The following is a 72,089-nucleotide window of genomic DNA, read 5'->3' on the forward strand; positions in this document are numbered from 1 at the left end:
GTATAGATATGCATGTATATAGTCTTTTTTATAGTCTTTTTTCATTTTAGCAAATAAAATTTATTGGTGCATATTTTAACTCTCAAAGTGTGATGTATATGAGCTACTAGAGGCTATTGGATACCTTCAATTTCTACAAACGAACTTCTAAAATGTCTTTATAATCAATTTTCCACTTAGGACATGAGCTGAGGAAAACTCCAGGAGTGTCTGGCCTTGAGTAGAGACCCATGGAGGAAGTAACCACCTGTCTTCAAATCTAGACAGCTCCTTCTCTGGAAGCTCCTGTTTCCAGACAGAGTCAAGCCCAGCAGTGGGAGAGAGCCTTGACAGCTAGCAGTTCAGCTCTGGAGACTGGCTTGAGATAAGTGCAGTTATATGGCCTAGGGCAAATGATGTGAACTTTCTGTGCTCCACTTTCACGATCTGTAAAGGGAGAATAATAAATCACATCGCCGTGATAAGAAAATTGGGAGGATTAAATGAGGTATGGGACTTGACACAATGTTCCATCAAATAGATGCTCTAAAACACTTAGCTATTTTTACTGTTAATAGCAGGAAAATAGGACCTGCTGTCTTCATTTTGTCATTAAATCAATTTAATTATTTACATTTAATTTTATTCTTAAAATAATCTCTTATTATATGAGCAAAATATAGTCACTATATGTTATCAGTACATACAGCAAGAGGTAGGAAAGGTTCAGTCTCATTCAGAAATGTCATTGGTCTTTATGATATGAACTACTTCATACATACACACACACACACACACACACACACACACACATGTGCTCAGGCTGGGGAAAGAAGAAAGAAAGGACAGACACATCGACATGCACATGATGAAGCTGGGATCAGGGTGGTCCTCTGTGCTTCTTCAACATCTCTTCCACCACAACCTGAAACCTCAGCCTTTTATTAGGTACAGCACAGAGGGTGGGGTCAGGCCAGCTATTCTCTAGGTGACAATCTCAGGCTGTAGCCATTGCAGAGGAGGAAGCTGCATCCTGCTCCGTCCTTTGTAAACCGCTCATGGTCTGACTCTCGAGAGCGACTTTATCATCCGCCTTGAGTCCTGCGTATACGGCCAACGGCTTTGCCAATTTCTCATGGGCCAGTTGGTTTCAGAGGTCATGTCTATGTCAATAAAAGTCCACTCACTCAGGGCTTCCTCCACTCTCTACAATAGATATTACTGTGTAGGACTTATCTTCCAAGGATGCTATGTTAAGAACCCCTGTGAGTGAGTGTGTGTGTGTGTGTGTGTGTGTGTGTGTGTGTGTGTGGTATATATGGTATAGATGCCTGGGACTGTATGTGGAAGCCAGGGATTGGTTTGGGATGTTTTCTTCTATCACTTTTCCTCAGCTGTTGAGACACAAGCTATCATTGAACTCAAGGCTCACCATTATAGCTTGACTGGACTGGCCACCAGGCCCCTGGGGTCCATTTGTCTCCATACTGAAATGTTGAGATTATAGACACATGTTGCTGTGTTTGGATTTTATGTGGGTTTGGGGGAATCTCACCTCAGGTCTTCTTGCTTGCTCAGACAGTCCTTTACCCTCTGAGCCAAATGCCCACCCCTTGAAGGACCTTATAAATGGCAGGATATCAGGATGGAGTGTGGATCCAGTCCCATTCCTAATCTTTCTCTGCTACTCTAACTCCTGCTTTTAATTCTTCTCCTGACCAGTGCTGGCATTTCTGGAGTACACATGGTTTACTAAACTGTGCTGAGACAAAATATAGCAGAAGACCATTTTCCTGGGAAGAATTTGATCACACAGAGAGGGAGAACCATACCTCTCAGTTGCTCACACTCCCCATCCATCCATCCATCCATCCATCCATCCATCCATCCATCCATATATTTTGCTTTGAGCTTTGAAACAGGATGAAGTAAAAAGGATTCTAGAAGATTTCATAAAGTAACATCCACAACTCAGGGAAAGTTAACTTGGTGCCCTAAATGAATTCATCATTCTCTTTTACTTAGAAGAGGCAATTGATAATTTTTTAATGTGCTATAGCCTGAAGTATATTTGAAAAAAAAATCTTGTCTTTGCTTTTATGCTTTTATGGGATTAAGCAGTTTTCATCTCGTTGCCATGTGCCGTCTTGTTGGTGTCAGTACAAAGTGTGTTAGAGTAGAGGATGAAAGAAACTCTCTAAACCCAGAGAGCTCTCCAGCAATGGCTCTGAAGCAATCTGAGATGTGTAATTAAAGCCTCGACGAGACACACGCATTAAATAAAAATTTGTGGAGAAGACTTCCTTTCCCCTTTCTCTCTTTTGGAAGAATAATTCACTTAACTGAAATTGACAGAGGGAAGAAAATGTACCCGGGCCTGAAAAACTTTGTTTGGAAACAATTAAATTCTGCCTTTTCCTCAAATATAAATTGTGCAATTAATGGGGAACTTGGCTAGAGCAAGCACTGCTGACAAAATGTAGCAAGAGATTTTTAGTCATTATGCTGTTTGCGTTTAATGGCATTTAACACGAGCACTGACATACATGGACACTCTTCTCTTCAGGCATCATGACAAAACAGCCGGGGAAACATCCAGGTTGTAGAAAACAAACAACACATGCATACACAAAGTCAAATACCTAACGCTGAAAAAACAGGAGTTAAAAAAAAAATAACCTCACTGACTTAAGATAGGATGCAGTTGTTTAAAGTAGGATCCGTAACACTTTGACGTTTAAAACTTCTTCACATGTAAAACTTGGTCTAATAAAAGAAAAATTCTTTCTTAAAAAAAAATGTATAAATGCAAAAAGGAAAAGGGGGCATGGGATAGGGGTTTTCTAAGGGGGGGGGAATGGGGAAACGGGATGGTATCTGAAGTGTAAATGAAAGATCTAATAATAAAAAAAAAGAAAAGAAAAAAAGAAAAAAAAAGAAAAAAAGAAAAATTCTTATTTATAAAACCGTCGATCGCTCCTTTCCCCCCCACCCCCCCTTCTTTCAAGTGTATCTATGTGACTGACCGTGTCTTGTGCAATTTTTATCTGGTGGAGAACATTAGAAGCATGGCTCTAATAAAAAGAGTGATTTTTAATTGAATGGATTCTTCTAAGGTCCTCAAGAAACGCTTGAAAACAGCGTCCTCTCTTCGGTTGATTGCTTCCATTACAACCCTTCTCTCAGCGGTTTGTCTGGCCAGGCGGGTAGTAAGAGGCCATTCTCAAGTAGGGTCCTTGTGAAGTACTGCACAGCGCATGCCTCCCAAGAGTGGGTGTGTGGTAATGGGACCTGAGGCCCCTAAAGCCTTTAATGCTAACAGTCCAGTGTCTGTGATCAGGCTGTTTCCCATTGGCAAAGGCTTCAGACAGATCAAAGCGCAGTCTCCACATCATCCCTGCGATTGGAACTTAAGCTCCCATCTTCTCTTGGACTCCCTTGAAAAACCTCAATTTCCCAGCGGAGCTGCTTCCCCTGGCTCTGGTACGTGCTCTGGTTCTCAACGCCTCAGCACTAGGGAGGTTGCTTAACAGTCCAACTTGCTCCTCCAAGAAATCAGACACCACTCTTTCCTGGCTAGAAATAGAGGCAGATACGGGCAGGCAAATGCTACCCATCAGCTCCTCCTTCTGTGGAAAGGGACTTCAAGAGTCCCCGCATTGAGTGCTTTCTGTCCACCTAACACAGAGACTTCAAGGAGTGTGTGTGTGCGTGCTTGTGTGTGTGCGCGCTTTTGTGTGTGTGTGTGTGTAATTTCATTCCAAACCGTGTCCTTATAGCTTGTAACAATACAAATAACAAAGTAAGTCACATACAAGGCTTTTTAAGTGAAGGAAAAATAGTATCCAACCCTTCCTGGGCCCAACCCATTCTCTCTATTTCTTTGTTTCCAAAGCTTATGCTTACAAATCTTTCAAACCTTCACCTTCTTCATTCTAAATAATGTCTAGAGTTTCTAGATTTTAAAGTTTAGATGTTTCTTGACCGCTTAGTAATCTTTCAAATCTATATGCATAGCTTTTTTACTTAAATCCCGTTTGTTTATTTATTTATGTATTTATTTATTTATTTATTTATTTATTTATTTATTTATGTTGTGCTTCTAACCAAGCCACATATTTTGTCGGTGACTCTTCTAAAATATTTTTTCCCTTGGTGCTGTATTCTTCCCCTGGTGCCTGGTATATTTTTATAGTTTGTAACTATTTTGTGATGAGGTCCTGAAGGATAGCAACCATGCGAGTGTTCACGAACACGTAGCAGTGATTCAGGCTGAGAAAATCCTATGCAAGGTAAATGAGTTGCTCCCTCACACCAAGTCTCTCCCTTTCTCCCTTCGCCTAAACTGGCTGTGCCTTACTGTGGCAAGGAAGAAGCAATGGGACCTCATAGATCGGGCAACCCGAGAGAACGAGTACAATTCTCTGTCAGATTTTTGCCTATGATTCTGGGTGACTTTCAAGGAGCCCATGGAAAGCTTGGCTCTGTGAAAATGAGGTCCTTTGGAAACTTTGGAAAGCTAGCATGGTGAAATGTGAAAATGAGGTAACTTTGGAAAGTGAGCATGGTGGTTCCTAGTTTTTGTTTGTTTGTTTATTTGTTTGGTTTTTAGCTCTCTGTCTAGGGGACTGGAGAACTGTCTTAGTGGTTAAAGGCACTGGTTGATCCTACAGAGGACCAGGATTCAATTCACAGATCCTACATGACAACTCAAAATCATTCAAACCTCCAGTTCTAGGAGATCCAATATTCTCTTCTGACCTCTGAGGGCATCAGGCATGCATATGGTATACAAACATGCATGCAAGCAAAGCACTCATATGCATAAAATAGAATAAATCTACAGAGGTAAAAATAACTCTACCTACCATTGATTTCTTAAGGGGTATACTGTGCTACAAGCAGTGGTTTCCTGAGCAGAAAAGTTGGAGAAGCCAGGAAGGACCTCATTTTCACAGAGCCTCCAGTCTTGTAACAAAAACAGAGCATCATCTGGTGAACATACACATCATCACCATGTATCTGTGGATGGAAACCCTGGTGTTAAATTGGAGAACAAGTTGTGGTAAAGACTAAAGAGGGAGTGTCACAGTAATGATCAGGGAAGAAGGGTCTGAAACAGACACATTCAGTTATAAAGTCAGAGACGGGTTGTGCCCAGGGAGAAGAGGCCAGCATCTCTAGGATGGAGGTGAAATGAAGGTGGTTGTCTCTACATCAGTCTGGGATCCCGAAGAGATTTGTTCGTTTTGGATGTGATATTTAGGCTCCTGTGTTTTAACAGTCTGTCAACAGTAGGTGGTGCTGTTTTGAGGGTCCAAAGGATCATTAGAAGTCCCAGCCTCCCTCTTCACTAGTGGGAGTGAGACATTAGGGGTAGGCTTTTGGGATTATAGGGATTATAGTTGAACCTGGTTCCTATGCTATGAACCTCTCTGTTTCCTAGTGAGCCAAGCCATCAGCTCCTGTTCCCATGAGCATTGCTGTGTCTGCTGTGGGAGTGGTGAGACTGGGGACTTAACCAAACCCTTCTTCCCTTCAGTTGCATCTGTCAGGTATTTTTGTTCCAACAGAAAGCAAAATGAGAGTCCTTTGTAGTTGGAACTGAAGACGTAGTAGAGGGCAGTGCGTTATGTGACAATGAAGGTTGGGTGGATTCAGGGCTAAGGATGTGTTGCCATGACCATCAATGGTTTTAAACATTGGAAACTTTAGGGAGAGGTCTGTAAAGATACAGTTTTAGCTCTCCAAATTAATTAGAACTGGTCACACGAAGTTTATGTTTTTACTTATAAAAGTGTGTGTGTGTTTTAAGCCAGAAATAGACCCCCAACTGTCTTGAGATGTAGATTCCAAGAAGGGCTAGACTCAACAGCTGGGGGTTGTTTTCATCTTGACTGAATTGAGCTGTGTGCAAAATCTTGGCAGGGACTTCTGAATGGTTAAAATGAGTACGTCTGACTTAGTTTGGGTTTTATTGATGTAAATAGACACCATGATCAAGGCAACCCTTATAAGGATAACATTTAATTGGGGATGACTTACAGGTACAGAGGTTAAGCCCATTATCATCAGGTAGGCATGGTACAGGAGGAACTGAGAGTTCTACATCTTTGTCTGAAGGCTACCAGGAAAAGAGTGACTCTTGTATGACACACTTCTTCCAACAAGGCCACATCTACTCCAACAAGGCCACATCTCCTAATAGTGCAACCCCCTGGACCAAGCATCTTCAAACCACCACAATATACTAGACCCATGAATACCAAGGGTACAACTGAAGGTAGGGATGAGTTTTGTGTTAGCTGACAACTCTGATGAACTTTTTGCAGGCTCTTGGAGAACTATTAGGAGAGTGTTTTTGGATTTGGTGGCAATATGGCTGGTATTGACTTTCAGGTTGCCCTTAGTGCCAGAGTAAACCCTCAAAAGTGAGTTAGTGTTGGCTGACACTCCCTCTTTCAGGCATAGAAAGCAAATTGGGCAAATGTTTTAGCCTGTGTGGCATTGGGCATATCATTTCAAATTTTACAAAATGGACAAGCACTAAACTTTGAAGTGACTGTGCCTGTGATGTGAACCTGGAACAGAGTCCGAGAGCTAAAACACAGAGTTTCTTAACTGTGGTACTTAAGCCAAACCTGACTGATAAAACCTTCTGAGCTATCAATGTGGACTTGTTCTTGGATCCATTAGGTAGAGAAACCGTCCCATTAAGACTGGAAGTATTCTACAGATCTGGCTGAGATGATCGTCGTGATGCCAGATCACATGGATGTATTTGGTAGCATGGTAGGCCATTCTCAATTTCTCTCTTAGTTCATGTGCAAAGACCATTTACTTCTGTTTATTCATTTCAGTGAATCAGACTCTAATATTTCCAGCCATCTCTCAGGTTCCACAGGAACTTTTGCTTCAGAAGATTTGGGTGACTAAGAACAAAAGCCACAGACAAGGCTGGATTTTCTGGAGAGTGGCGACACTCTTGCCAAACATGGAGGGTGTGTGTGCCACCAAGCCGAACACAGGTGGTAAGATGAGTAGGCACTGTCTGATATTCCTGTGATGAGCCAAGGACTCTGTCAAAGCCCATGAGAACTGACAAAGGCAATTACTATCAAGGTGAAGCAGAGGGGTCGATGATGGGAGGAAATGGATGTAAGAAGTCAGAGCGGTTTTCTGGCTGAAAGTCACCCTTTTTTCCTAGCACAGAGGGACCACTGCCGAATTCTTATAATTTAGATAATTTTGCCCAAGAGCTTCAAAATGTACTGCTGGATAAGAGGGAAAAAAAATGGGTCAAGTAGTGGGGAGTTATTTTGAATTCACTCTACAACATTTTCTGGCTGTTTGAGTAATAGCTTGAGAAAGCAAAAAGTTTATGCCTGTTTATTTATTAATATTTTTGTGCATTCAGAATCAGGAGGGGTGTGTGTGTGCATATGTGTGCGTGTGTGTGTGTGTGTGTGTGTGAGAGAGAGAGAGAGAGAGAGAGAGACAGAGAGACAGAGAGACAGAGAGACAGAGACAGAGAGAGAAAAACAGACAGAGAGACTGACAGACACAGACAGACAAACAGACTCAGAGAATGCATCCGTGTGGGTGCATGTGGGCGGGGACATGTATGGAAACAGAGGACAAACCTTATGTGTCAGTCCTTGCCTTACACCTTTGAGAAAAGCCCTCACTGTTCTTGACCACTGGGTGCACCAGGCTGGCCAGTCAGGAGATTTCTAGTACTCTTCCTGTCTCCACCGCCCATCTTACCACAGGAGCACGTGCATTACAGATGTGTGCCTTTGCACCTGGCTCTATGTGGGCTCTGAGGATCTGAACTCATGCTTGTTTGGAAAAATGCTTTACCCTGAGCCATTTCCCCAATATCAGATAGGAGATATTTGAGGTCATCTAAAACTATATTTCCCATTCATTATTCTTTAGAATAGCATACCTCCTTTGAGATGGGTGTGTTGTTAAATTCTAATGCAAGCCACTTTAAAACAGAGATGGTTGTGTCGGATAGGGAAGGCCAGGAAGGAGGTTGGTCAACTTTCCTTTTGCTTTTCACCTTCTAATTGTATTTTTCATAAGACACCTATGTTTTAAGACTCAATTTGATAACTACTGATCAGATCTACCCTTTCCTGGTTGATTGATTGTTTGATTGATTGATTTGTTTTGTCTTTAGGGAACAGGATCTTGCTATGCAGCTTAAGCTAGCCTTGATCTTGTTATGTAGCCCAGGCTACACCCTCTTGAGGCTGGGCTTACAGGGCCCACTACACCAGGACAACTTCTCATTTTATTAGCAGGAGATGAACAGCTAGGACCTGGACCCTGCAGTTAGTGACCTTCCTGGACCAGCTTGCTGTTTTGTGACTTTTCCTCTAATCCACCCTTGGTGAAGGAATGCTTATCCTGCCTCTTTGCTTTCTGGCCTGTTACCATTCCCACCTCCCATGCCATCATGGCTCTATTTAGTAGACTGCCCCACCACTGAGATTCTCTGTAGCAGTTTAAAGATGCCACATCTGACCTCACAGAGGACAGCACAGAGCAAACATCAGCTGTAGGTTCTTTGCCAGGCCCACAGTGGTTGCTACTCACAATGTGCCCCATGAACGAGGGCTCCCGTCCACCATCAATATGTGGAAAACATGTCTTATCATCTTTTATTGTCTTCCCTGGGCATGGGACAGGAGAGAGCAGGTATCTTGCTTAGCCTTTGATAAATGATGGATCCTCTCACCCTATTTTGTCATATTTTAGAGCACATGTGGCTAAGTAGATAGTCTTAAAGCACAAGGACATATGTCACCTGAATTAAAGAAGGGCTAGCTGTATATAAATGAGTTTTAGAGAATTTCTTTTCTATATATTATAGATGAGGAAGCTGATACCCAGGGTGGTAATGAGCTGGGTCTACAGTGAATAAACTCTTTGAGGAGTGAGCTCAGTCTTCTTACTCAAGGTCCATTGCTCCTCCCACTCTTTTGGGGGATTGATTGGTTTTGAAGGAATATGAGTGTCCTATAGTGAAAACACCTTGTACACATGTGCATGTGTGCGTGCATGTGTGAGTGTGTTTGTGTATGGGACAGAGAAAGACAGAGATGTAGAAAGACAAAGACAGTAACAGTGACAGAGACAGTGAGAGACAGAAATAGACAGAGGCACTGAGAGACAGAGATAGAGACAGACAGAGATGGTGACAGACAGAGGCAAAGGGAGAGAGAGGAGAGGCCATAGTTTCTAATAATGTGAAAGAACAGACATTAGAGGACCGTAAAGGCTCCATTAAAAGTTGAGATCTTGACCTCATTTGCAGGCTAGATTTTGTTTGTCACTTTTGATACAGGCTTCAAACTTACTAGATAGCCAAGGATGTCACTGAATCCCTCACCCTCCTACTGGGATTACAGGCCTGCTTCACCATACACCCAGTTTACAGGAGAGATTTGAAATTTTAAAGGAAGGCATTGCTTATTAGCTGCTGTCTTAGTCAGGGTTACTATTGCTTCAATGGAACACCGTGACCAAATTGTCTTTCTTTGTGACTAGGAGAGAAGGGACTAGAGAGATGGCTTTATGGTTAAGAGAGTAAAGACAACTATACTTGTTATAGAAGTCCATTTTAACCAGAGATCTTAGCTATACTCATATCAATGGCTCCATTATTTATTTTTTCCTTGGGGATAAGAAACAGCTTGACTCATATTATGGTTAGGTTATAAAATATGCCTCTTTCACCCCCAGGGTCATGTTTCCAAGCTTGGTTCCCAACTGGTGACTTTGATTTGGGAGTTTGTAAAGCCTTCAGGAAGAGGAGTCTATCTGGAAGATGTAGACCTCTAGGAGGCAGGGCTGGAGTTTACAGCTCTATCTTGCTTCTGGTCCTGTGTCTGTTCCCTGGTCCACAGAGGCAGCGGAAAGCATTCACATTCCTCCTGTTATTCCTGACCTTCTCCATCCCCTCTGTGATGGACTGAATCCTCAAACACTGAGACCATATGAATCCCACCTTCCTTACATTGCTGTTATCTGGTATTTGGTTATAACCGTGAAGTAACCAATATTGCTCAGTAGCTCAGAACTGTCCTGACTAGGGATGGATGACATCTGAGCTAAGTCACGAATTACTGATGAATGACCACTGATTTCTTCAGCTGTAGACGGCCACTGGGCACAGGTAAGATGTAAGAAATGCAACGGATCTCTCCAAGTCCGCCTCCCTTACACAGGTGCTGGGGACTGTATATGAAAAGGAGGAAGAAGACAAACCTTTACTGTTAATGGTTTCATCCTTAAACATTGAACTACCGAATTATCATCTTCAAAGGCGGTGTGTTAGGAATTAAGAGACTGATCTCTGCAGCTGAGCTTCCTGTGTGTGACTTCCAGCCCCCTTTCCCCTGGGCTGTGTGACCTACACTGAGTCATCAATGCTCACGGAACCCCCATTCCTCATCTGTTTAGTGGGTTAATAGGAAAGCAGTGTTGAATTCCTCTGAAGATGAAATGGATGTTTTTATGTGCAGCTGCTGCAAAGGCCTGGTATACAGCAAGTATTTAATAAATGGCAGCTGCTACCAGCCTGATGTGAATGAGAACACCATGTAGCTCCAGCAAAACACCAGATGTCAAGCCACATAAGCGGATCCCAGCAACTGCCTTCCTTAAACGCTTGGGAAATCTAGAATGTTTCTAATCATTGACATCTCTTCTGGGTCAGCTTTGCTTATCAGTGAAGGCCAGGGTTAGTGGAAAGTCTACTATTTGCATTTTGGGGTATTACTAACATGATGTATCCTGTCCAGGTTGTATTTGGGGTTGGAGGGAAAGTAGGGCGAGAATGCAAAGATAAACACAGTGTGCCCTCAGCTCTTAAAGGGCTCGGGGGTGACAGGTGTGCTAGAGCCGGGATACAAAGAACTGGAAACTGTTCCTTGCCTTCAAAGCAGTCACCCCCTCAAAAGAGAGGGTCAGTAAACAATGGCAAAGTGCCAAGAGATGCGTCCAGTGTTACGTGAGCACAGAAGAGGAAGTGACTAAGGCAACTTGTGGAGATGTCGGAAGGCCTCACACAGGAAATGATACAGAAACTGGGTCAAGAAGGGTGAGTCACTGTTTATCAGGTTGAAGATGGGCTCGGTTTCTAAGGGAACGGCACGTACAAAGGTCTGGAGGCACAGCACACAGCCAGCGCTGTCTGGCTGCGGGACTATTCTGAAGGTACACACACTGTTGCCCAAACTCCTTATCCCGGCTGGCAGAGCTTGACGTTGAGAGGCCCTATCCACTGTTCCAAACTTGTCTCTTGTCTCACAGCCCAGCTGCAATGGCTCCATTTTGTTCCTGGATCAGACAAGCATGATTCTACCAAGGAGCGGTTGTACTTACTGCTTATTTCTGGAACATTCTGAGCATTCTTCAACCATTTTAATTCTTCTTTTCTCTCTTTAAGTTTTATCTCCTCAATAAGGACATCCGTGGTCATTTCTCCTGAAACAGGCTCCCTGCTACTCCTAGTGTGGCACATGTCACAAGAAATGCCTCCAAACCTGTAGCTATTCCTATGTTTATTCTGTTATTTATACTGTTCCTATGTTTATTGCCTGCCTGGCTCTCTGGCAGCTTGTTTAAGACATGATCAAAAGCCATCTTGCTTCTTTTATATCCCTAGTAATCACATTAGTTCCTGACATTGCACTCAATAGAAACTAGTGAATAAAAAGTGAATTATATCAATGAGCGGATTAAAAGTTCGGAAAGAAATTGGCTTTAACGTCTTTTATTGTTCTTCCCGGGACCAGTTTCCATCTTTCTCCATATAATACTGCATCACGGGAGGCTTACCTATGTGAACCTTATCGATACCTCCATTTTGTTGCAGTTAGCCAATAAAAGCAGGCAAGAGAGAAGGGTGCATTGTCTGTAGTCGCCTCCAGAGGGCGGCTTCCATCTTTGAAGGTCTCTGCAAAGACTAGGTCCATACATCCCCCTGAAATCCTTCTTTTCAACACCTTAGGGGGACAGGTCTGATATTCTTTCTATCTTTTCATATTTCTATGCCATGTGCTCACTCTATATTCTGCTTTTGTCTGTGTAGCCTGGTGCCTATCTATTTACTGTCAGGACCAAGAAAAATAGAAAAGGAAGGGCCAGGACCAGTTTATCAAGAGCTCTTCATGTACAAGAGCTTAGACTGACTGGAAGATATTCACTATTCAAAGATGTGTTTAGAGCCAGATCTTGCCGTAGGCACTGTGGACTGAAGGTTTGCTTTGTCCTAAGCTCATGTGATAAGCATAAAGACAGTGTTTCTAGGAGGTACCTCTGATGGGCTGTTGGGTCATGAAACTGGAGTCACATGAAGCACGTCAAGATGCAGGAATAAGCATGAACTTTCTGAGCAGAACTGGCACAACAGGAAGCAAGCCCATGGATGGACAAGTGGGAACATTAGAAATGAGGGCATTTCCATAGAATCAAGGGAACCGCCAGCAGAGTGAATGGACTGGCCACAGAATGCAAGCAAACCTTCACCTGCTGCATGTCAGAGACAATCCCTATGGCAAATACAGAAATGGCTGCAAAGATGTCATGACAAAGGAGCAAAGCTGTCAATTAATAAGTGTGTTAATTGGGCTGGGGAGATGGCTCAGCGGTTAAGAGCAGTGACTCTTCTTCCTGAGGTCCTGAGTTCAATTCCCAGCAACCACATGGTGGCTCACAACTGTCTGTAATGAGATCTGATGCCCTCTTCTGGTGTGTTTGAAGACAGCTACAGTGTACTCATATACATAAAACAAAATCTTAAAAAAATAAGTGTGTTAATTAAAAGGACAGGTGGTTCTCAAAAGAAGAAATATAAAGGACCAATAAATACTTTAAAAAGTGTTCAATATGATCTTAGTGGGATTTCTATTGCTGTGATAAAACATCATGACTGAAAGCAGTTTATAGAAGAAAGTTATTTTGGTCTTTCAACTTTCAGGTCACAGTCTGTTAGTGAGGAAACTCAAAGCAGGAACCTGGAGGCAAGAACTGAAGCAGAGGCCACGGAGAAACGCTGCCTACTGGCTAGCTCCTCGTGATTGTGTTCAACTTGCTTTCTCGTACCACCTTGCCTAGGGGTGCTACCACCCACAGTGGGCAGGGCCCTCTCACATCCATCGCCAATCAAAAATATACCTTACAGACTTGTCTGTGGAGGTATTTTTTCAATTAAGCTTCCCTCTTCCCAGATGACCCTAGCTTGGGTCAAGTCAACAAAGCACTAGCCAGCACAAACATCATTAGCCATCAGAAAATGACAAATTAAACCTTTTCTGAGATTCTACTTCACCCCAGTCAGAATTGCTATTATCAAGAAAACAGAATAATGCTGTCACAGATGAGAATAGAGGAGAATATTTATCCACAACTGCTAGTAACGTAAATTAGCATAGCCACTATGGAAATTAACATTGAGCTTTCTCAAAAACTTAAAATAGAGCTACCATATGACTTAGCTTTGGGGGAAATAGCCAGATAACCCTATAGACCACCACAGTGATGCTTGTATATCCATGTTTATTGATGTCTTATTCACAATAGCAAGAAACTAAAACCAGCCTAGATGACCCTCAACAGATCAAGGGTCAATAAAAATGTAACACAGACACATTAGATTTACATTGTACTTTAAGGAAAAACGAAATTATAAAACTTACAGGAAAATGATAGACATAAAAGTTAGTCTATTTTAAGCTCGTGGGGTAGTCCTGGCTTAGAAAGACACTTGCTACATGTTCTCTCTCATATGCAGATCCTTAGCTTTGACAATTTATGTATATGTGATGATTTGTATATGCTCAGCCCAGGGAGTGGCATGATTACAAGGTATGGCCCTGTTGGAGTAAGTGTGTCACTGTGGGTGTGGGCTTTGAGACCCTCATCCTAGTTGCCTGGAAGCCAGTATTCTGCTAGCAGCCTTCAGATGAAGATGTAGAACTCTCAGCTCCTCCTGCACCATGCCTGCCTGGATGCTGTCATGTTCCTGTCATGATGATAATGGACTGAACCTCTGAACCTGTAAGCCAGCCCCAATTAAATGTTGTCCTTTATAAGACTTGCCTTGGTCATGGTGTCTGTTCAGAGCAGTAAAATCCTAACTAAGACAGCATATATGCAGGAATATCAGTCACCGAACTAGAGAAGGGACCAGGAGAAGGGGAAAATGGTGTTCAGGGAGGGCTCGGGGGTAAGAGGACACATGTGCCCTCAGATAAGAAGCTACTGAAGGTAGAGGATTGCAAGAAAGAACAGGGAGATGCAAGGAAGATGGGGTGGCAAACCAACCTATATAAGCTGAGTGTGAAAAGGCCCCAAGAAACCCTAATAAATTGTATGCCAATTGAAGAATTAAAATTGAACAAAATTGGATCCCTCATGAATGGAATGCATGTCCTTATAAAAGAGTGTCCCAGAAAGTTAGCCCACAGTGAGAGCACAGCTATCTGTGGACTGAGAGGCACTCCCAGAATCTCTCAGCATCTTGATCTTCAACTTCGAACTGGTCAAAACCTTGAGGAGTCTGTGTTTGCTGTCAAAATCACTCCGTCAGTGCTACCGCATCCTGTTGGCCTCAACTAAGACCTTCAGCATAACCCCAAAGGGAGGCAGCACACAGCTGGAGTCACCATGACCTATGTTCTTTCACGTTTGATGTATAGCCCATAGTGTTTGAGCAAGTTATGTTGACTTCTGTCTGTCTGTGGATTATATACATGAGTGTCTATATTAATAACTTTTACAGCATAAAATTGAAAGTGGATACTTAAAAGGACAAAGCAAAGGTGAGGTAAGGTATGCTTAAAATATGTTCAATTTCAATTTTTCTCCCACTGAAAAAACATTAGCACTCAGCTTTCTTGGTGTTTAGGAATCTTTCTAAAGTGGATAGTTAATATTTCTGTACATACTTAGGGCAAAATTGGCTGTTAAAAAAGATATACGTGAATTTATATTTCAAATCTTACTTTTGAATAGGGGTGGGCTGACCTCCTGTTAGATCTGGTTCTCTTACGATTGGTTTTAAATTTTACTCTAACAAAGGACTTCTACAAGAGGCCCGAGGTGGGCATCCATATGGCTTGCTTTGCTTTCTTTCTTTGGATCCATGAGGGCTAGGCCTGACCACTTCCATGTAGACTAAGAGTATATGTCACACTACGTATTATACAAGCTTCAGTGTACACACACACACATACACACACACATATGCTTACCTAGGTTTGATTGCTTTCTATTGTTCCTATAGTGATATTGGAATGCACTCACTATTGGTGTAGATGGTAGGCATAACTTACAGAGGAGCAGCAAGGAGCCTGAAATCTTTTTAGCTGTGAGAGTTATACTAGTTTCCACTCACAGGCATATTATCTTCATAATTTCTTTGCATGCTAATTTTCTTTTTTTTTTTCATATCTCCACCCTGCCCCCCCCCCAAAAAAAAACCTCCGTAAAGACATGATAATGACCACATGTTGAACTTGTATTTGGCTGTATTATTAAACTCACATGAAGGACTAAGAATTCTAGGGAACACTATAGGCTGAGTAGGAAGGAACGGGGTGTTTGGATTCGTGACTTAAATGCATTTCAGAACCATTTAACAAGGTCACTATCACAGTATCATCTTACTCTCCTTTTCATCAGTCATTTGGTTTGGGATCCAAGTTTCGAGATGCTGGGGTTGATGTCAAATACTGGTAAGAGTTGTAGGAGGGAAATAACAGGAGATGACTCAAAACACACTTAAAGGAGAAGCTCGTGACCGCAGGAGATGGGAAAACAGGCTCCCCTGTGTTTATGAATCGATGAAAATATCTTTGTTGCTGCTTGTATAGAGAGGCTGATTATAATTCCCAAGATCCTCAAGGTACCATCGTGTCCATGGTATCTCTGGGTGTCTTGATTCTGACCAGTTCTTTGACAGAGGTCAGTCCTCTAGAGGGTTAAACCTGCTGGAAAGCCTGGGATGGAAGTGGAATACTCTGGCTCAGGTGACTGAAAGCAGTTGGCTAGAGCATACGTGTGGAGGAGAGTCAGGAGCTTGGACCAATATTAGAAGAGTGAACACAAGGGCAGGAGGATGAGCCAGGAGTAATCGGAAAGAAGGAGGAAAATGGCTGAGTTCTATGTGGAACAGGGCCATCTGTGCCCAAGCTCTTTAAACCACACAGCTTTCCGCCATGCTGGGAGTGGACTTCCAGAGAACACTGGTGGAGGAGCCCACCATTCCATCTTTTGATTTAAAAAACAAAACAACAAGAAAACCTCACATTTTCAAAGATAAGAGTCTAGGGTAGAAGGGAAACCACACAGAACTATGTTTTCAATGGATTCACGGAAATGCCATGGGAAATATGAAATTTTTAAAACAAGAAAATGTCACACTTGAAATATATTTCCTGTTGGGGCTGACTGAACAGGTCAGACAGTTCACACTGCGGGATGCTGGGCTTTTGTAATAACTCAGGCAATCTGGGAAGCTATTGTGACTCTTTAATAAGTGCCCAGAGTGGAATGTCTCTACCCAGCCAGGGCCTTGTAGATCTGCACACACCAAGGTGCACATAGCCTTGGAAATGGGAACAAAGAGACACTGCTGTGCTTTGCAAGTACGCCTTGTAGGTCACTCACCAACAAGCAATCCTGTAATTGCTCTGGCCATATATGGGTGTCTGGGGAAAGAAGAAGTGCGTGAAGAAAACACCGAGATGCTCAGTGTTGTCAGGAAGCCCACACTGGTCTACATTCTCAGACACCACAAAAGCCTGGACTCCCATTGCATTCTTTTTTGGTTTCCTTTGTGGCCATTTTAATAAGGGGTGTGTGCGTGTGTGTGTGTGTGTGTGTGTGTGTGCTTGTGTGTGTGCAGGCACCACAGCATGTGTAAGGGAGTCAAAAGATAAAGCAGTGGGTCCATCCTTGTTTTTCACAGTTGGAGTAGGGTCTTTGTCTGCCCGTGTGTATTGCTAGGGTATCTTGTCTGCAAGCTTTTGGAAGGCAAAAGGATTCTCCTTCCTCTGACTCCCATCTTGCTGTGGGAATCTTGGGATTCTAGACCGTGGCCAGCTTTACTTGAGTTCTAGTGGTTTGGATTTGAGTGCCTTACCCATTTGATCTACCTTGGCAGCCCCACTGGGATACTTTTAATGCACCTTCCCAACTCAGCAATCTAAGGTACCACACGTTTCCTAGGTACTTCATCCCATCCTGTCTGCTTCCTCTCCATCCCCAATGAGACTCTTCCCCTTATAGATGTTACTCAGCTCTCTTTGTGTAAAGTACTTGCTTTTTATTGAAATCTGGGCTTTATTTCTCAGAATACCATCTCAACGTGGCCACCACCCTTTACCCTTAGCTTTGTTCGGAGCACACATTCTATCCCTGTCCAGTCCCCACTGTGACGAATTGATTTCCTGCCATTCTTTCAGCATCACATACGGATGGCTGGAGGACAGAGAGATGTTTACTCTGGAGAAGATGAAGCTCAGTTTTGCCAGCAATTGGAGTCAAAATCCCGGAAGGGTCCTCATGGGAAATAATTGTCTTTAAGCGCAAAGTGGAGAATTAGAACTGATTAGTCAAAGCCGCAATGGAGCAAATTTCAGTGCAATGTTTGGACGCGTTTTATTACCTCCAGACTTATGCAGAGATGTTGTAGGAAGCTCTTCTTACTGAGACAGTCAGACTTAGATTGGGTGTTGAACGTGGCTGGAGGTGGGAAGAGTTTGCTATACGTTGCTGTAGACTACACCAAAGTATTTGTTTTGGTCTCTTAGACCAATGGGTGCTTCTGAATCCTGAGATTTTGTTATCGTAGAGTCATTTCCAAGCTTACTCTGATTAGACATGATTGTGACACACGTCACTGCTGTGCTTATTCCCTATGTTTATTTTACTTTATGTATATAGAGTTATAATCATGGTTGTTCTGAGAAAATTTTGAGCAAAATAAAATATACAAATGGCTCAGCCTTTTTCTCTCTTCCTCTTTCTTTGAGTCTTACAAAAATTGTTCTGTGAATTTGGGCTTGCAATTCGGAGAGAATTTCCAACAATTTCTGAAGTGCTCCTAAGGACACGTCTGACCTTTTTGTACTACCTGTTTATGTAAGATGGCACTTTTAACACTGATGGCTATATAAATATAAAATAAATCAAAATATTGGTCAACTCTGAAAAACTGAAAGTGCTCTATGTTCTGAATATTAACTAGTCAGAAGATTTAATTCTTTATTAAAAGAAACAAACACATCTATCTCATCAGTATGCAAATAGACTTTTGTCTTTAGTAAATGATAAATTATATGTATACAAAGTTGTTCTAAAATAAGTTCCAATATGATTTATTAGTAGTGTTTCATTTGTATACTTATTTTATATGCCTGTATATCTGGTGTTCCATCAAAATTTCTCTGGTCAAAAGGAGTCACAAGTGGAGAATCCCTGCCTTAGGGGCTGGAGAGATATCTTAGCAGTTAAGAGCACTTGCAGCAGAGAACCCAGGTTTGATTCCCAGCACCCATATCAGGCAACTCACAATCTTCAATTCAGGGATCATCTCAATAATTTCCTACTGGACACAGCATAAAGTCCATGGGACAGTCATAGCATAATTATGTTGGGGGAAACTGACATGTGGCAAATACATCAGTATAGAGTATTAGCTGAGAAATGATATAAATGACTTTAAGATACAAGTTTAGAAACAGAGGGGAGGGTTTTACGAAATGCTTGACTAACACTTGTTGAATGACATTCTATAGGAAGACACATTCTGTATCGAGAACTTCATCCATAGTGCCCAAAATAGTCTTGGGTCTCCTGTTACAGGAATCTCCTATGTACAGAGGGTAAACCTCTTCATATAATGAAAAACTGAAAATGCACATTAATGTAGGGCAGTGGGCTGTGAGAAGCAGCTGGGTGTTTGGTTGAGCATGAGTTTCGAACCCCGGAACCTTTATCGGACAGCAGGAGTTCAGCTCTGCTCCCAGGCCCTGGTTCTTTTCACTTAGCTTCAGTCCTCCAACAACCCCTCCCACAGAGAGGTTTATGACCGTCACAAGGAACGGTCCCTCAGGCTCTCCTGCATGCAGATGAGGTATCTCCAAGCTCTCAGGTCAAGCTAATAGACATTATCTGCTGTCAGACCCTAACCCACCCCAAAACTGTATATAAGGGCTCTATTTAGGGGAAGTAAAGTGCACTCAAGAATCATCCTGGTGTCCAAGAGTTTTTGTCACAAGAGCTCTCCTCTCCCAGAACCTGCCTGGGACACCGAGCTGCCTCCTTGCCAGCTAGCCGGCTCCTTATCGGCCCAGGACGGGCCTGGACCGGCTCAGCGTGTCGAGACAGGTGTAGCACCTGGGAGAGACCCGTCAGCGACAGCGATGGTGACCAGGCAGAGGCAGCATCGAACGCAGGCAATCTCCTCTCGTGCACACACTCTGTGTCCTTTGGCCTCGACCTCCCGCATCAGGCCAGGCTGGAGACCTACAAACAGTGGAGATGTAGGCTGGAGGCAGTGCAGGGACAGTAGCGAGCCCTCCCTGCTCTCACCCTGACCCCAGTCAGGAGATCGTCGTGGGACACCCTCCAGAACAAAGAACCCACACATTAATATCAATAAAAATCACATACAGTGTAATTAAAATTCTTAACATGTAATAAGGGGAGACGCATGGTACTATGAGAAGGGGATCAGAGAAGAGTGATGGAAGAATAGATGGGTTGCAAAATGTTTTGAAAGTGATCCTGAAGTGATCTGGGTTGGACCAGATAATATAGGCCCTTAATCTGAGCTACTTGGAAGGCTGAGGCATGAGGATTATAAGATTAGGACCATCACTGTCACTGTAGACTGAGTACAAAGCCAGCATGGACAATTTAGAGAGACCCTGTCTCCAAAAAGTCAAGCTGGGCATGAGGGCACAATTCTCTAATCACAGAACTCAGAGAGACAGAGACAGGCAGAGCTCTGTAAATTCAGGGCAAGCCTGGTGGCATATTTAGGGACTTCCAGGCCAGCCCAGTCTACATAGTGAAAGTCTGGCTCAACAACAACAACAACAAAAATAACAACAACAGGGTCAAAAGAAGACTGAGGATGTAGCTTAGTGGCAGAATAGTGCTTGTGGTAAGCCCTAAACACAATCGCCAAAACTAGAAAGAGAGGGAGGGGAAAGGAAGGAAGTGGGGAGGGGAGAAGGTGAGAAGGTGAGAAGGGAGAGACAGAGAGAGAGGGAGGGAGAAAGAAGGAGGAGGAGAAAGAGAGGAGAGACAAAACTGAGGAATGGAACGCAGATAGGAGAGACAGTCTATGCTTGCTAAAATAGCATACCTTATGTATTAGTCAGGGTTTTACTGCTGTGAACAGACACCATAACCAATGCAACTCTTATAAAAGTCAACATTTAGTTGGGGCTGGCTTACAGGTTCAGGGGTTCATTCCATTATCATAAAAGCAGGAGCATGGCAGTGTCCAGACAGGCATGGTGTAGGAGAAGCTGAGAGTTCTACCTCTTCATCTGAAGGCTGCTAATGAAGGACTCACTTCCAGGCAGCTAGGGTGAGGGTCTTAAGCCCACGCCCACAGTGACACACCTACTCCAACAGGGCCATACCTCCTAATAATGCTACTCCCTGGGCCAAGCATATACAAACCATCAAACCTTATGAATCAAGATTTTCCAGTTGTTTGTTGTGGCCAAAGTAGAAGGTACAGGGATGGCAGGGGGTGAAGCAGAAGAAGAAAGCAGAGATGATGAGATCATGAAATATGCTATTCTGGGGCTAGTAGACAACACAAAGACAGTTGCAGATGAATGAAGAACTTTAGGAAGGGAGACACATGACAGCTGTGTGGAAAATAGACACTGGATGGATGGGGGTGGGGTGGGAAATGGGACAACTTTGAGCTAAGTAAAAACACTTGAACCAAGACTAGAAAAATCGCAGAAAGGATTGTCTGAAGGACAATTTTGAATTTGGAGCCTGAATGGAATCTGAACTAAGAAATCAATGTGCCTTCCCTAAATGCTGTTATGATGAGAGGACAATTTTGGTCTTACATCTCATAGGCCTGTCTCTTGGAATCAGGGTTTATATATGGATTCCCCACAAATATGGCTCTTTGGCATTATTTAAATTTGAATTTTCCACAGTCTCTTTGTGAATAGGATGTGTCACTATGGAAGGGGCTATACTTATGAGAGGATGCTGGCTTTGAACTCACTCTGTATTGAAGACCATGAACTTCGAATCTTTATGCCAGTCTCCCAAATCCCAATGCACTGGAGGTGACTGCTCTGGACCAGGGAGAGTCCATTCCTGGATCTCTGGGAGACAATAGAGACCAGAAGATAGAATTAGCTTGTTAGAAGAAATGTCCCTGTCCAGCCACAGTTATGTTATTATTTGAGAGCTGGAAAGCCCAGGTAGCAAAGACTTTTATACCTTCAGGAACAATCCCAGGAAGAAAGAAAAGTCAGTGGTCTTTTTTGGACTTCAACATGGAGTTGTGATTTGGAGGGAATGGAGCCATAAAGTAACCTGGGAAATTTCAGGCCCATAGATGACCTCTTGCTGTCATAGGGTACACTTACATGACTGGAGATGCTGCATCTGGCATGGCCTTGGCAGAGGTAGAATGACACAGTTCCTAACCCTGGAACAGGGCCAGCAGGCACGGAGTGTTGATGGCTGCTGTGGACATAAGCCTTACTTGTATGATAATAATGTACATATTTTCACGTTCTTCCTTCAAGAAATACCCTCCCTGTTAATGTTAATGACTCCATGATAATCAGAGACAGAGCACTTCTGAAAGACAAAGGTGTGGCTATTGTCTCAGCAAAATGTTAAGCACTAAAAGCTTCAGGATGGCCCTTAAGGCTGTGGGAAAGAGCTCTGAAAAGATAAGTTAAAAATATATATAATTTCTCAACTATACAAAATGTAAGTATGCAATATGAATCATATGAGGGGCTTCACTAATCTAAAAGAACAAAAGCAGCTGGCTGTGAGCCAACGTGTCAGAAAGACACTAAGGAAGGAGATAAAGAAATTTAGGAAGTGGTGATTGCAAATCATCCCACCCAGCTACGATTTTGTTTAGTTTACAAATGCAGTCAGATTCCTGAGTTCAAGGTCAGCCTGGGACAGAGAGAATTTAGTCATGGTCAAAATGGTAATTCCAGGGTGGGATTCCACTCACCTACCTTATTATCTGTGCTTCTGCTTGCTGTCTCTTCCTAAGAGTCACAGGGCTAAGGTTATGGAATGCTGATTCATGGTATGGTCAAGAGAAAACCTGGAATAAATAGTTGAATTAATATGTAAATTAAAAACTGGGCTTTTAGTCTGAAAGAGATGAGCTAGCAAAAACTGATAGCACTTCCTTCTTTAGAATTTTTTTTCCTACAGAGAGCTGAGCTGTCCAGAGATCTCTGGAGAGTGAACACAGCTCTTTTTAGAATTTTTTAAAAATAGGATTTCTGACCTTGCTTGGAAATCCCAAGAATTACTTAGAGAGCAAATAAGGCTATTTTAGAATGTTTCCAACAGCTATCCAGAGAAGGCTGTCTGAAGAGCGAACATAACTCTTTTAGAATGTTTTCTGGCTTTCTGATTTTGATCAGAAAATGCAAGAATTACCTTTAGGATTTTTCTAACAGGACTTCTGTCTTGGTCAGAAAATTCAAGAATTTTTAACAGCAGCTTTTCTGACTTTGGTCAGAAAAACCATACTCTATCCCAAGAGCTTTTAGAATTTTTACTAGCAGAGGGAGCTGTCTCAACTAGAAAGGTTTTTTTTTTTTTTTTTGAATAGCAAGAAAAGGTTGTCTGGAGCAGAACACACAAAGAGAGAAATCTAAAAAGCTGTCTCGAGCAGAACACATACACACAGACACACCCACACAGACACACCCATACCCACACACTCACTATGAGAGAGAGAGAGAGAGAGAGAGAGAGAGAGAGAGAGAGAGAGAGAGAGAGAGAAGAGACAGAGCATAAACAATAAGCAACAATCTGGATCTGGAAAGCAGTCTGGGGCAGAACATAAGCTGTCAGCCTGTAACCCATGATTTGACTTCAAGTCGTTTGTTTCCCATACACCCTTTCTCTCAGAACCTCAGAACCCTTTTCCAAGCTGAGGCTGGTCCTTGGCATGGAGAAGCAACGAGTCTTCCAGTGTTGTTCTATTTAAACATTTTATTGATTCTTTGTGAATTTCACTTCAGGCACCCCAATCCCACTCGCCTCCCCATCCCTTCATATCTACAGTCTGCCCTTGCATGCTCCTAACCGTGCACAACTACTACAGTGGATGGAGTCCAAAAGGGAGAACGTTCAGATAGTCTCTGTCCCAAAAGGACAGCTGTAGGGGCAGCACATGAGGCATGTCGGGAGTTGGTAATGAGTACGTGTCAGTTACGTGCTTGGCACACCACCATATAGTTTCCCATACCTTGTCTAATTTCAGGAATTTAATCATGATAGTCACCTTACGAAGAGAGTATTGTATGCACATTTTGCTTATAAATATATTAAAGAAAATTAAATCTTGTCAAGTAAAGTGATTTGTGCAGCACCACATAGTGTATCGGTTATCTTTTGCCATGATAATGTCTAATGACAAATAGCACAAAACATCGTGCCTTAAAATAGAGTATATTTAGCTCATAAGTCTGAGGGCTGGTGATACAGGCTGGGTTCTGCTGGGTAGCTCCTCCTGCTAGGTTGAGCTCTTCTGAGTAGTTCTTCCAGCTGAGCTCTGCTGGGTAGCTCTTCCTGCTAGGCTGGACTCCTTACATACTTGCCTAGGAGTGTAAGGAGATTAGAAGAGCTTTGCCTGAGAGAAGTGGGAGGCCTTGCTTGTATTCCTCTTGCTTCTCATCTTCTGGTGGGCTAGCCTTTGTTCACAAGTTGAAGCATTTCATTCACTCTTCCATCTATCTGGTAATACCCATTAGGCTAAGTAAAAGCATATGGCTGAAACGAACTCTGAACTTGAATACGTATGAGTAGGAAGAACTGAGGAACGATGCATTGTATCTACTCTTTGCTAATAGATGGCTGTTGTGGTAATTATTTAATCTCAATCAATTGGGGGTTTCTACATTGTCTTTGACCATTCCGTTCCCAGATAAATGACTCAAAAATCTTATTTTTATGATAAGCCTTAAAAGCACTAGAGGTGGGCAGATATCGATCCTTAAGCTATTAGTATCTACTTTTCTATCAATGACCCCAAGTTATGATTTGTCATGTTCTATCTGACCACTCTTAACTCCAACTGGCAGGCCCTCATGGCCATATCTCACTATCTCTTACCCCGTGGCATCTTCTCCTTTCTTTACCCTCTCCTTGTGGTCTCTGCCTCAGACTCCCAAGCCCAGGAACTGAAACTCCTCCATCTACCATTCTTCTGCCCAGTTATAGGCTGTAGGCATCTTCAACCAATACTTTTAAATTAAGGAGCAAGGCCACATACCATCACTTGGTGTATGTGAGGATTCTCTCTTAGCCAGCCTAGGGAACCAGGGCTTGTGAGCCAGTATTAGCATTACAATACACAGCAAAAGATAAAACCTCAACAGGTGGCAATTGAGATTTGAGCCCAAAGCTCTGACAAGCCTTTGTTGTGAATCACGCTGCTTTGTGTACTGTCAGAATTGGGCCTGAAACACACCACCGCTGGTTTCAAACAAGGCACATTTACTTAATATCCCAAGTCTTTGAATTTGTTTTCAACTTAGCCTCTGGTCTAAGGATGATTCAATTTATATATTTATCTATACTCTATACTTTTCAATTTTTACTTTTTAAACAAAAGAACTTGATGGAGACAATGGAGGAAGGACACTCAATCTAATAATTTTTACAGAAGGAAACTTGCTCCATCACTACTGAACTCCGTGAGGCTCCATAGAAGATAACACAAGAAGCTCTTTTTGTTATTTCCAAGAGCTGGCGGATGAAATGTCTTGACTACAATTTATTTGCATTCAAAAGAACCTTGTTAGCATGGCAGCTGGACCAAGAAGATTGGGAGCCCAATTTCAAAGGACAGAAGAGTTTGTCCACAAACCAATTCCAGTAGTTAAGGAGTGCTGGGATTGTCCTTGTGGTCTCGGGTAGCCTTGATTTAGGAATGCGTTCTTCACCTTCATTTAAAAGAAAAGTTGAGCTCAGCTCTTTGTGTCCCAGCAGGAGAAAAGAATAAAACTTGACCTTCTTTTGTTCCGACAATAGTCTGAAAAACTGCCCCATAGCATTGGGCCAAAAGTGTTATCCATCAGTTGTCAGTTCTGATTCCTGGACAGAGCTGTGGTCTCCTTGTGCTACTATGTTGCTGTGTGGTGTCTTTTCTCCTCTGGTTTTGGAATTCAAAGAGGAGGAAAAATGACCATGAAAAATAAGCTGGATGCTATTCATCTACTTATTTATAAATAAATGGAAACTGACAGGCACCCCTTCAGAAAGTGTTTACTATGTGGACAACTGTTGATGACACGGGTTGAAAAGACACAGTCTGGTGCCACCAGGACCAGCTGCTCCTCCAGTAGCCACATTGTGTAGCCTTGCTTCAGTTTTGGCTTGGCGCATGCATTTTCAGCCTGCCTTCCGAGTAAGTCTCGGATGCTTTCTCTCTAGCACTGTCTGCCAGAGAACAATAGATGGGCTTTTTTTTTTTTTTTTTTTTTTTTTTTTTTTTTCCACAGCCCTGAAAGCTTGGGTTTGTGCGCTCTTGATCTCTGGTGCTACGGCTAGTAACATGATGGGCCCCACTCAGTGCCAGCGGATGCATCTGCTGTTGGCCCAGTAACTTTGCTTGACAGGAATGACACTCAATATTTTGTTCTTCATGCTGCTTGGGCTGACATTTGCTAAACCGGACAAATGTTTTTGTTTTCAGTGAAGAAGGAAACACGGCTCATTGCTTAGCTGGGGGTGGGGGTGGGGTGGTGGGGACAGTTTAAGTTGTTGGAATTATAGTAGACTCAGACTGGCTTGACTCACAGGGTCTGAGTGGTCTCCCCTCAGTTATTGCAAGGGGGGGGGCATTTGGAACTGCTGGAGAATAGATCCTTAGATTCCTTGGGGAAATTCTTTTCCAGCAGGGACTGTAGATTACACAGGCTTATTACACAGTTACAAGAAAGGAGTTAAGTCCTTGGCTAGCTATCTATTTATCCTCCAGTCAATCAATCCACCAGTAAGTATATATTTATTATCTGTGTGGATGCTGGAAACTGTCCTGGGAGCTGGGAAGACAAATAGGCATTGGCTACATCCTTAGAAGTACACAATTTGACAAAGGAAAAATACACAGGCAAACACAGACACAGCTAAGGTTGTGTTTAATGCCATCCTAGGCGATGGCTGCCGTGAAGGAGGGATTGTACTGAGCTGAAGAGCCTGAGGAAGTCTTCCTTAGGGAAGTGAAATTTAAACAGAATGTGAGAGACTCTCTAATACATTGGAGGTTGAGTGAACCCAGATGGATAAAACATGGCTATAAATAGAGCTGTCCTGGGATTTGTAGAGGATATTTTAGAAACTGAAACACTCTGTGCTTTCATGAACCACATTTTAAATCCAGAGGTGTCACTTGTGTGTCTGTGGTGTCCTCCAGAGATGCCAGTAAACTGAGGAAGAAGAGGGAGGGCTCCTGTGGGTCAGTCACCTTTATTTTCTATGTGTGGCTTCCACATTTTCACTTGGTTATTTCATCTACGGTCTTGTGACCCCACACATCACCGTTCCTGTGCACAAATGGGGAAACTGAGGCTCGGAGAGACCAATTTGTCTGTCTGGGTCTCGCTTGTTTAAAATGGCTTGGCCTTTTGAAGCACTTACATATGCTAGGAACTTGATTTTTTTTTTATTTTATTAAGATAGTAAAGAAAGTGGAAAGGTTCAATAGTAATTTTGCTTCTTAAGAAATGAAATGCTGCTTGTTAGATGAGGTCGTTGGCAGTAATTACAAAAGTGATTTAGGTGACAGGAAGGAAAATTAACTATAAAGAGAAGTAAAATAGTTCATGTGTCCTTCTGTGATGTATGTCACAACATATATCATGTTTTGCAGGAAGAAGAAGGTGTCTGTCTGTGTGTGTGTGTGTGTGTGTGTGTGTGTTGCATGTAACTTTAGCTACCCCACCTAAGCTCCAGGAATTGGCCTTACTACAAGCCTCCACTCAGCTTCCCTTGAGTCCACAGATAAAAGACACACACACACACACACACACACACACACACACACACACACACACAGAGAGAGTTGTTCCTTTTCAACTTGCCTTTGGACACAATTGCCGGGCGCTACTATTTCCAGCCTGGAAAAATGTGCCCTTAACACTATTCTTATATCTGCACCTCCCACCTGCCCTAAACTTTAGTTGTTAAGATGCATCTAGTCGCTGCTAAACACCCCTGACTACCCATCTGTAGGAGCAGCCACCGAGGCTTGATCCTCTCAAGACCTCACATGGCTGCTTGGTTCTTCACTCTCCAAAACGTAGCAAACTCCTCCCTTGAGTCTGTCTTTTTTCCTCTCAGGACCAGGAAGTTCCGTCTCTTCCTTCCTCCCAGCAATTGGCCCATGGTTTCTTTACTGCCCTGGGGAACAGGACAGTATCAGAACCACCCCTACATGTGCGTATGTGTGTATATGTGAATGTGTGCACACACATGTGTGAGTGTCTGTGTGTGATTATGTCTGAGTGTAAGACTGAGTGTGTCTTCGTGTGTGTGCATGTGTTTGTGAGTATGTCTGGGTGTGTGTGTATGTGAATGTGTATGGTGCTAGTGCAATTGTATTAGAATGTGTACATTCTGTACATGTCTGGTCTATACTACAGGGTCAATGTTCGTATATTAAAATCTGTTACAAAACAACGAACAATAAATATATCTTGACTATCCGGATGACAGAGGTTCTATACCTCTGCTTTGGGGCAACCAAAATAGGTCCAAGAACCAAATATAAAGATGTTCTAATATAAGTAAATCCAGAAAATGGAGATTTACAAACAGCAGAGTGTTCTGTCTCAGTGGGGGTCCTTGAATTTCCCTTGGTCATGCCCCAGCCTGGTATGTGTGTTCCTTTGGGCCACCTCTTATAGAGTGAATGTCTTTTTACACTCTTGGCTGCCTCCCCATGCTATCTTGCATGAAGAATATAATGGAGATTCCTAACACCATCCACCAGGGCAGTGTCTCCAGGAAACAGCAGGTAGGGTGTTGTGCAGAGGCCTTTCTTACACAAGCAATTGGTAGCAGACTGTAACCTTGCCAGTGTGCCTTGGCTATCCTTGCAGAATTTTCAGGAGGATAAATTTCCTAGCGGTAGAGATTTCCTTCCTGCCTGACCCTTGACTGGGACCATTGCTTAGATCTTGCTTCCCCCTTTTCTGCATTCTGGGCTCCTATATGGACTGGTTAGAGGAACATAAGCATCCTGGGACCTAGAACTAGGAAGAAGATGGCCTTATGTGTTTGAAGCCACCTTCTCAAGAATTTGTCCCTCTGGGTCTTGCAGAAAACTAATATACAAAAACTCCTCTCTTGGTGGGACCACTGTAATGTTAAGCAGGCTGCCTCTCTCAACAGAACTACTAGAATGGATGGCAGACTGGGTTTTGCTAGAATGGTGAGATTTATAAAACCATTATATGGTAACATAGGACACATCCAGGTACCAAACAAATGTGTGGCTCAGTGCCATTACCACTCGGCAAAGAATACAACATGGGAAATGCCTCCAGAAACCCTTGGAGCATCTTTTTCTCTGGAGATAGTCCTTGTCTAGATTGTTTGGGGATAATGTCTCTCTCTCTCTCTCTCTGTGTATATATATACACATTCGTGTGTGTTGGTACCTTATTAATAAACACTAGAGTTTATTTAGGCTTACTTCTTGTGCATTTTATTCTAGTTCACCTTCACAAAAGAAGACTCCACAACACAACTGGAGAGCATGGAAGAACAGTTTAATGTTATACCAGTTCAAGCAGCTCAGTGCCATTTACTTTCCTAGCTGCATGGATTTCTTGAAGTATGTGTGCTGCTTCCTTGTTGTGCAGATAACAGCATCTAGCCCCAGTGTTTGTTATGAGGGTGAGAGGTAAGACAACTCACACGTTTATTGTCGAGTGAGTGAGCTCAAGAACTTCTTGCTAGAGAGGCTGTCTAGAGGTGTATGCGAGGGAGGTCTTCCTTTGCTATTTCTGATGCCCAATAATGTCTCTGTCAGCTCCACCCACCTCTGAGAAGGCTGTTTGAGTTCTACAGTGACCATTTGTTCATCATCCAGTGTACCAGTTCAGGTGCCTGTGTGTGTGTGTGTGTGTGTGTGACTGTCTGTCTGTCTGTCTGTCCGAGCATGCGCATGTAAGTTCATGTGTGTGATGTGTGTGTGTGTATGTGTGTGTGTGTGTGTGTGTGTGTGTGTGTGTATGTATGTATGTATATGAAGGGGTACAATACTTGGCAGACTGCGGTCATGAAGTAAATGGCAGAGACTGAATAAACGACTTATTTCTCTTAGTTGCTGCTCTCAGAGCTTGTCATCTGTTAGCAGAGGTGACACACATGACAGGCATCAGAATGTCAGTCCTGTAAGAAGGCAGGATGGGGCACTGGTTAAAAATTCTATGGACACAGCTCACTGAGCAGTGGGACTCTTGCCCACTGCAGGAGGGAGCCTAGGTCCATTTTCAAGAGCTGTAATAAAAAATGTTCCAATTTAACTCTCTTCTTCCTAAGGGGGATACCGATCTCTCCTTGGGTTCACCTGTCTGTAAAACAAAGACAAACAGTTTCTACCTCAGAGACAAGAGAGTAAACAAGGGCAGCTTGCCTAGATCAAAGCACGGGGCATGGCAAGGGTGATTGTTGTTACTGCTGTTGCTGAGAAAGAGGTAAAAGACGGGGTGACTGTTGACAGGAAACGGGCTTCCAGGGAGAGCAATCATCTGTGCAGTGCTCTGAGCTCACGGTGCCTTCATGGTTGATTTCTTCTTCACCTTTGGCCATTCCCAGGTGCTGTTACCTCATCTGAGTCACCTGCCTGCCTTCAGTGTCTGCTCATCCAGCCCTCCTCATCCTCACATCACTGTCACGGTAAATCTCCCACCCAAATAAGACCGTCAAGAAAAACACAACTCAATGTTTATGTATATAAACTGCACGCCTAGATTGGGCAGATTTGCCATCACACTACTCTATCCCCCAGCTATGAGATCCCTTATAACTTGCTGGTTTTTTTTCAGGCCACGTGCTTCTCCTCAGTTGTCCTTCCACCTCTGGCTCCTCGTGGTCCCTGTAGCCTCTCTCCTGTCAACTTCCTCTTCTGACTCCTCCTCTTCTGACTCCTCCCCTAAGTCTTTTTTCCTCCACCTCCCCTTCTACTGCCCAATTTTTCCTCCACCTCCCCTTCTACTGCCCAATCACTGGCTCTAGCCTTTATTTTACAAATTAAGGTGGACAGAAGGTTTACAAGAAGTCACTTGTGTACTGACTCACTCCTCCTCTGCAGCCCCTCCCAAGAAAGTGGAACTAGCATCAAAATACAAGGCTTGGGCTAGCCACAACACATCACCTTTTAGATGCCCTGTTTTTCTCCATCAAGGTATCGAGTACTCAGTCTAACAAGGTTAAGACACCCAGCGTGTATTTCAAACACTGCATACCTTTAGCAGACCGAGGGCAACAGGCATGGATGCAAAGGGTGTTATTTCAGATGAAGGACAGGTAGATACACAGAAAGAATCAATGAATAGAAGTGTAGGTGTGGCTTAGGTTCCCTGAAGTTCACCCAGCAAGGACTAAAAGAAGTTTTCTTTTTCGACATCATGTGCACGTCAGCTCTTTCTTCAGAGGCTAACCGTCACTGAGAAGTTAAGAGAGCTTAAACTTAGCCGATGACTGAGCAGAGGGAGCATGGCTCCTGGGGCCATCTGGGAGCTGGCAAGTCCTATTGATCACTAAGTCCTGCCTTTCCCATGGGTGGCCTGGATGAAGGCAGAGGGATGGCTTCTGAATGAAACCTTCACTAGGCACAAGGGAACTGATCTCAGTGCCTAAGACCTTGGTCTGGCAGCCAGATGCTCCCTCTGAGCTGAGTCTCACAGTGTGGCCTGGAAAAGCAAGTCCTCATATAGTTTGGGTGTTAACCCTTTGCTCACTAAATGGTTGGCAAATATCTTTTGAGCGTACTGCTGTCATAAGGTCTCCTTTACCTATCATTAAATTAAGAACAAATTCTAGAGTCGTGAGTGTTTTTAAAAAAACAGACATTTCTTCAGAAACTGCTTCTTGCCGGCTCACATATTTTATTTCGCTTTTAAAAGATCGTTTCCTTAAATTATTTTTTATGTATGTGTATGTACTTGTATACTGTGTATAGCCCACCAGTGTAAACCAGTGCCTGAACAAACTGATTGAGAGTATATACCTTAAAGGTGGAGTTAAAGGCTGCCCTTCATGGGTTTAAGGAACTGAATTTGGGTCCTCTGGAAGAGCAATTACCCTTTTAAACTGCTAATATACCTCTCCAGTCCCTTAAGTGTTTATTTGAGAAAAAAAGACAATGATTTGAACTGTCACCAACAAAGATGGTAAATGGTAAGTCATGCATAAAAGGAGACTCTCAGGAAAGCATCCCCAAAACTAGTAGATTGTGAGGCTGGGTTGCTCTTGTTTGTCTTGTATTAGTTCACTTGTGCAATAATATTTTTTTTAATGAAACACGCGAAATTAGCTTCACTGGGATAGGACCCCACAGGCTCAAATTCTATTTATAAAGCACTCTTCTGCAAGAGTTCAAAGGGCTTAGCGGATGGCTTCTAATAAACTTACAAAATCCATAAACAGTGGGTTGGAGGCTGCCGGAGAGTTAGAGGGTAAGAGTCGTCGCTGTGTTCCTGGTTTCTAGAACAGCCACACGTCACCCGACACGGTCCAGTACATCCCTGCTGTGGCTGGGAACAAACTGTCTTTCCTAATACCAAAGCTGCCTGTCTGCTTGCTGGTTGCATTGTGGTTCAGCAAGGATATTTTCCCCATTTCATTCTATTTACTTGAACAAGTTTTCAACTAATTTCAGCTAATTTTTCCCCCCTTATTTGTCAGCTAGCTGGATGAGGAAATGGTACTGGCAATCTGCGTACTGAATAAGCCATGTTCAAGCTTCCGCATCAGGAAAGAATACAGATGTTGGTTTTCACTGTCAACAACTTTCTACGTAGACCGAAAAGTTATACACAGAGTATATTGCATATTGGTTTTTAAGGATTTATTTTTAGGTCAATATTGTCTGAATCTATATTCATCAATGTTATAAGTATAGGAGAAAATCTAGTTGTGGGAGAAATTTGGGTGGCTTCCATATGTACTGGGATACTTTAAACAGTGACATATTTAATAATAGCATAATATGTCAGTTTTATTTCTGCTTGGTTTGAAGGTTTTGTCCCCCCAGAAGTCCTGTGTTGGGAACTGAGTCCCCGAGTGAGTCATGTTGAGCAGAAGGGCCTAGTAGGAGATGCTGGATACCTTAATGAAGCCCCCAGAAATAGATTAATGTAGTTATTGTGGGAGTAGGTTAGCTGTCTCCATAGAAGGCTGCTACTACCAGGGGAGTTTACCTCTTCCATGTTTCAATTCTCTTTTACATACCTGCTTATCTTCCCATCACATGTAGCTGCCCTGATTTGGACTTCCCAGCCTCTAAAGATAACCGTGCCTGAGACTTCTGTGGGTACCACGGCTACAAAAGCATCAGTCTTTGTGAGGCCAGAAGGTAGTTCAGTTCAAAACCGCTATGTAGCTGGTGTTGGTTCAAATTTCAGGACTCTAACTTTGAATAGTTTATTCTAGGCATATTCAGCACAGCCCAATTTGGTGAAAGGCTTTCCTGCTGATAATAACTCAAGTCCCCATGCACAGTAAACCTTAAGATGTGACTACACTGAGATTCTTTGTGCAGTCCGTGTGACAGCTTCCATAAAGATGTGTTCTATGGATAGATTGAACAAACAAGACAGAACAGAACAAAACAAAACAACAAAAGTCGAACTCATGATAAGGGTCTGGAGGAGGATCTACTGTGTGCAAAGATCACCAGGCTAATAACCACATCTGCTCCCTGCCCTCTGGGCAGATAACGGGTTATGCATCTCTTCGTTTGACAGAAAAACTGTGTGTTTAACATTTCTGGTTCCTCTGGTGTTTATCAGCAAGCACAAGGACCACTGTTCCTCCCACATTGCCTATTTATTTATTTATTTATTTATTTATTTTATTTTTTTATTTTTTTTTTAAGAGGAAACCGTGGCAGCAATAGGTGCAAGGTCGATAGCAATGCCTTCATGGCTAGTCTAACTCATACAGGCAAGCATACCAGAATTGCAGGAATAGCTAACGGAGGACCAAGGAAAAGGGAAGGCCATGTTAACCATGATGGTCATGCAAAAGTCACTGAGAGCTTTTGTTTATCTCTTTATGCAGATTATTAATATGGCTACTGATGGTTGTGAGAGAAATCGGACAGACACATTTAAAGCAACACATACAAGGAAATAGTTGACAACCAAGACCATGGCTGAACAACAGTCAATAGTAGCTCTATTTTGTAAAATTGTATACCTCTTCATTAATTTCTGCTCACATCTTCACTGTAATATTAGTAGTTTTAGTAATAATGCAGGTCACTTTGGAGACCTCTCTTTGTATCCTAGTAACAACTCCTGGGGCTGGTAATTAAAATTAAAATCCTTAGCATGGCAAAACAAAATCGTAATGGCTTCTTCCTATCACAGGGGTGCCTTTTATCTCCCCCCAACCCCCACAAAAAATCCACATTTGGATTTTGCACTGATAAGATGAGAATTAATATGTAATACATAGTCAGTAAACATAACAGCATAATTTGGGGGTTCAATAGTGTTATGTCCTTGTCATCTCCTTAAGTCATTGGTTCATTCTTCCTCTTGGGACATCTTCTCCGGATGGATTGGTTGTCTATCTTCAGAGACTTCTTTTGTCGGATGGTCTCTGGGATGCTGCTCTAGTCAGATGCATCAGAGTGGGAGACGTCTGGGACTTTGTTCATTTTCTGGGAAGACAGAAGACTAACTTTGCCCTGATGTTAGAAGGACACTGAGCCCTTACAATGGATTGGTTTCTAGGTCTTTTCATTTAACATATACTTTAGGCTGTGTCTCCTTTAGGGCAAAATATCACTGGGCAGCAGAAGAAGCATTAGCCTTTAAAGGAAAAAAAAAAAGCTATCCTAAAATCTATGCTAAATATAGCATAATAAGTGGGGGGTTTAGGCGGGTGTATATGTACCCTTTTTATTTTTAAAGTTTGCTATTGAAGTATTGTGGACCAGTGCTGTTCCACAATAGCTTGACCCTGTGGATTGCAAGAGATTCTAATAATATGATTACATACATTGTAAAATTCCTTAAATTGTTTGCTAGTATGAGCAGGACATTATCAGTTTTCAGCTGTAACGGGAGTCCCAGAAAGGAAATGTATAAAGAGCTATCTGACAAAGTCACGTTCCAGATATGACACATAGTATTTTTCCAGGAGCCCCCAGGGCCCTATGCCATTCCTGGGGCTCTGTGGCTGCCTAGTTAGGGAGAGGCACTGTACAAGCCTGTAGTGCACATGTCTCTATACCTAACATCAGAGAAGGCCCAGACACAGACAACCCTAGTTCCAGATGTCAAGCTGATGTAAAAACTATCTACTGCTACTTATGTACTAGACGCTTGGAATACTGTGTAAAATATGCCTTCAGTAGAGGATAGGTTCTTGTGGTCTAAAAAAACACTTTTATTCTTTATAAGTTACCTAGCCTAGCCTATGGCATTTTGTTAAAGCAACGCAAAATGACTAACTCAACCACCAAATTTTCGGAGGTTACAAAGTTGCACAGTTTGTGAGAAGAACCAACCATGTGTTCCTGTGAAGTCTGTGAGCATAGAAATGTTACAGAAAGGTCATTTGACAATGCAAATAAAATTGAAAATGTGACAGTGCTCTGACTTAGTAATGTCCTGTCTAGGACTCAATCCCAGGAAACTAATTATGATTGTGCTTCATGATTTCCCAGCTCAGGATGTTCATCACGGCGTTGTTTATAACAGTAAAGCTGCAAATAGCTCATGGGTCAAATTCAGTATATTAAGAAGGTTAAAATAGAATCATATCATTGACTCCTACATTCCCATTAAACTGAGAGTACACTGGGCCATATCATACCATTCCAAACCACACTGCACTAAACCAAAAGAGTTGATGTAAAAGATGATTTCATTTTAATTTTTGTTGAACAGAATGTTCACAAAAATGTCCATATTAACTATTAAGATGTGTTATGTCTATTCATATGGGTTTTTATATATGCATTACCTGTGTGTTGGAAATGTCCATAAGAGGGTACCACACAATGCTAACAGTCATTATTTTGGGACAGTGAAAAAGTTGTTTCCTCTTTTTTTTTTTTAATCTATGTGTGATGGTTTGTATATACTTGGCCCAGGGAATGGCACTACTAGAAAGTGTGGCCTTCTTGGAGTAGATGTGGCCTTGTTGGAGTATGTGTGTCACTGTGGGTGTGGGCTTTAAGACCTTCATCCTAGCTGCTTGGAAGCCAGTACTCAGTTAGCAGCCTCCAGATGAAGATGTAGAACTTTCACCTCCTCCTGCACCATGCCTGCCTGGATGCTGCCATGATCCCTTCTTGATGATAATGGGCTGAACCTCTGAACCTATAGACCAGCCTCAGTTAAGAGTTGCCTTGGTCATGGTGTCTTTTCACATCTGTAAAACCCTAACTAAGACACTATGCTATCATTTTTATACTTTTTGAAACGTGATGTTATTTTGTTTTAAAGAAATTACAGCATAGTGTGCAGAATCTGTTTGGTGCGGGCAGGTAAGCTTCATCACCCAGCAGCTCAGCATCAGTTTGCTCCTAAGCAAGGCACCTGTTGGTGGCAAACAAAGAACAAAGGCAGAATCTGAGCTTACAGCAAAATTTAAGAGATCATAAGGCATTTTAATAAAGCTAAAGAGCAAAGAAGCATCTCCCCTTCCAGCTCTTCCCTTTATCTTTGTCCTTGCATAAGAAATGGTTCAATTATAAGTTCTTCATATCTTAAAACATTGTATCATGCACATCAACCATTGTGGAACAGTTTTCTCAGAGATTGAAACATTCCTTCCTACAGAGAAGCTTTTTAACAGGAAGGCAAACAACCCAGAACAGCATCAGGAAGTCCCTGAAACTGACCAGACTCACTAGTTCCTTCCCTGCCAGAGTCAGTAGTGCTAAGTAGCAAAGAAGACTCAGACAAACTGAGCTGCAAAGAAGCCACAGACTAGATCAGCTGCCTGGGAGAAGCAGACCAGCTGAGCAGCTTGGAAGAGGTTTAGGCCAACTGAGGCATCGGGAAACCATACGCTCTAACCTGTTGAGCTGCTTGCAGGGTATGCAGTGTGCTCCAGGTTCCCAGCTTTGTGAGCTGTCACCCATTAAAGGCTGGCCTTTGGTGATGCAGCTGTCTTTGAGTAAGTCCTGTAAATAATCCCTCACCCCTACTCCTGTAAGGAATTCCAATAAAACTCACTGGCTCACCAAATTGGACTTTGGTGGTATCCATACTTCAGCCTGTCCCCAGTTCCTTATCTGTGGTGAGTAAACATGTGCTATACCTCCCCCAAGAAAAGTTTATCACAGACTATCAACTTCTGCGAATTCTACGAGTTCTAAGGTAAGTAGGAAACAGGCTTAACTTTAGTTAATTCTGTCTTTCTCTTTTCTCATTGGTCAACACATGCAGCCCGGTGGAAGGCTCCCTTTGCTGCCTGTGTTAGGGAGGAAAGCAATCCCCAACATGGAGGAAGTGGTTCTTCTGAAAATTTGTGTCAATTAGCTTCCATTTCTTTTCTTTTTGTAATAATACCATTATATCCATGACATTTTCAACGTCCCACTGTAGCTCTGGTTTTCTCTTCCTCCATTCTCCCTTCCTCACTTCTCCCCCCCCCCTCTTCTTTCCTTTTCTCCTTCTCCTTTCTTTTCCCCTTCTTCCTCCTCTCCCCTCTTCTCTCCCCTCTTTCACTCTTTTCTCCTTCATCTCTCCTTTCCTTTTTCCTGTCTCTCCCTCCCCCTCCTTTCTTTCTCCTTTCCTTATCTCCCTGCCTCCCGTCCTTTTCTCTTCCCCGCTTCCCAACAGAAACAAAGGCTCTACCTCTGTACACAGAGTACAGCTCTAGTAACTGTAGCTCCAAAAATCTCTAACCAGGGCTGGGACTGCTGCCTCCTTTCAGTGTTTCCTTACTAATTTTTGGCTGTTCTGACTTCGGTCCTTCTTTTCACTCTGAAAATAGAAAAATGAAAGAGGCTGTGTGACCCCCACAGAGTGGGGACTAAGGCTAGAGAAACTTCAGGCTTCTGTGAGCTACTAGTGTCTGGAGAAGTTCCTTCTGACTCCTTAGTTCATCTGCAGTGCCATCTTCCCCACCTGTCAGAGGGCAATGACAGTATTGGCTCAACTTGTGACACCCAATAGCTGCATACTGTGCATCAAACTCTGTGTTCTAAGAGTGTTGTATAACTCCCTGCCATGGGCATTGGGAGCACCCTGCCCAGGCTTCCTTTCTTGCTCTTTACCCATACCCTGGCAGCTGGGTCCACAGGCTGATGGTAACTCACCCACTTCCTTTGTGTGGGAAGAGACACTTCCTCCCAGCTAGACCTCAGCTAAGTTCTGTTTGACTCCAGGGTACCAGATGCCAATTTCTGGTCTTGAGGTGGCATGGGCTCTGTTCGATCTATGTTTCAGGCCTTCCCTGTTTGGTTTCTTCTGAGTTCCATCCTGCTTTTCCATCTCATGTGTCTTGAGACCAGTCTCACAGTAAGTCACCTACACAGAGTTCTTCAGTTCTGCTTCTGTGGAGTGTTATGTACAGCATATCTACTTTTACAGCCAAGGAATAACTGAATGGAGCTCAGAGTGATGAAATGGTTTACATCCCACTGCAAATGGGTTTCACTCTATGTTCAATCATTGCACTACATTTTTTCCCAATGCTAATTTTGGTCAACAAATCCCCCACCCCCCAAAGGTATGCAGAATTCTAAGTTGTCAGGAATAGACAAGCATCTGGGTTCGAATCCAGCCATGAAAGCAGGAAGAGGTGAGCCGGTAACCAAGGGGCCAGGTGGTAAAATGGGCCTTTCTCATAGAGTGCTCCCTCCTGATTGGACACTGCTCTTCCTCCTGCTCTTAATTGTAAACCAAGAACAAAATGTGCATCCAATTTTGGGTTGTCACTGTGATTGTAGAACTAGTTGAGTATTGAGGGAGTATAGGCCAGGGCTGTTAAAAGTTCTTGAGACAGGAGACAAAGAACTGTTCTGAACAAAAGCTAGTAGTGCCCCTATTGAGAAACACCAGAGTGACCAGGGTCAAAAACAAGTGATCCCAATGGAGTTAGCAGCCCAAAGGGCAAGAAAACGATGAAAAGAACACACAGTCAAGGAACAGGGAAGTCAGAAGCTCCAGGGCTAGTGCCAGCCAGGCAAGGGGGGACCAGAATGACAATGATTGCTGCTCTTAGCAGCCACTCTGCATGACAGAGAGAGAGAGCCTGTGTCTGGCTGCTGTTAACAATTCAGAACAAAAGGAAGACTCAAGAGGGGATATTGCAGGAACCCAGAGCAAACGACATTATATAGTATTAGGCTTCATTTCGATTAATTTATTTCAAGAGCCACGCACTGTTATCTTTAGATGTACATCAAGCAAGTGAAACGTCAAGTCCTTGCTAAAAGGTAGGTGCAGTAACTGCTGTTGTTATAATTTGGACTGTCCAGAACTTGGAATTTGTCCTATGAAGGGCATTCATGATCTTGGAAGTCTTGCTGAGGAGAAAGTCACCTCTGGTGTCCTACAACCTCCGTAGACATTGACACGTGCTCTCATTTCCAGTTGTGGTTAATTGTTCGAGGTAGACTGAGAAAGGGGAAAGTTCTGTTGTAGCCTCACGACTGGCTCCTCAGGGCAATGGTGTGGCTGAGCAGTGACAATTCTTAGGGACCCAAGGGTGAGGGGTTGGTGTCATGGGCAGCATTTATTCTTCAGCGGTGACCAGACCGAAGATGGGAGACCACACCGAAGGATGCTATTTGTATATGATTTATCATGTTCCTCGCAGGCCTGGTTTCCAGACACATATATTTAAAAGGCAAATCCCTCAGCTCCCTGTAGATTCTAGCAATTACTCAACATCCTTGGAATAAATTCCTCCCTGGCTTATGTCAGCTACAGAGAGTCCCTTTTGTAGGAAGATGCAAGCAACTACCAAGTACCAAGAACTGTAAGATGGCTAAATGAGACTAAAGTCAGGAAGGCGGACATGTACCCAAGTCACATCCATGGTTCCTGCAGTATGGGTCTGACCATGGACCATGGATGCTGTAGATAAGAAACAAGGAACGGCAGTGTCCGTGATTTAGTTTCTAGGAGCATCGAGAGACGGGGAGGCTGATTTAGCAGCTCATCAGGATCGAGCAACTTGTTAAAAATAAATAAAGGGGATTTGCTGCTGTCGTTTTCACAGTATGGGCCAGGAATGAGAACTGCATCCCTTGAGTTGCTGACACTGGGGACCGACTGGGATTGGACAGGGGACACAGAGCTGCATCTGGTAACTGAGTCCTGAGCCCAGCTTATCTTGTTGATTAATTCCTTATTTCTTCTTCTTTTGTAAATTTCAAAGTCTAAGTTTTCCAAAACACCATCCCAATGGCTGTGGTTCGTTTGATTTTATGTGAACGGAACAGAAGGTGTCTGGGGGAAGTGGAGGCAGGGAAGGAGTCCTACGCTCTGGTTCTCTTTGGCTACGCACCCACTATCAGCGAACTTGTCTTCCATGCCTGGCTCCTTTCCACACAGGATTATCTTCTCCTTCAAAACAACCCTCTAAGCAGACACGATAGGGCAATCCTACGGACTCAGTTTTAAGGCTACAGAGCTGTGGTGTTGAAACGCTTGATCCCAGGTGATCTGGCTCTAGTTCCAGTTGATTTCCATGAAACACTTTATCCTGCCTCCTTTGGGGAGGGAGAGCCCGGGTGAAGGAATCACGTGATCTGTCCATCATTTCAGGAGTCATGGCTCGCTGTTGGAGTAGTGTGGGGCTAGAGATAAGTCCCAAGCTTTCTCTGGGGGTTCATTAAGGTCAGTTACACGACCGGGGAAGGTATCAGTCAGGAATAAATCTTTCTGACCTAAAATCAAATTCCATGATTAAAACATCAGGTTGTATAACCCTCCTAGGCCTGATCTCTCTCATAGGCGGAGTGCAGACATTGTGGTCCAGCTATCCCTGAGATAGATCCGAGAGTGCTGTCTGAGATCCAAGCACCAGGGTGGACTCCGTGGGGTCAGATCTGCCGAGTCAGAACAGTGGACATGCAGGGGATGTTAGCAAGTCACAGTGACTTGCCTGGTGTTGTAGGTCAGGATGTCAACAAATGTTTATCGAATACCTATGACACATCACTATTGTATAAGGATTAAATTGTATCCTCTTTAGTCTTCTGGACAGATCCATGAGGCCTTATTATTTGAAAATAGAGAGGCACACTCTGAGAGGGCTTGTGACTTTGCCAACATCACAGACCTTGCTGAGGTATTAGGGACTCAACGTGTAACGTCCCCCCTCCAAAACTCAAATCTCAGGACATCGGTGGTATCCACCAAGCATGTCCAGCTACACCGAAGAAGAAGTACAGTTGTTACCTTCATTTGAGATTCGGTCACCTAGACCAATAGTTATTCTATTCTGAGATATGGACACTGCCTTCATGATACAAGACAAAAAGACTTTAGGTAAAGCAACAAGACACACGTTTTTTGGTTTTGCCATGTGCTTACATGGAAAGTGTGGGAACATAGGAGCGCAAAGGGAAACAGGGCGATGACAATGAAGTCAGCATCAGGGGAAGCTGTGGAGTGGTAAGGAGGAAGGCAAGCAGGACCAGGACCAGAGAAGCATTTGTAGCATGTGGGGCTGTGTGCACATAGGCATTAAGGAAGGAACACTGCTGGTTCACTGGAACATTAATTCACAAGTACTTATTTTAGACTCGCAGATTCTTCCATGAGGATTTGCATATCCATAGTAAATATGACAAGAATTGAGCTTCACCTGAATATTTAATATGGCCGGACATGGAAGATCTCCAGCATTTTAAACAACTGATTGATACTTTTGATTTTTTATAATTATCAATGCTGAGAAAGCCATGTTGCATAAATACACAGTCCAAAATACAGAAATATGTGTAGGGCTGTTGTAAAACTTGTTGGAAGTTCAGCCTGAGTCTCAAGCTAAAATGAATTGAATGGTCTTGTTTAGGGGCTCACCAGTAACTTTGATAGCAACTCTTAAAATCAGACGTTCAAACATAATACGATCCAAACATTTACTCGTATGACACTCCCGGGCTGAGATAAGATGACAGGGGCACCTTTGCTTGCTATAATTCAGCTTTCACATTTCTATAAGAGCAGGAAGCTGTGTGTCCAGTAAAAACACTACGGTCCATGGCATGCAGTGTGCCTAAGCACGATGCCACAGTGGACTCCTTGGGATGAGCAACAGCTTGCACAAGGATACAGGGCACACATGTGCTCTGAGCTGAGGCGACAGAGAAGCTCTGCAGTGTCACACAGACGAGCCTGGCCCGAAGCACCTTGGAACCATTACACAACTGAGGTTGAATTTATTTTTGGTCCTTGCACATCCAGGAGTCTTCTGCTATTGTCACTATTTTTGGAAAGGTCACCTTCAGTTAAACGACCCTGTGGTGGTGTCACTGCAGCGTAAGAAACTCGTCTCTACAACATTTTTAAATATGTACACAGTGCTCACCAGTGCGAATGCCTAGTGAAAATAGAACATTTTTACATTGCTAATCCCACTACTGTGGTGGCATGGGAAGCTGGGTAGCCAACTGATTTTTGATGGATGATATTAGAAATATTGACTTTCATATACATATGCATATACACATATATTGCATGTCTGTATATATATATATCTTATGCATATATATACAATATATAATAGCATATATATATATATATATATATATATATATATATATATATATATATCATAATGAATTTGAATTGCTATTCCATTGATTAAGAACTTAACAGTCATTGTGTGAAATACAATGACTTCAGGGTCTCCAGACCCATCAACCCTGAAGGATATACCTCACTCACTTTCTTTCTTTCTTTTTCTTTCTTTCTTTCTTTCTTTCTTTTTTCTTTTTTTGTTTTTTTTGTTTTTGTTTTTTGTTTTTGTTTTGTTTTTTTTTGAGACAGGGTTTCTCTGTATAGCCTTGGCTGTCCTGGAACTCACTCAGTAGATCAGGCTGGCCTTGAACTCAGAAATCCGCCTGCCTCTGCCTCCCAAGTGCTGGGATTAAAGGCATGCACCACCACCGCCCAGCGGTTTCTTTCTTTTAATAAGCTAATTTCGCTATCTTCAAACAACCACATCTTATGTTGAAGGAAAACAGTACAAAAAAAATCAACATTGAGATTTTCCTCAGAATTTATAAACATGGGACTTTCTGGGACCCTGAAAGAGCCGTGGTCTGTGACCTAAGGAAACATTTTTGCTTGGTACAGTTAATATCTTCTCTAAAGGCTGAGTGTATCATGTCGAATATTCAGAGCACTGGGGGCACCTCCAGGGGAAGCTTGTGATGAATGAATGACTTAGAAAGGCAAAGAATGGACACTGTAAAACCATTCCTTAACACACCCTTCTGTCAAGGTCACGTGTTACTTTAGGATTTAAGGAAGTATATTGGCATCTTCTATGTTACATGATGCTTCAAGCATTTCTTTCCTTAAAAGGGACTACTAAAACGCAGTTTTTTCCTTTCGTTTGTCTCATTTTCATCTCCTCCTTCCCCCTTCCCTTCCTCCTTCACTTCTCTCTCCCCCTCCCGCTTTACTTTCTCCTCCCACTCCTCTTCCCTCTCCTCCTTCTATCTCTCCCTCTCCCTCTTTCTCCCCCTCCCTCTTCTTTTCCTGTTTATCAGCGAGACGAAGTTCTTGTAACTAACATCCCATCTCCGCCAGCAGAGGGCACTGTTAGCGCGTTTAAGTAGACGTCTCGGCTTTGTCTTTCCAATGTGAACAGTGTCTGAGTTACAGGCAGGCATGCTATTCGCCAGAAAAGATGCTGGTGAGAAGGCCTGCCTGAGTGGTAGTGTTTCAGCATCATTTTGCAGAACATTTCCTTTGTTCTCGGCTGCTTGGAGGGACGTTCGTTGCAAATACACTTGTAGTTCCCGGAGAAAAGACATGTTTCGAATGTAGGTGAAGGCACTGGCGTTGGGTCACTCAGCATCTAAATATCGCAAGTGCTTCAAACCACTTTAGGTATCAGATTCTGAATCAAGGTATTGGCCGCAGAGTAGCTCGGCTTGCTGCGGGAGCATCATGAATAATTTCTGTAGCAGCAAATGACATCATAAAGCAATCAGGCATCCCCTGTACACTGTAATCGATGAGTTTAGATGTCTTCGGATGGAAGGGTATGGTGAAAGACAGTTTTCCTCTCACTGGGCTTGAGCACTTTAGAATTAGTCAGTGGCTACCAATCAAAAATAAAGTGACTCACGTTCAGCTCTCAATGTAGTGTGGAATATTTTCTCAAGACCTTCAGATGCATCGTTTATTATATTGGATTATATATTTTGTGGTGAGGTACGTTTGTATTTTTAATGGCAATTATTTTAAGAAAATTTTAATCAAGATACAGATGAGAACGACCTACTTTAACAATGAAAGTCACAATTAGGCAGACACGGACTTGACTTTTCCATGTCTCCCTTCTCTGGCCTCAGTGTCTCTCTCGGCTGAGGTGTAACTTTTAATTTTGGAACCTGTTTTTTTTTGTTTGTTTGTTTGTTTGTTTTGTTTTGTTTGTTTTTTTGTTACTCCCTCCATCTCTGAAGTAGTCAGCTTGTCCTGCTATTGTCTAAGCTACTGCTTTTAGGTGTTAGCTGTGGTTTGACTATAGCAGGAGTACATGGCCCCGGGGTTGTGTGTTAAAACTCGGTCGCCAGTGCGGTGATGCTGGAGATGGGACCTTTAAGAGAAGGTGGGGTAATTAGACCGAGGTAATTATTTCACACGAAAGGGATCAAAGCCAAATGTATGGGAACCCGCTGACTTCCTCTTAGAGTGGGTTGTTATAAAACATAACACTCACCTTTCTCATGATCTGGCTTCCTGCCTCTGCCATGTGTTTTCTCTTCCCATGCACGGGCTCCCCCACCACACCATCTGCCATAAGGTAGCACACACAGAGGACTGTCACCAAGAGCCAGACACCTCTAGATTTACCCAATGTTGAATTGTCAGCCTCAAAAACTGTAAGCTAACAGATCTTTTATCATTCCACAACCCAAGGTGGTTTGTTACAGTGAAGCAAAGCGGACTTGTCTAATACTGGGAATTGTCCTTTTAGAACGTATGAATAGATAAGAATGTCACCTTCGGCACTCCGTTCCTCCGCTCATCATATTTCTGTCACAGCTCTGGTGGTTACCTGTGCAACTGCAGGAAGAGCACTTACTTCCTCCATGGTGAGCAGTCTACTCTGAGTGGTCTTGCTGTTCTATGGCAGCTCTGTTGCCCAGTTTTTGTAAATTTCCTCTACACTGTGAAGATTACTAACATTTCCCTTGTGTTCTCTGAACATAATTCTACCTTCTTTGTCTACAGTTTGTGAACCCCTCAATGGCATTTACCCTGAAAGTCTGGGTGACTTCTCACAGTGACAGATCGTGTGTTAGTTGTCATTGTATGCCTTTATTATGGCTTGGTGTGTGTGTGTGTCTATGTGTGTGCGTGCACAGAGGAGATATGTGTGTGTGCACAGGGGAGGGGTATGTGTATGTGTGTGCATGAACATGTGTGTGTGCACAGGGAAGGGGCGTGTGTGTGTGTGTGTGCACAGGGAAGGGGCGTGTGTATGTGTGTGCATGCACATATATGTGTGCAGAGGAGGTGTGTGTGTACACAGGGGAGGGGTGTGTGTGTATGTATGTATGTGTGTATGTGTATGTATGTGTGTGTATTTGTGTGTGTATGTGTGTATGTGTGTGTATATGTGTGTATGTATGTTTGTATTTGTATGTGTGTGTATTTGTGTGTATGTGTGTGTACGTGTGTGTATATGTGTGTATGTATGTTTGTATTTGTATGTGTGTGTATTTGTGTGTATGTATGTGTATCCTCCTGTATACAAGCCCACAAAGGTCAGAGGCATATGTCAGGGATCCTTTCTACTGCTGCTCTCTGCCTGGTTCCGTGAGACAGATTGTTCTCACTGAACTTAAGGCTCACTGGTTCAGACAGGCTGGCAACCCACCAAACCCCTAAGATCTGCCTGGTTCTTTGCCCAACACAGTGGGGCAAATTTTCTTGTGAGTGGTGCAGGACTGAACCCCATGTGCTCACACTTGCTCAGTAAGCACTCTTATGCTCTGAGCCATCAGTCTGGCCTATGGGTTCTTTAATAACACTTTAGTGAGGCTTTGGATTGGAAGAGAATTATAAACACATGCACAATCTACCATCTTTATCCAGAATTCCAGACTAGTTTGTCTGCTCTGAAATTTCTATACATAGTATTTATTCATAGCGCACATCATTTTGAAAAATACACACACACACACACACACACACACACACACACACCCCTAAGGCTTAGGGATCATCTCAGAAGTGGAGACAGAAAGATGATGAAGGTACTAGGTATATGTAGTAAAACAGTATTTACTGGATATAAAAGGGCTATTGCACACAGAAACTCACAGCCACTCTGACCTCTTACACAAGACCAGCACAAGACCAAGCCAGCCAAATTCCCAGCATGGGTGAGGGAGGGGTTGCTGGGGGAAAGACAGTCAGTTTTCTTCCTTCATGGGTGAGGCTTTTAGAGAGTGGCTATGTTCCAGTAAAGGGAAAAGGGGTGGATCTGAGCAAATGTGTTATATGCAGGTATGGAATTCTCAAACAATACAAACAGATACCTTTTGGCATGCTTTTTTTTTTTTTTTTTTTTTTTTTTTTTCTGTCCCAACACTAAGAAATCCTTTTATTATGTCCCAAGTGGTCTGCCCCAAACACTAAATGAACTCAATTAATATTAGAATATGTCATACTAACTCAAACATCTGTTTAATTCATTTTCAGTAAAAAAAAAATACTTCAATTATTACAATTTTTGATTCTTTATAACAATGCTGTGAAATAGATATTAAGGATGAATCTGCTTAAGATCAAAGAGCCAATGGGCCGACTGGATTAGAGGCAACCTTTCTGTGCTTTTAAAATCCCGTGCCTCACTCTCTCTCTCTACTACCCCACTGATAAAATCAAATAAATACAATGGCACCAACAAATGATTTAACCTGTCTGCATAAATTGCTACTGCCCCAGGGCTTCATGGGGGAATGCTTTAGTTTAAATCTTGGGTATGCTTTTAACAATATTTAAGACCAGTCCTGACTGTTTGCTATGGTTGTAGCATTTCTAGCTCTCATTACATGAATGTGGGGATGACGCCTCTAATCAAAATAAATCCTGTTACATAAAGGCAAGTTGTGGTTTCCCCCGAGCAGCGCAGGCCAAGGCTAAGGTGCAGCTATGTGGTACTAATTGCTTTGCATTCTTCTGTATCTTGCCACATTTTAGGTCAGATAACTTGGCTTATAGCATTCAAAAGTGTATTAATTATGGGATTTGATGACGGGGTTATGCAGTATCTGTTTGCCAATTGGGAAAGAAAGATAATTATACTTGAATGTAGGTCACATTTAAGAAACTCTTTCAGGCCTATGGGGACCGTGTTTCCTTACCGTTCAATGTTAATGACATTGTGGAGTGTGATATCTTCTATGTGACCCAGTTCTTTGGGACAGAGATGAGTTTGGCTTTTTTTTTTTTTTTTTTTTGGTAGGTGTACTTAGGAAGAGAAACTTGTTTGAGTTCCTATAGGGCAATCTGGTCAGTTGTGGTAGGTGCTGAGCTGCATCTTGTTGGTTCTATAAAGCTGAGTAACCCATTCTTTGCCAAGTGGGATGCCGATGGGCACGTTGCTAGGGTTATTTATCATAAACGTCACTCTCCTGAACCTCAAAGCTTGTTTCCTACTGATTTGTTTTCTGGGAAGATTTTTATCTTCTATGTAGTGGTTTCATTTGTTTATCAACCTTTTTTTAATCAAACAATTTGTTTATCAAATCGTCGATGTTCAGACTTATAGTATTTTGGATCCTCCCCACTCCTGGAGATATATATATATATATATATATATATATATATATATATATATTTATCAAATAATAAACCTAAATACTAACAGTGGAGTCCAAGGAAATATACCAGTCAGTTAAATGCTTGCCATGCTTGTAATCCCAGCCAGTACTGGGAAGTAGACTCCTGGTTCTCGCTGGCCAGATCACCTCACCTAGCTGGTAAGCTGCAGGCCAAGTGACCCCTTGCAAAGGAAGTCAGTGGTGCCTAAATATATAACACCGAGAGTTGTCTTCTGGTCTTAATATACACTTGCACGAGTGTGCAGGTTCACAAATCCCACTCCCAACACACACACACACACACACACACACACACACACACACACACAGACGAGAGAGAGAGAGAGAGAGAGAGAGAGAGAGAGAGAGAGAGAGAACAAGCTCCTTGGAACCTAAGTATTTGATGTAAGGATTTGGTACATTTTTTTAAAACATCCCTGTATCTCTGCCATGCCTCATTAATCTTTTAAATTAAGGCACTGTACTCACTATTCCCAAATCTCTGCTCTATCCCACCCAATCTATTCCTCGCCACCAGGAAAGGAGATAGTTGTAGGAGAATAGCAAACTGCTTAAAACCGATTTCACGGCACACAATGAAAATGCTTTTCAGTGGTTTCAGGTGAGTGCCCTGAATGGCGTATGATTGCACATGAGATGCGGCTAGTTCCACAGTCCTACTATGCAGAGCAAAGGTTGGGCTTTTGACACTGTAATTTAGATGATTTACTGGTCTAACCGGTGCTGGGCTTAGGGAAAAATTGCTTCACTGAACAAGGAAGGACGGCATCAGATTAGTGTAAATTTTAATTGACAACTTTAACCAAGCTAGAGTTTTTATCTGAGATATTTCTGCTCTCAGGTGTCTCCATCCTTGCCATGAATGTGTATGTATAGCATCAGGCTCGGTGTTGCTAATTTGGAATGAAGAGTCAAGTACGGAGGTCAGCTTTAGAGACACGGCTTTTTTTCTAGATAAGTCAGATCAACAGTGAGTGTATGCAGTTAGCACAAAAGCTCGACTGAGTCTCTTAAAGGAAGCTTCCCATTCTGCTCTCCATTAACAACATAGCCATGAGACCCTGATGCTGTTTATGGAGCACAGTAAAAACTCACAGGAATCCGTAGAGTCCAGATGCATCTCCTTGTCCAATCATTCATACTGAGTTCTGCAAGAGTACTGAGTAGAGCGTCTATAAAATATATTCAGAAGCCGACGAAGGCTGTTAATTTCCACTTCAGAGCTCTTTTAGGTGATGCATAAGCTGGTGGATTCAACAGGGTTATGAACTTCCTTATAAATAAGGAAGTCTGAGATCGGCATTGACCAATAGGTGAGCTGGGCCTCAGTAATCCAGGTGTTGTTTGTCTTTTGGGTGTCGTCTGTTTAGCTTATGCTGTTGACCACAGTTCTTAATGGATGTCTCTTGCTCAGTCTTTAAGGGAACGATGTAATCTTCAGGCCACGGGCACATGAAGAAATCCTTCAATTATTCTCGACGCTCCTGAGGCCTCAAAGCAGAAGGCAGATTTATTTATGTTTTTAATCAAGATTTATAAGATACCTAAGAAAGAGGGCAGGCACACTGCCTTCATCAAGCTGGGCATTGCTCAAGTTTCAGTTCAGGAAGAAGTGGAGGGCAGCTTTAAGGCTGTGACTAATTGTGAGATCATTCAGGCCAATAGGTATGCCCCACTGATTTGTGGGTAGTCATCCTTTTATTTCAAGATTTTAAATTCTTTTAGGTTTGTATTGTTTTTTTAATGTATATTTATATGGTTTTTCCTCCTTCCTTTCCTTACTCCATCAGCCCCTCCTAGCAGCTGCTGTTTGAACTCCTCCCAAGACTTCCATTCTCACAGTGATAATCTCTATTTCATTATATTTTTCTTGCTGAGTATTCATTTTTAAATATCGGAAGAGCCAGACTTAGAGGAAGGATTAGGGTTGTTTAATTTAGTTGTGTTGTCTTAAATTCTTTTTAACCCTCTAGGGCAGTGGCTCTCAACCTGGGAGTCCTGTTCCCTTTGTGAGGGGGTCACGTATCAGATATCCTGCATATAAGATTTTTACAATTCATAACCGTAGCGAAATTATAATTATGAAGTAGCAGCAAAATAATTTTATAGTTAGGGGTTATCATAACATGAGAGACCGTATTAAACGGTTGCAGCATTTAGGAAGGTTGAAGCCATTGTGCTAACTAAGACTTGTAAATAATATAAAGAAGTTAGTTGTTCCATGGATTGTGAAAAGTGGAAAAGAGAGAAGAGGCAGGCTTATTCACAAGTCTTATTAGTAAGGGGGTGTCGAGTGGGTGGAGGAAAATAGTTGTGGGATTGGCATTTACTGCTGCTCCTGTCTCATTCGCAGGTAGATGGTTTTGCTCATGACTTCATTTAATCCTCCCTAAGGCCTGAAGGTTTTTATTATCATCATTGTTATAAGTAAGGAAACTCAGGGGAGAGGTTAAAAAAAAAATCACCTTAGGTAGCACAAAAAAATCCATGGGGAAGACATTTTATTAACTCTGCCGTCTAACTAAAACAATGCTTTTCCTGGTACATCACAGGTAGGTACTGTTTTCATTCTCATTGAATGCCATTGGTCTGTGACTGTTAAGGTCACCTTAACTCTTCCAGGTCATGGCTAATTGAATTATCCTGTTTCGTAAGACTGTGGAACCTGGGTAGCCACTCATGTGAAGATTCGTTCATTCGCTTAACACACAGTTGTTACCTGTGAGGTGTTGATCTAAGGATTGGTATTCTATCAGATGCTGAGAGGGATGTGATTCTGAGAGACCAGATCTTTGGGGTTCAGACTCCATCTTAAGGTTGAACTAAGTTAACTAAGTTAACTAGGTCAGTACCTAGCACCAGTTTCTAGGCTACAGCCCAACAAGACCTGTGTCTAGCACCAGTTTCCAGATTATTCCCCCAACAAATCTGCACCCCCAGGTTACAAGCTCTCCTCTGACACTTCACTTCCTAACAACCACCAATCAGGAGGAAAACAGAAGTAAAATTTATGGTTCGCCTCCCAGCACCAGCCAATTATATTAAAGGCCATGATGGCCTCCCCAATCCTATGTGTACCAGGCTAGATACTCCCCTTTTTGTCTCTATAAATGCTTGCCTAAAACTAAGCTCAGGGCTCCACCTTCCTGCTGTTCCGGGTTTACAGGGTGACCCGAGCTTGAGCTTGAATAAAGAGACCCTAATGTGATTGCATCAGATTCAGCTCCTTTGTGGTCTTTTGGGGTTCACGAACATTTCCTGGCACAATTCCTGTCTGTGGGAATGTACACTCTGGGGGTGAGTGTGCCTTTATGTGTTCACTCTTTCCACATAGAGGCAAGCTGCCACATCCAATGAGTGGGACCAAATAGAATCCAGTTCCCAGAGGTTATAAGAATGATGTGTATAGGTCAAGTGGATATTGTGGTTATATGTGTATGTATATTATTAGGAACTTGGCCTGGCCTTAAAGCATGACGAAGCTCTAGATGAGGAGGCTATGTCCCTTTCTATTTCATTTGAAACGTTGCTCCTCAATTGCTTGATAGTCCTTTCCTTTCAACGACCCCTCCCCCCCAAGTGTCATTGGCACCTAGATGAGCAGAGTAGAGCACTTCAGTAGGGTGACACCAACCTTGTTTGAAGGTGCAACATTTTCCAGAAAGGAAACAGAATTTTCACCTTTCAAATGTCACATGGTTTTTTTTGTTTACAGTGCCCTGAAAGAGTTTAAAGTGAAATTCTCAGATGGTTGACATATCATGAAACTAGCTATCAAATCATACTATTTTTAAAAGCCCACAAGAGTGCAGAAAAATATCTAGGAAGAAAAAAACCACCACACAGGGGAGGGACCTAGGACCATAGTTCACAATCAAATGGAATTTTATTCATGGCATTATGAGATTTACCTTAGAAGATGTATTCACATGGAATTTTTATAATTAAAAAAAAAACAACACAACACGCAAATTTAATAAGGGCCAGCTAACCAATCTTGTCATGTTCCAGGAGAGAGAGTGGATTGATGAGCTGAAATAAGACAGGGGATAGCATATCCCAGGAGCTGAGCACGAAAGCTCTCGCTCTAGAGGGCTTGGGCTTGAATTTCTGCTCTTCTGCTCACCAGCCGTGTGTTACCTGGATACATGACCTGGCCTTATTTTTGTCATAGCTGTTCCACCCATAAATAGATTAGGACCTATAGTCATAAATTGATTAGGTTAATGATCGTCTCAATCATTAAATAACTTTGGATATCGAAATACTTGATTATTCATACTGAAGCCCCTGTAAATATTACCTAGTATTTTAGGGAAACAAACAAGATTGGAGTGGGGGGACCGGGGAGAAGGGATAGATAATATTTAACACTGAGGTGGACATGTATCTGTTGCTGCCTTGAGGTATCTCTCAAATCCCATAATCCTTTGACCATCACTTCAACTGTACAACCTGAGGTCATGTGGGGAGACTTGTAAAGACTCTTCCAATCCTCTGGCAGGTGTTTAACTTTGCAATCGGGAACTAAGGGTCACATCCCTTAGCCTTTCCGTTCAAATCTGTGATTGGTGGGTTGCTAACTAACCGTACCACCCACCCTTCATGCTTACATTTTTTTTTTTGTAACTAAGGAGATGACTATTCATATTTCGACAGATATAAAATGGCACCTCTCCTCTTTTTCTTTTTTACCCTGTTCTATATTCAGCCACGGACAAGTCTACTTCTCTGAAGAGTGGACTTCAGACAAGTCAAAGGAAATACCTTCTACCTCTCCAGCACTACTTGTATGAAAACTCAAAAGTCAAGGTGGGATAAATGTAGAAGGAACACCACGGCACGCTGCGCGCTGCCCTAATTATTGTAATACATAGTGAGAAAATACACTTCGAGAAGACATACAGCATCAAATACATTAGTATTTAGGCAGTGTCGAGAAAACTCTACATGGTTGTATTTTGAATAAGCAGCATCTACCAAGTTAGTACATCTCTCCTGTCTGCCTTGTCTTTGAGTTTCTCAACCACTGCAGAAATTGGCATCTTATTTGCTTCAATTCATAAGATGCTGGTAGGATGGGTTCTTAATTTCGATGTAACTCTTTTTTTTTTCCACCCACTGTCTCAGTCTACATGGTTTTCTGTTATGATCCTAAGTGAAGTTTTGATGGCATTTTAGCCATTCATCTGGCCAGGCAATTCTTTGAGCCTTTCCTGAAGGTCTTTATTTAGCTGTGGATCATAACCCTGACCAGTGTTTAGACTCTGCAAGAAGTATAACTAACAGTCATATATATACACACACACACACACACACACACACACACACACACACATATATATATATATATATATATATATATATATATATATATATACTAGCCATGACCCCCATGCCTTTCTCTGGTCCCCTACCTTAGGCATACTTTCTTGTTGCTGTTGCCCTTGTATACCCAGAGTGTGGCTTTGTGTGCTTTGGGCTTTTCCTCATATTGGATTTTTCTCGTTCATGTATTGGGAATGCCTTCATGTATCATAATGAAATTGAAACATGATTCTCAACTGAGACTGTACTCTAATCTGACACTCAGAAGCGTGCTCTTGAACACACTGCTTTGTTGCAGGGTAATTGGCATACAATGAACTGCATCCATTATGAGAGTCCAATTGTGAGACCAATTTTGGGCTTGGAAACTCCTTCTTAGGGATGAGCCTGTCTTTCTTCCTGACTCCAACCCGAGCCTCTCAGGGGTATTGCCTTAAGTCTCCTCAATTACTTACCTTGTAAAAGTCCGTTTCCAGTCCCTCTCAGTCAGGCATCTATTCCCGTCACTCAGTTAAAATTGTTCTTTAAGGTTCAGCTGCTGAATCCGGTGGGCATTTGTCTAGCCTTTTAAAAATGTAGATTCTTTGTGACACTTGCCCCCATTGGCCAGAAACAACTCTCTGTCTCTCTGTCTCTCTGTCTCTCTGTCTCTCTGTGTCTCTCTCTCAAACAACTCTCTCTCTCTCTCTCTCTCTCTCTCTCTCTCTCTCTCTCTTTCTGGAAAATTTAAGTTTAAACTTTCTTGGTATCCACAGCAACCGCCTTCTGGCACTCCCTTACTACTGACATGGTTGCTTCTCATCGCCTGTGTTCCACTGTTTATTCTCCTTAGCTATCTCTGTCTCTATACAGTCCCTACGTGAGCACCGGCACCCACCGGTTTAGTAGTATTAAATGCATGGGAATGCGTTCCAGCAAATGATTTCATCTTGAGCCTTCCTGATACTCAGATCCATAGGCACAGATTGTTCTTTGGACAATGCTACCCACATATACCATAGGCGTCTGCAACAGTATCCTGAAAGCTCACCTCATTATACTCTCTTCAAAAATTTCTCTTCTTTCTTGACTCTCTGGCTTAGGACGAATGCTTTTCCTGTGGAAAGCTTGCAGGGTTGCGGGAGGGGGGGGATGAAGTATTAATACTGGGGGGCAGAAATGACCAACAAGCCTGGGCAGCTTCTGCAAACTTTATATTGCACATCAGCAGGGGGCTCGGTGGTGTGGAATGGCCACGGAAGAAGGTCCCTGGGGTGGGGGTAAGTTATTACTGGCGGGGCTGATAGATGAATAAAAAAAATGTTCAAACAGCCAAGCAGATTAGCATAGTGAAGGGGCCGAGTGCTAACTTCTACAGAGCAGAGACCTCAATCTGTCCTATACTCAATTCGTGGGGATTTTCCATGTGCCAGGAACTCATATAAGAAGCCGCCTTAGTGTATAGGCAGGTGGGGATGGGGGGGGTCCTGCTTCCACAAAGCTATATCCCCCACCCCCACCCCCACCCCCACCCCCACCCCCAATTCGACAATGACTATGGAAACATTAACAGAAGGATGTGTTTACAAAGAGATAAATGCCGCAAGAAAAGAATAAAACAGACTAGAAACCGATAGGGGGCTACAGGGGTTCCTTAGGTAACATTGCAAGGGTGAAAATATCTCAGCGGTGAGGTGTTCCAGCTGTTTGATGGGGGAGACAAATGAAGCTTTCTTTCTACCTGAGATGAGATGTGTGGTAAACTCTCCTTTCTGACTTAAATGGTGTGTGTGTGTGTGTGTGTGTGTGTGTGTGTGTGTGTGTGTTTAACACAAGGGAAACATCTGCATCGAGAGGGACTTAACAATGAGAAAAGCTTGGTCCCCTCCTACCATCAACAGCACCTTAACGCCCTCCAACTTTTCCAACAACAGGGAAGAAATCAAACCCACTTGCCTTGTAAGTGGCATTCTGAGTGTTTATGGAGAAGTTGGATTCAGGGTACCAGGTTCTGGAAACAAATTCACACAAAGACAATGTAGCAGGAGAAAACAAACAGTAAAAAAAAAAAAAAAAAAAAAAAAAAGAAAACACATCAACAAATGTGTTGTCCAGGAATGATAAACGCTGTTAATAAAGAGGGCGTAGGGAGTTGGAAAGCAATGAAAGAGACAAAACTTTAGAGAAAGAAGCATCTCCTAGGAGCAGATATTTTTATTTGGTAGTGAGGGGTGCAGTTCCCCCACTTATTTATCATTTTTTTTATTGTGTATTAACTATTGCACGTAATGGGTTTCAATATGACATTTTCACCAGAGCATTTAAGGTATTTTGATCATATCTGCTTCTATTATTCCCTCCCCCCCCCCCACAAACCCATGTTCTTCTCCCTTTCACTTCCTCAAACCATTTCCTACCCCTGAACTTCATATATGAGAGGACGCACGTGACTCCTGTCTTTGTGAGATTGGGCTGTTTCCTTTAACATGATACATTCCATCTATTTTTTCATGCAAATGACATGATTTTATTATTCTTCTCAACTGAATCAGGCCCCATTGTGTATGTATACACTATGCTATCTTTACCCATTCATCTGCCGATAGACAAGGAGTCTCATTCCTCAAGCCTGGCTCTTGTGAACGGGGTCATGATAAAAAACAGGTGTGCAGGGGAACTGTCTGTGCGGGGAACTGCCTGCTCCCCTTGGATATATTCCCGAGTGGTATAGCTGGATCATACAGCCTTTCTATTTTTAATTTTCTGAGGAAAGATGATACTCAGGTAGAGAGAGACACTTTCAGCCACGTGAAGGAGAGTTAGGGGAGAATGCATGATACAGAGGGAGGGTGGTGGAGGAAAATGGAACCTTGTATCTTCACAGAAGGTGGGATCAGCCAGCGTGGCTGGAGCATGGCATGAAGTGGTGAGCCATGAAGCCATTTCATCAAAGGCAAGGTCTCCTACACCAAGGAAAGGAGCCGAACTATGTTCTCCACTCAGAGGGAAGCCAGGGAAAGCTTTGAATCATGGGAGTGACATCATCTGGTGCAATTAGCCTTTTAGCAGAAGCGCTGACTGTTCTGTGGAAAACGGAAGCAAGGCTGTGTTTTAATCCGGGATGGTTTCGGGTGCATAGACATATCGGACAAATATTTCTCAGGAAAAAAAAAAAGTAATGAGCCTATTGTACATAAAACCGGACAGCTCTGGCCTTTACATGAGTTGTTTTCTTACTCCCCAAGAACAATGCTATCCAGAATTTGTAATGGATGTGGTTCGTTGTTCCTGGAACAAAATGTTTCTTCAAGGCAGAGGGCAGCAAGTCTGTTGGCCAGAGGTGTGGCCTGTTGAGCAAAATGATAATTTCTCCTCCTTGACTTTCCTGTTTATATCATTTATACCTTTCTATAAGTGTGTCACACACATGACATTTAGGCTTGAACACAAAGTCCCGTTGTTCTGTAGACTCCAGTGTCAACGGAAAACTATTTTCTCCCGTGTTTTTCTTGTTCTCAATAAACCAAAGTCTTAAAATGTCTGCGCTCAGGTCTTGTACTGGAGATAAGGTTGAAAAAGAGTTTCTGGGTCATGGGTCTAGTTTTGTTGTAGAAGAGGGAGGCTATCTTTAAGATAGAGCCTTGCTGCCCTACAAGAGAAAGGATATGAAAATGAATCTGTAACTAACTAACTTTTAGAGGATCTAGTTTGTAGCAGAGGCTCCTTTACCTAGGCCATTTTGCTTCCTCCTTGAAAGTCCCATAACCCCCTCACCCCCAAGGAATTACAATTTTTCATAAGTAATAAGGAAAAAGAACTAAAGAATTGGTACTACTAAAGAGAATACAGAAGTCCTTGGGTCTTGATTTTCCCTGTTTTAGGTTTCTGCTTGAAGATGCTTGTTCTTAGAGAATGCATAATACCGACTAGGGGAATTTCTGCTTGAGATTTTCAAATGACCCAGCAGGTCACTTGACAGAAGCTTGTAGGAAGCATTTTGGGAGGGACAGGGGCTTTGAAGTCAGCCTGGAAAGTTGAGTCCTGTCCCCAAGATTCTTGCTATGTGGCTTTCCACAAGTCACAAAAGTCTTTCCACAGGAAATGAGGAGCCAGGAATTTCAAATTGCTGACTGGAAATCACTTTGAAAATACTGTGTTGTTGTCCCTTGTTTTGATGGTCATTGTTTTTATTCCCTCGTCCAGTTTCTCCTTCTAAGGACAAATTTACTAACAAACACGTTTGGGTTTCTGGTAGCATCTTTACTTTGGAAGAGCATGTTCTGATGACTCAACTCAGGGTAGCACACATCTAAAGTTTGAAAGAATGAAGGTCTTAGTAGAAGGTTCTGGGCTCGGTAGTCCAGAAAGCTTAACTATAGCTTACTTGGAGAAGTAAGCATCAACCCAGAGCTAAGGACTGCAGCAGTGTTCGAGGATGAATTTTCTCAGAAAAAAAGCAGGGGAGAGTCGTCACAAGAAGAGGTAACTCAATGGCCTGCACAGAGACAAAACAGACTGAGAAAGAACCTGTCCCAGAAGTACACCAGCCCCTGTGAAGGTCTAGACACCAGACAGAGGGATCCATCAGGAAGTGCACCCCAGCAGGTACAGTGGGGCTGTAGCCAGCCAGCCTGCCTGTCATTTTTTTTCCAGCATAGCTGTCAACAGAAGGCTGGGAGAAGGAAGGAAGGGCAGGTCCCCACAGGCCTGGTGACAGGCACAGGAGAGAGTGATAATAACAGCGCTCCACAGCCAGGCAGCAGCTAATCCACACCAGGAAGTCTGGCGTGAGAGGGAGGGTCTAAGAAAGCTTTCTTACCATACCTTATTCCCCCTCATCCCCAACATATACGGCCCATATACAAATACACACACACACCTCAAAAACATACAACCCATATACAGATACACATATACACCCTCACCCTCAACATATACAGCCCATATACAAACACACACACACACACACACACACACCTCAAACATATACAACCCATACATACACAGTTACACAATACAACCTCACCCTTACCCCAAACATATACAATCCCAAACACATACCCTCACCCCCACTCACACACAACCCATACACAGATACATACACACACACTCACTGCCATCCCAAGCACTTACAACACACACCCTCATATCAAACACACACAACCTAGACATACACATACATATATACACACTCACTCCACACACACACAGCCCATATACAAGTACACACACACGTACACATAATCTATATAAAACACACACATACACACAACCTTACCCCAAATACACACAACCCATATACAAATATACACACTTATACCAAACACACATCCACACACACAAACCATATAAAGATACACACACCCTCACCCCAAACACAACCCATACACACACACTCACCCCAGACACATACAACCCATATATAAATGTGCACACATGCACGCGTACGCGTGCATGAGTGCATGTATGTGCGCGTGCACACACACCCACCCTCTGTTAAAAGTTACTTATCCAGAAAAGGCTCTAGAGTTAGAAGCTCCATTTCAGCCCTGTTTTATCACTGAATATCCATGTGGTTTTGAGCAAAATTCTCAAACCTTCTCTAGCACAGGGACGCTGTAAACTCATCAGCAGTGTGGGGTGGTGCTGTGAGGAGGAAATGACGTCATTTACAGGAGGTGAGACAGACATATGTTCCTAAGTCTGGCACATAAAGTAGACTCACTGAGTAGGATGGATGAAAGTGAAACCAAGAGTCTGGTACTGGAGAGGGAAAATAGTTCCACAAAGAGATGCTCTTGTGGAGGAGAGGCAAGCCAAGCCAAATGCCAGATCTCAGAGGGCAGAGCTTATTAACTGGAAATCTCTTTTACCTGAGACTCTGGGTTGGTTCTATAGTGTTGTGCAAGGCTGTGTTTCTGGAGAGAGTCAAAAGGAAGCACGCTGTGTCTAGAAACATGGGAGGTATAGCGTCTCACTGCAGGGAGAGGTATGAGAGAGCTGTTCTGGAGCGGAAGTAGGTACAGTTAGAGCCACACATCCACACGCGAATCTGGAAGCCAGATAGAGATTGAGTTCTGAGGTAAAATCCCAGAGAGCTGGAGGTTGGTTTAAAAAAATAACCAGGACCCAGCCTGAAATGTTCAGGAGAGTAACACATGAGTAATCCAGGGTTTAGTAATAAGTGGGCCAAGGTAAGTGAGAAAGTAAATGAGCCAGTGTGAGCCCAGCTGGTTGGCTTGTCGGGCAAGTTCCAGAAGAGAAGGGCAGAGTTACCTTAAGAAGGAAGGAGACCTTCTTTCTAAACAGAGGGGTAAAGGTTGAGAGGAACACTGAGATGAAAATGAGAGAAGATGACAATTTTTTTAAGTGGTGGCTTCTGTCTTAGCGCAGAACAAAACATGTATGCTGGCTAGTCTTGTGACACACAAACTAGAGTCATCTGAAAGGAGGAAACCTCACTTGAGAAAATGCCTCCATGAGATCCAGCTGTAAGGCATTTTCTCAATTAGTGATCAATGAAGGAGGGCCCAGCCCATGGTGGGCGTCACCATCTCTGGACTGGTGGTCCTGGATTCTCTAAGAAAGCAGGCTGAGCAAGCCGTGGAGAGCAATCCAGTAAGCAGTACTCCTCCATGGCCTCTCTTGCCTCCAGTTCCTGCCCTGTCCTGGCTCCCTTTGGGAATGAGCAGTGATATGGAAGGGTAAGCAGAATAAACCCTTTTCTTTCTCAACTAGCTTTTTGGTCACGGTGTTTAGTTGCAGTGATAGAAACCCTAATTAAGCCAACAGTCATTTAGGAAGGGTCAGGGGAGGACGAAGCCAGGACTTGAGCAGAAAATGTCAGCTTTCTGACTGTGGAGAACTTATGAGGGAGCTGACTAGAGATGAATCACCCCACAGTCGTGGCTTGTGCATCTCTGGAATGCACCTACCCCAGGCTGGGGCTCGCATGGAAACAGAAAGTCACCCATACAATGGCCAAAAATAGTAAAACCAGCCTCCACCCTCTGTCCTAGCTATGACCAATCCCCTGCGCTGCCACCTCCGATTCTCACCACAGCTTCTCTCCTTAACACTGCTGGGCACTTTCAGTCCCACCTCACAGGGCAGGCCCAGCTCAGTGAGGCCACCCAGGCAACCCCGGAGGCTTGCTGCCTGCTCTGGGTTCTCATGTACTAGATTTGCACTAGATCTGCTGAATACAAATCGTCTTTCTTCTTGAAGTGCTGTTCCTGTATTCTCTGTGATGTGATGGAATCTTTCTCAATTTGCACATAATTAATTAATTAACAAATGCACCTGTGGGGTTTTTTTTTGTTGTTTTTTTTTTTTTTGAGACAGGCTTGGTCTCCCTTGACCATGTGACCCTGACCCCTCCTTAGCCTCCTGTCTCTACCTCCTGACTGCTAGGATTACCCGTGTTCACTACCATGTCCAATCTCAAGTCTCCTGTTAAAAGTCCCAAGCCTAGGCTTTCCTGAAACCCTAAGGAAAAGCCTGCTTGCTACCCTGTGATCCGATGTGACCGCCACAGAAAGCATATAACAAATAAAAAGGGCGAAATGTAGGCTGCTTCACTTGAATGACAGGCTGTCCTATTCACAGTCGAGTCCCAGACACATTTCAGAAATGAATGAGATACCTGAAGTAGGTTTCAAGGAAGCCTCCTGAGCAAAGGTTCTACAACCTTTGTCCTCCTTCCTGGAGTCTTGGTGGATTCTACTGCTTTTGTCTCTTCTCCCCAGGTTGATATCCATCACCTCTAATTCCATTGGCTATGAAATCTCTGTTTTGATAAATACCATACACACAAGGAACCTCCTAAGGACTGTGGCAGAAGAAACAAGGGGCTTGGGTTGGGATTTAATGACTTAGAGATCTTACTGTGGACCTCTGAAGTCCTGTGCAGGGAGTTTGCCAACAAGGTGCCACAGATAGAGCAGGGAAACCAGCTTTACACTCTCCTCAGAGACTCCTGGCTCATCTCCTCAATTCCCCAGTGTGAACTTTGGTTGTAACCCTGGCCAATGTAGCAACATGTCTCCCCACACAATGCCTGAATCAACATCTGAATCTTCATGTTTGAGGCTGGAATGGGTCAACATCACATGTCTTACCATTTTGTAAGGCAGTGTGAGACTGTCCCTCAGGGTCTTTTCAAATGAGCTGTCTTTCAGAAGGACACGTCAGGTGTGGTCCAGAGATCATCCGAGCCCCTAGAAGCTGCAGGTCCAAAGCCCTTCATTGTGTGCTTGAGAGGGGCCAACCTGGGGGTAATTATTAAGTCTGCAGCAATAAGAATCATGTAGACTGCTCCAGAAATTAACTCAATGCAGAAATCGAGGTCATGTGGCTTTCTGAAGTGCAAGGACAGATGGCATATGGGCTCAATTTTGCCTTCAATTTCTCTTTGAAGTTAATAGGCATGGCAGGTACTTATCTAATCATGCCATTTGGACCAGCATGTTCTGCACATTCAGGACTTTGTAATGAGATGCAATGTTTATGTTCCAGGTTCTTCCCTACAGACTGCAAAAAAAAAAAAAAAAAAAAAAAAAAAAAAATACCCTTTGCTCAATCCTGTCTAATCATTACAAGTGTCAACAGTCAAAGCTAATGACAGAAAGTAGGTTTATAGGGCAGTAACCCTGCCTGCTTGGCACAAAAGACCTATTCCCAGAAGGGAAAAAAAAAAAAAGATTTAAACAATTATGTGAACCTTGGTGTAGCTAAGGGAGCGTCAGTGACTTGGGGATTTCAAAATCATAATTTTTTTTTTTTTTTTTTTTTAAAGAATCGGGTCGAGTCAACATTTAAATGTGTGAACAGTCTGGGAAGACTGATGTTATTTCAAAGATTGAATACAGGTTTCATCCTCTTTTATTTTTTTTTTTTAAGATCAAACTTACATCAGATCCTCCCAAATTTTCCTCTGTGTGTCCATCCATGCAAACACTAAAGAGGCCCCTTTTAAAGTGAAGTTCTATGTATTCAATATTTACCAAGTACTTCCTGGGCTCCTAGTATTGACTCGGCTTTGGAGAGTCACAGACATATGGAAACTGAATGGAGGTTAGTTCTCAATGTGATTAAGAATCCCTGTGTTTAGTCTGTCTAGAACTTGATATCCAAACCTTGGATACTCAGTGCAAACCCTCTCACAATGAGCTGCCTAAGAACTATCTTAAAAACTTGTTAAATATATAAGTGTGAGGGCCCCCAACCCTGAAATTCTAGTTGGATGGATCTATAAAAGCATTGGGAGGCTCTGTACTTTTATCATAGCCACAGTGTTGTATGAAGCAAGCACCCAGTACTATGTTACTGGCACAGTAACTGGGAACCTCTCCTGGGATTCGAGACACATTCTCAGGCCACTGAAGTGCTGACAGCTTTGGGAAAGACAGCTTTAGTTGTGGTCCTAAAGTAATCTCTGCCCTTATTCCCATTGGGTTCCTTGTCTTAAAAGGAATAATAGCTTAATTTTTTAAAAAAGATCTGTGTATGGGTTTATGCATGTGCACCTGTGCATGTGCATGTGCATGTAAATGCAGTACCCTCGGAGGCTGGAAGGGGGCATCACATCCCCTAGAGCAAGGGTCAAAAGCAGACGTGAGCCATCAGGCTTGGCTTCTATAATAAGCTGGAGTCAGGTCCAGTGTAAGAACAATGTGTGCTCTTAGCTGCCGAACCATCTGTCTCCTCAGTCCACAACAGTAGCTTTGTTAAAAAAAAAAAAAAAAAGGCAAAAAACCAATCCCCCTCCCAAAAAAAAACACAAAACAAAACAAAAAATCCAAAATCCAAACAAACAAAAGCCATTCATTTTTACATTTGTTTCATCATTTTAGATAGTCAGGTTGAGCCGTAATATCTTCCTATGGGCACGGTATTTGCCTGCCTCATCCTGTTTGTCTCATCGTGTTCTGATAACAGACACAAAAATTTCATTCTCTCCCCTCCACCCCACCCCCCCCAGACTGCTAGCTCACTCACATGACGGGTGGTGACAAAGTACTCAAGACCTATTAATGAATAGAATAGCTGGAGCCTGTGCCTGTCCAGCCCAGTTTCCTGTTTCTTTCACAGCAATGCGGGACCAACTGGCTCATCGCCTCCCTAAGTGTGTGTTGTTAATATGGAGCCTACTGATTACACTTCTTCTCTCTGTAATTTCATATGTTTGCACAATGGCAGAGTCTAGGAGTTCTTGGCATTGGCATATAGCAAAGACCAGAAGTCTTTTTTTTTCTCTTCTTCAGAAAGTCGATCTTATGTTCTGGAAAAAAAAAAAAAAAAACTGGAAGTGATCAAGTTCGAACACGATTCTCAACTCGTTATTTTTTCATCGCTTTTTGTTCTGTGCAAACACGCGGCTTGGCAGGCATAGAAGCAACAAGTTCCTCTCATTTGTCCCATCCAGAAACCTAATCCCTCTGCCTGCCCGGTGGCTTCACAGTCACTCCAGAGTGACCTTGGGGAGGGCATTGTTTACACTTGACTGAACCTGGGACTCTTCTTGCTTTAAACTCAGGGAAGGGACTAGAAAAACCTGCAGAACCAGCTCAGCCATTCCAGACTATAAACAAGCAGTCCGATGGGAAAAGGGGCAGAGATTACTTTAGGACTGCAATTAAAGCCCTCTTTCCCAAGGCTGTCAGCACATCTGGAAGGCAGTGGCCTGAGACTGTTGCTCACATCCCAGGAGAGGTTGCCGGTTACTAGGGCAGTACTATGGCACTGGGTGCTTGCTTTACACAAACTGCAGTGGACTTTTGTCCGATGTTCCTTGCTTCATCAAAACAACATTTTTCACTCATGGTCGCATGCCTACTAATATATAGAGATGCATGTTTTCCATAGTATAGAAACGGTGGGAAGTCTAATGCTAAAGTCTCATTACAGGTAACGAAGTTAAACAACCCTCAAAGGTTAATTTGTCTAGGGGCAAAGGCTTGGGAAATGAACAAGGAGGGCAATTTACTTAACAAATGTGGGGTGTAGCTATAATGACATCATTGCCCTGTCGGTAGCACAAACCTACACTAATTTTTAAATAAGGTTTTCATTGTGATCATTTGGGAGACACAGAAGAAACAGGCATCGTGCTTTCTGCCCTTTCATATTTGAGGAGAGAAGACTATGTATATTTTATTGAATGAATTAATAAGCTATACATAAAAACAACAATGAAGGACTAGAGAATCAGTCTTTAAGATTCCCTACTGCTCTTGCAGAAGACCTGGGTTCAGTTCCCGGGCACCCACACTGTGGCTCACGATCACCTGTCACTCCAGCTCCAGAAGATTTGACTCTCTCTTCTGACCTCTGCGGGTACCAGGCACACATGCGATGAGCATATATGTACAGGCAGGCAAAAGAGTCACACACATAATGTAAACCAAATAAATCTAAAAACAATAGTGATGCCCCCAGATGAATGAGACAAATATTAGCTTTAATTCACATGGGAGGGTTTTCAAGGTGGATGGAAAAGAGAGGGGGGAGGGGAATGGGGAGAGAAGGGGAACAGGAGCCAGGGGACAGAGCAGGAGAAAGAGGGCAAGAGAGAGAGGAGGAGGCAAGCAGCCCCTTTTATAGTCAGTCAGGCACACCTGGCTGTTGCCAGGTAACTGTGGGGCGGAGCCTAGACTAAATGCTAATAGTAGTGGAGAGTGAAGGTTGTATCAACCTCAACTCTTATGCTCAGAGGCTTGGAATGAAGTGAGCCCTCTTGGGGGCATAGCTGCACCCCAGCTAAGGAGTGAGGCAGAAGTGCTCCTGGGAAACTGGGGAAGAAAAAAAAAGGGCAGTTAGAACAGTGGTTCTCAACCTGTGGGTCAAGACGCCTTCAGGGGTTGCATATCAGATACACTTCATATCAAATAATTTCATCACGATTTGTAACAGTAACAAAATTACAGTTATGAAGTAGCAGCAAGAATAATTTTGCAGTTGGGGGGGTCACCACAACATGAGGAACTGTACTAAGGGTCTCAGTGCTAGGATGGTTGAGAACCACTGGGTTAGCATCTGTGGGCTTGTGTAGAGAGCAAATGAAGTCCTGAGTGAATTTGTGTTGCTGACATGGATACAGCCATGTCAAGGACCTTAATGCCTCAGCCCCAGGGGAGTGGCAAAGACTTCCCTAGGTGAGGCTCAGCAAGGATTTCCTTGGGCCTGGGTGAAAATGTTCATAGTGTCTGCAGACAATGCTCACTGTAGCTCTCTCCCTACACATGGTTATGACCCAAAGACTGTTCCCTTACAGAGATGGCTCCTGACCCAAAGACTGCTCCCTTACAGAGATGGCACCTATGGAGATTACTTAACTGTACTCCTTGTTTGTATTCATATATAATAACAGTGACTCTGTGTTTATTTGTGTGCAATAACCTACAGTTCTATTCAACTGTATAAAATAAATACTCTGAGCTTTCTGGGTACTACAGCTTCTCTGTGAGAGAGCCCAGACTACCAGCTCTCAGCGTCTCTGTGCCTCTTCCCTTCATTCCCTTTTCACTCCAGTCATGGAAACTTGGGTTCAAATCCCAACTTGACTTTTATTTTATTTTATTTAATTTTACTACAAGTTTGGGGCAAGTAGCTCCAGGTCTTTAAAACTCAGGGGCCTTTCTTAAAAAAAAAAAAAAAACAAAACAAAACAAAAAACAAATGGGGAGATGCCTTCTTGGATTCCATTGCTTGTTTTGAGGAGTGAACAGAATAATCTGTGCTACAGTCTGCAGCTTGTACACAGCAAACAGCCAGTAAGTCAGTGGGATTCAATCATGGCCATTCCTGAATGGTGAAAGGGAAACCCATTATTTTTCAGATATGTTTCTAGCATCTTTTCTAGGTATTTTCTGGTGACCTATACAATTCTTCTGAAACCATTGCTTCCTTCCTTTTCTTCCCTGATCTAGTCTGCTCTATGAGTACAGGCTGGGATACTCTGAGGCCCCTTTCAGTGTTCAGACACCACAAGTCTGGACTTTGGGGTTCTTAATGTAAAGGGCAGCCCCCACGTGTTCTCTGTGCTTCGGGGTGCTTTGCTTCTCCACCTGTGATATGACCAGAGATGGCTCAAGGAGAGAATCAGCACCCCACTACACACCCATTTTCTTCTTTCCCCTTGAAAAAAATTCAAGAGTGTGACCCACACTGGGTACTTTACAGCAACGCTTGCTAAGCCTTGACCAACTTGGTTTTGGAAGAATGAACAATGAGTTAGAGTGGGAACATCCAAAGACACCCACAAAACCTTTCTTCAAGAAAAGATTTGAGGGTAAGGAAAACAATGCTTGATATGCCTTGCATGTGGTCATGTCGAATAGGTATCCTCATGAAAACTGGAGAGCTACTCGTGCCTTGCACTAACTCTCCTTGTTTATTCATGGAATTATTAATTGCTTTATTTCTTATTTCTTTCAAGTTAGGGCAAAGGGTAGCTTCTGAAACTAGGTCCAGGAAGAATAAAGCTAAGTAAGATTATGCATGGGCCATTTGTTATGTAAAGTGCTGCCCTTCATAGTGGGATTTACAGATTGTTCTCTCTCTCTGGGACAGCCAGTGAGTCTTAACCGCTGGAGGCATCTCTCAGCAGTCTATGTAGTCAGCTTATTCTTTTGATTATACTTCCGTGACTCTTTGAGGGCTGTGAAATATAATTTATGTGCGAGTTGATCTTCTTTTATTGTTGATCCTCAATCTTATGAAACAGGAGACCTCATGGAGTCTGTTTTCATGAAGTGTCCACTGAAAGATTTGCCTCAGTCTGAGCCAACTAGTTGATCACTGACTGCTAGTGCCCAGGTGATGACTACTGCTGGGTTTCTCAGTCTTGCAAAGGGCATCGCTCTGTTGTCTGTAACAAAGAGTAGTGAAGTTGTTCTTATGGGCTCCTGGGACAGCTTTCCTTGTGCTCCTCCACTGAGCTGATGTTTGAGGATACAACGTATCACAACCTCTGCCCTGATGTCTGAGGTACTCCTGTCTGACTTCCAAGACAACTGTGATGGGTCAGCCGCTCCCCCCCCCCCACCCTTTTTAGTAGTTTATTTCTTGTGCTGTTTGGAAGCTAAACCCTTGGGAAGTTTGTCAGCTGGTCTGATGGACTAGCAGGATTTCAGTTTCCCATAATCAGATGGCTATTTAATCACTGTCTTTGCCGTTGGGTTCCCAAGTTAATAGAGCTCTGAAAAATATAATCCCTTCTAATTAACTTTTACCACATGGTTTAATGCTTTAAAGACTTTTAACAGGGGGCTCAGGCTATAATAGAAATGCCCCTCTTTCCACTCATGTAGGGGGCTTCTCTCCTTGCTTTGAAACTGAAGTGTGCCCTGCTAGTTATAACTTTCTTTTAATTCTTATATCTAGGCTTCCTTATGGGCTTTGCTTCTAAAAGAGTGGCTAGACAGTGCTCCTCAGACTGGATCTGAGGACTGATGATTCTGAAGGCATCCTGGCCCCCATGAATGCTATGTAGTTCCAGTGACCACAAAGTGGTTGACATTTTCCTAGTGAATGACAGGGTTTGAGCGATGGGGAAACCACACAACAGTAAGGAACTGGCAAGCTTCCACACTTACTGTGTGCCAGAAGAGGAGCCTAGTGGTTTACACGTGTTCTATTATCTGATTTTCACATAGTCCAAGAAATGCTTCTATATTCCCACCTTACAGATGTGACTATTGAGGCTCTGAAAGGCTGACTTATCTGTCTAAAAGTCATATACACAGTGGCAGACATAAGTTGGACCCATAGGCTGTTGAATTCTGGAACCTACATTTTAACTGTCATACTGGTTTAGTTCTGTACAGACACTGCCAGCATCAAGAACAAACTGTATCTAGATATAAATAACACATAAATATGGGCAGGACTGGTTCGCAGGCATATTCCTTTAGAGCTCTAAGGAACAAGTTAGCTTTGTGACTTTGACAGAAAACAGAAGGTAGGCTGTGAAGTTTCTTGGGTAATTCTAGGTATTTGGACACCTGTTCCAGCTATTCTGGGATTCTGTGGTGGGGGAAAGGGGATACAGGGAGGGTGAGGTCATTATTGCAAAAACCATTTCCTGAAAGCTTGACTTCAGGAAGTGCAGGAGCATTAAAAATACCCATTGTGTGGGGGCCGTGGCCAGAGCATGACTCACATTGAACAATTGTGTCCATAGGTCACAAAGGATTTGAGAAACATAGCATATATTCATACAAGACTCAGTCTGTGGGTGGCTCATTATGAAGCATTCAGTAGGTTGAGAATTAGGTTACCATTTCCAGAGTGACATTTACAAGTTTTCCTGGAAACGGTGAGGCCAGACTCTTCCATTCATACATTGATTTGCAATCAGTTGTCCACCTACTAAGGACAAGGACCTTAGTTCTTCTGCATCTGCAGAATACAAAGGACCTTAGCAGCTTCTGCATTTGTTCCCGTAGGATATTAGAAAAAGAACTTAGTTGTGTTCTTGACCTTTGCCTGTGTGTAGGAAGCACCTGCAGGAAAATGGTCTTCTTTGTAAATTTGCCTACATCTTTGCTTTCACAAAAGGAGGACCAACACTTAAAGGAAGATGCTTCAGCTCATTTCCATCACAAAGAAAGGGCTCTAAGGAAATCTGCCAACTCTCAGACCTTATTCCCAGCAATCACTGGGAGAGGCTTGGCCTGGGCTTGGTAGGTACTTTTTCTGTCATTGTTAAGAATGAGACCAGGTAGAGGGAACAGAAATTATTAATTGAATTCTCATGTACATTTAAAAAAAATTGACCCTAAAAACGTTTTGGTTTATTACTATTAATTATATATTCTAAATAAGATACATACATACATACATACATACATACATACATATTACAAAATGCAGTGATAATCATCTCCTAGGAAGCTATCCCAAACCCAAGCTCCAGAATAACATCAATACTGTGAACTTCCATATGCCTTCTTTTCCTGTCCTAGCATTCCCCCTTTGGAGGAAGCTATTGTGCTTACAATTCAGAGTGGAGGTCTCAACACCTCCAGTCTGTTCACCATGAGGCAAAGCTGAAGGAGATACACAGAGAAGTCGCTTAGTACCCAGGGTTCATTTCACCGTGGCAGACAGACCCATATCAATGATTGTGTTTATTTCCATACAGGTTCCTACAGGTTACATGAAGACATAGTGTCAGGCAAAGGAATGGATCATCTGAAGATCTTGGTATTGGAAGTGAGTCCAAGACCAGTGCTCATGGATGACTCTGTTTGAACAGGGTCAGAAGGCTAGGCTGATGGCTCAGTCAGGACGAACACTTGCTGTGAAAGTGTGGAAACTGGACTTAAACTCTAGAATCCATAGAAAATAGTAGATGTAGTCACACGTGCTGCTGGAATCTCAACTGTCTGGGAGGACAGGAAACAAGAAGGTCACTGAAGCTTGCTGGCCAGCAGCCTGGTGAATAAGGCAGAAGACAACAGAAGAGGACACTTGATGCCTTCCTCTGGCCTCCATTGAGATGCACCTCCTTGGAAACCCTTGTGCCCATTCACAACACACACATACACATACAGAAACACATACCGAAACATTGGATACTTTATAAAAAGTAATAAGAAACTATTTAGTAGGTATTATTTAATATATCTAATCTTGCATTGTTTTGAGAAATTCAACTAAATACCATGAGTTAATAACTGGTGATCAAAATAGCCTTTAGATGGCTGAACTATTAGCTCACTAAAAACATGGAGGGAAATATGTTATTGTCAACTTTTTGGAGAGACCATTATTTTCTTTTTAAACTTTGAAGTGACAGCAGAAACCACAAGAACAAAATGATCGACACCTGCAGTTACATAAGAAAATGGCAAAACCACAACCAGCAATATACCTTAGGCCAGCAGATGGTAGAGACTTCTATCTAATGTGATACCCAAGCTCTCTTCTATAGGAGAAACTCCCAGGAGAGCTAAACACGGTGGCAAACTCTTCCCAAAGTGCTGGCTGCAGAAGGAATGGAGAAAGTTGAGCCCCAGGTGGGAATAAGACAGCTTTTCACACTGTGCACAAGGAGAAAGCTGCAGGCCTGACACCCACCTGTGTCTCCTGACTCTTTGGGAACTGGGGAATTGGAATGGTTCTAGGACACAACAGATTGTTGCTATCAAGATCTTTGTCTTTTGAAGTGGGGTTACTAGAATGTAGGAGCTGTAGAAGCACAGATACAGCATTTGGGAAGAACTGGGAAACATTTCCCAAGACTCTGACAAGGAAATGAACTGTTTCTGCTGGCAAGGGAAATAGTGCCTCCCAGAGATCTTGTGAAAGATGGAGGACGTACCACAGGGAAGTAGTATTAGTAGCAGGCAGACTGTTTTGTGCCTTATGAACCAACAGGGCAATGGGTTTAAAAGACAATGAAACAGGACTCAAAAAGCCACACGGGAACTCAGAGGGAATGGAAGCTGAAGCCTCTCATGAACCTCCCATTGCATGCTGATTGAATACGTGGGAAAATGATGTAAATAATCAATTCACACTGCTGCAATGACAAACAGCAAGGGAAAACAGAATAGTAAATCACCTAGCAGTAGCCAAGAACACACAGCTGAAAGAAATCCCATTGCTGGAGGTAGCATGTAGCTAGCAGTGGGCTTTGAGAATATTAAGCATTGAGCCAATTTCAGGTGGCTCTCTCAGCTTCCTGCTTGCATTTCACCATGTGAGATCCCAGCTGCCTCTTCCTGGTGTCATGCCCACTTCTTGGTGCTATGCCTTTCTGCCATAATGGTCTCTTATCCCATTAGGACCATAAGCTAAACAAACTCTTTCTTCCTTAAATGGCTTTGGTTATATTTTATCCCAGCAATGAAAAGTAACTAACACACTTATGAATGGGATCAGTAACCCCAGAGAGACCCTTCCCTCTCTCCACAGTGAAAAAACAGCCACTTATGATGTAAGGGCCTGGAAATTTGCTGAAGGAAGACCCCAGATTCAGATAGTATGCAAAAACAGAGAGCATCTATTCTGCAGGAACAACTAACATGCTAGGCTCACCATCATTTCCTAATGATGACACAAAGACCTTCAAGTCCCTTTTATAATAGAACTGTTTAATTGCTTCTGAGATAACAACAGACTTCTAAAACCTAGAGCACATTCCAAGGGGTTACAATGACCATTAACCGAAGGTCATAAAGAAGGACCACAGGACCACAGGTGCAAAAACAGATAAGATACTGACTGGGTTTACTTATACAAAACTTGAAGGACAGCTTAGTTATGGTTTTTAACTGTCCATGAACCTGTTAGCCAGTAACAAATGATGAATGTTTAGCCAGATAATTATTCCTAGTAGATATGCATGTAGCCAGTCTCTGTTATAGACCTCGTATTCAATTTATGTTGTTAATTTGTGTGCAAACTCCTAGTGAACTTTTTACCATGTGATCACACACTCTGAAAGTTATACAAGTGCTAAGAAAAAAGAGAAGAGAGAGGCCTCCCTCCCCTGCTCTTCCTAAGACTTTAACTTAGGGCTGTGCAATTCCCTACTGAGATAGAGCAAAGGCTGCTTTACCTAGCCTCCTGCTGTTTTACTATGAGGTGCTAAGTCTGCAGCTTTTTAAATCTCAGAGCAACCCAGACAGGCAAATCAGCTGCTGAAGCAAAGAACCTTACACTTAGGATGGGTAGCAAATGGTTTATTGTGGGACTGTGAAAAGGATGGCTTGATTCCTGGTTGAGCACAGGCCTTGAACCCAGGACCCCCAGGACCTAAATGGGACAACAGTAGGTGTTCGAACTCACTCCCAGACCCCAGGCTCCTGACATGGGACCAAAGACCTCCATTGATCCACACCCAATACCCCCCCCCCCCCCAGCCCCTCCACAGGTAGAGGGCATGATTACAGGCCTCATGGCCTCGAGAGATTTCCATATTAATGAGATACCTAAAGGCCAGAGGGTGTAGCCAATTAAACATTCTTTCCAAGACCCTCGTTCCTTCTCCCTCCCTATTTAACTCAGGTCTGCCCTGAGAGAGGTGGGGAGTACAGCCAGATTCATCCACTTTCCACCATGACAATAAACCTTTAAAACCATGGACTTCCTCATGTCTTTGGGGCCCCACCAAACTAGCTCTTCTCTTCAATACTGCTTGTTAAAAGCTTGGGCCTAACTCTAAACTATTCAAGATTAGACTTTTAAAGGAACCTCCTTAAGACATTTTCTCATGCCAAACCAATCTCCAATGGGCCTGACCTGTGAGCTTGTA

General features: G+C 42.9%; 1 long non-coding RNA gene across 2 annotated transcripts; it reads right to left on the reverse strand.

The window, feature by feature from the left end:
* Positions 1 to 31,602: 31,602 nt before the first annotated feature.
* Positions 31,603 to 48,952, reverse strand: LOC143436115 (uncharacterized). 2 transcript variants are annotated; one of them, XR_013106323.1, is made up of 4 exons: positions 48,611 to 48,952; positions 44,380 to 44,453; positions 35,968 to 36,053; positions 31,603 to 34,165 (listed from the first exon to the last, which is right to left on the reverse strand). It is a non-coding gene; the product is annotated as an uncharacterized LOC143436115 (long non-coding RNA). The 2 variants fall into 2 exon arrangements; XR_013106322.1 differs by having other exon boundaries at positions 31,603 to 36,053.
* Between the last annotated feature and the right edge of the window lie 23,137 nt (positions 48,953 to 72,089).

Source organism: Arvicanthis niloticus, chromosome 22, assembly GCF_011762505.2.
Source record: "Arvicanthis niloticus isolate mArvNil1 chromosome 22, mArvNil1.pat.X, whole genome shotgun sequence".
In the NCBI taxonomy this organism is placed as follows: domain Eukaryota; kingdom Metazoa; phylum Chordata; class Mammalia; order Rodentia; family Muridae; genus Arvicanthis; species Arvicanthis niloticus.